This window comes from Dipodomys merriami, unplaced genomic scaffold (genome assembly GCF_024711535.1).
Source record: "Dipodomys merriami isolate MVZ:Mamm:240054 unplaced genomic scaffold, mDipMer1.0.p SCAF_1125, whole genome shotgun sequence".
Classification (NCBI taxonomy): domain Eukaryota; kingdom Metazoa; phylum Chordata; class Mammalia; order Rodentia; family Heteromyidae; genus Dipodomys; species Dipodomys merriami.
The window spans coordinates 14,953-87,041 of NW_027202411.1; the positions used below are offsets into that span (position 1 = coordinate 14,953).

The following is a 72,089-nucleotide window of genomic DNA, read 5'->3' on the forward strand; positions in this document are numbered from 1 at the left end:
TGATTTCATGCACTGAGAACACATTTCCTCTCTTCCCCCAATCCTGGGTTTAAATTCAGGACCAAGATTCTGTCCCCCCACCCCCACCCTCATAGCTAATGCTCTAGCATTTGAGCCACAAATCCAATTCTGGCTCTTTTTGTTTAATTGGAGATGAGTCTCATGGATTTTCCCGCCCAGACTGACTTCAAATCATAATCCTCACATCTCAGGCTCGGAATATATGTGTCAGCCATCAGTACCCAGCTTGAGAACTCACTTTTCCATTTTAATTCTCCTTTCCGAAACTTCATAGCCACAATCATGGGAGAAAAGATTCAGAGAGCTGCCACGCCTACTCCAGTGGAGTCTGCTTAGCATGGAAAACCAGCTTTCAGACCTGAGAATGGGGCTTCAGAGACCCATCTCTGCGTATTGGGACTTCACTGAAGTTGACCTCAGAGAATGGGGCTTTACAGTGACCTATCTCTGAGTATTGGGACTTCACCGAAGTCTACCTCAGAGAATAGGGCTTCAAAGAGGCCTACTCCTGGAAAAGCTGGCAAACCCATGGGAAAGATGTGTGTCTGCTTTTCTTTTCTTTTCTTCACTGTATAAGAGTGCCTATTAATCTTTTACTGTTCTGCTGCTCATTGTACTTACTCATGCTCAACGTTCCTTTATTCAAAGCTCTTTCTCAAGAGTGTTGAAGACTCCAACATCTGATGAGTGTCTTAAAAATATGACTAAGTCACCAGAGTTAAGTGCTACCCTGAAACCCCTCTTAAGGAGGCGAGTAGACAAGTCATAAGTAAATATAAAAGTATTGGGGGTTTCATGAAGTCACTTCAGCAGGAGGAATTGTCTGTAAGAGATTTACAAGAAGGTGTAGGCGCGGCTAGAATGGAAAGAATGTATGGCAATTGCTGAGATAACTACTTAGGAGAAAGAACTTCCTGTTACTCTCTTTCATTTACTAAGAGACTTGCTAGATCTAGGCCTCAGTAACCTCACTATTAAAGAAGGAACAGGAAAGATCTTATGGGACAATTAAGGCCTCTATAGAAATAAGGTAATGGTTAGATGGTGACAAACATCGAAACCCATTATATTTCTTAGAGATAAGCCAGAAACAAGTGTCTTTCAGGTGACCAGCTGGTGACCAACCAAGAATGAAGTCCTGCAGCAAAATTGTGTAACCTTTTGCCTTTTCAGGCGACCAGCTGGTGACCACCCAAAAATGAAACCCTGCAGCAAGATTGTGTAACCATTTGCCCTTTCTTAAGGAGACTTTTGCTATAAAAGTTTGTTATCCTCTGCATTAAATCACACTCAGCATCCACTCCTAATGTGTGTTTGTCTGTTTGCCATCTCCCCCCCCTATTCCAGGTTCCTCCCCTTGGTATCCTCCATCATCCCGACAGAGCCGGTCCGCGGCAGAGAGCCCCCAATTGAAGAACATTCTATAAAATGCCCTGTCCCATACTCCTAAAAAGGGAGAAATGCTATCTCTCTCCCTTTGATGAAATGATAGATGTTAGATTATTATATGATATAATAGTAGATATTATTATAATGCTCTCAATATCTACTCCCATCCCCATTGATACCAGGCTTGGTTGTAGAACTTACTTTGACAAATGACATGTGAGAAGTGATGGCATGTGTCTTTTCTGAGCTTTAGCCCTTTGGTTTTCACTCTTTCCATCCCCTGGGAACCTCCAGCAATCAGTCTGGATCCCAGAATGGACACCATGCTGAGTGGAAGTAGATCTGGAATAGGCTTTGTAGCATGAGAGAGAGTAATCAAAATTGTAAGGTATTGCATCCTTGGGTCTGGTTTCCCATATTAAAATTAAGCTCACATTGAGGTCCCAGCTCTAGGTAGTCTAGGTCACTTTCTCTCTATTCCCTCCCATTCTTCCTGAATATTTCCTTCTCATTTTTCCTGAATATTTCCTCTTTCTCCCAGGTGACACCAGTTCTTGAGTCTCCTTATCCTAGAAACTGGTTTTAGGTTTAAACATTGTGGCTTTCTGTTTTACATTTTCTCTTAAGTGTTTCTTCACTTTTGTCTTTCTGGAGTTTTCAGCCAAAAGGTCCCAAGTGTGATGGATCTTCAGATAAAAACCCTCTGCCAGGTCTGAGAAGGTGGCACAGTGTTAGAGTGCTTGCTTTGCATGCATGAGGCCCTAGGTTCGATTCCTCAGCCTCATATAAGCTGGAAGCGACACTGTAAAAGCTGGAAGTGACATTGTGGCTCAAGTGGGATAGTGCTAGCCTTGAGCTGAAGAGTTGAGGGGCAGTGCCCAGGCCCAGAGTTCAAACCCCAAAACCGACCAAAAAAAATTTTAAACGAAGTAAGCCAGGCCCAAAGAAGCATAGGTCCCATGGTTTCTCTTATTTTCAATAATTAGTACATGTCTGAGACAAGCAGAAACTGTCAGATAAGTTGATGTTAGGCGAAATGAACCCCAAGATAAGAACTCAATTTTTTTTCTTTCTTGTGATTGTTTCTGTCATATTTATAAGATGATTTCTTTGTTGCTTTGTATGTCCCTCCACCGCGGTATGCCCACTGTGTTCACTGCACTTGATGTTGGCATACTTTGTGCAGGAGAAGTGAAAAAAAACAAATTATTTAAATTGGGATACAGGTGGATCCATTGCAGCAATGAGATGTGCAAGACGTTATGTTGAAAAACGAACTTTACAACTTTGGCGGGATGGGGGTCTGAGGAGGGACCGCTGGGTGGGGGCGGGAAGTTGGGAAGGGATGGGAAGGGGAATCAAAGGAGGCTGCCACAATGCTTGATAAGATATGTACTCATTACCTTGCCCATATAATTGTAACCCCTCTGTATGGTATTTACACAATTTTAAAAAATAAATTCCTCTGCCACATCTGCCTTGCTTGCTTTCACTCCCCTCATGTTGGCATACTAGGAAGCAAGAATAACATGAAGCTCCAGAAACATTTCGGATTGAAAAAGAAACCGCTGCATGGGATGTGAGCGGTGTATTACAAGAGATTGGGGGCTGAACACAGGTAGGAGGGATCACAGCTTCAGCCTCAGCTGTGTTCTGAATCATTGCCCTGTTACCAGCTGTAACCCTTTGATCCAAAATCTATGTGGCGAATTCTGCAATTCTTACTGAATCATCCACACACACAGACTTAGTTAGGCATCCAGTATGACATAAAATATACATTTCTTAAATCAGAGAAATCTGTACCGGAGAAAATGTGCAGAAAGAACTTCATTTAATCAGGTTCACTTCATTTTTACATACTTATAATTTGACTGAGAGGACAATATCAAATTCTCTTAGCCTTCACAAAATCAAAATATCCAAGCAATACACCACTGTAATGAAAAAAATCTTTTTACTAAAGTGAGTATTTGGAATGGGAAAAATCAAATATTATAAAACTTAAAAATTGATCAAATACCAAAAGAAAAAGAAAGACATTGATCAATAATGAACTACCAATGTGTTTAGTAAATAAATGAAATGTTTGAGATTCTTATCCACATAGGAAATACATAGGAAAATAAAAAGGAAAGTCACTACGATCCCATCTTACACACCAGAATAGCTATCACCACGCAAATAAACAAACTCCTGGAGAGGTTGAAATATATCAGGAACTGTGATTGGTGGTGTGGCATTGTAAACTAGTGCAACCCATATGGAGATCCTGATGGAAGTTTACTTGATACAAAAAAGACACATATCTTGAAGACCATTATTGCAAATTGGATCCATACTGAAAGAATATAAATCAATATGAACAAACATGTTCATGGCAGCAATATTCATAGCAACCAAACTGTGTAATCAACCTGGATGTTCCATTAAGAGAGAATAAAGAAAATGCACCTTTCATAGCTATAAACATGTTTTGGTATATAAGAGAAGTGGATGTTTCTACTATATCATTGCTAAATATTTTTGGATAGATACCTAATCCTAATTTCACTGAGTTTTGTGGTATTGTGTTTTTTCTTTAATGAAGGACTTCCTTATGGATTTCAGAGCAGTTACAATAGGATGAAAATATCATATAAAATGTGCATATTAGATAAAAATTTAAATATGTCAATGAACACATACAGATCATCATATAGAGTTTATAATTTGAGGCAATTTTAAGAAGGCAACAGTAGGGGGAAAATACAATGTTAGAAGCTTAATAACAAATATACAGATATGGAAAAATACCAAAAAAGGTACAACTAATTAGTGCTAACAGTAACAAAACATTTTCATAAGTTTTAAAAATGAAACTATTAAAATAATACTTAATAACATCAAATAACTATGGCATGGAAGAAAATATAGCATAGACATATTTTCCCAAAAATTTGTTTTATTTTATAACAAATGGATTAAAACAAAATGTAATTACATGTCTGAAGATGACACACTTTCAAGTGTCATTGATTGAATCCAGCAAAGGAAAGTAACCGACAAGTATAGGGTAAGAACAACCTGGTTTATGGAAGAAGACACTGAGTAGAACTTTGTGAGGAAAGAATGTTCTTCTTTTTCCTCATTAAAATAGGACAGCTACCTTTTGAGAGAACACTTGTAATGTATTGAGAGCAGTGGAGTTACTAATTTAGGTAGCAATTTATTACTTTTATTACCTAATCTTGTGATGTGATTCCTAAATGATGTGTGATCCTAGATTTTCTGAGCCCTTTTTTCACCCAGAGTTTCTAATTCCTCCCCATGCCAATGATTCTGCTACTCTCATTTTTTCTTCATTGTCAACTCAACTCCTGTGGCCTTTAGTTGCATGAGAAAGAGCTGAAGAAATATGAGGATGGCCTGGTGTCTGAGGTAACATCCACTCCTGTTCGGAGGATCTGGGGAAGGATCACCATGTGGGCCTCATAATCAGATATTAATTGACTTCTTTGGAAATGGAGAAACTCACTCCCTCAGGCAGAATCTGTCATTCCTTGACTTTCTCTGAAGAGATTTGGTAATAGGGAAAAATTCAGAGAATGAGCTTTCTCACCACCCACCACAGCCTTTTCAAAATGAACAGGATCAAAATTAAAAGTGGCCTCAGTTCCCATAGGGCTAATCAAAAGCCAAGAGATCATACATTCCTCCTCACCAGGGACCGTCTGGTAGGAATAGAGTCTGGGCAAAGTCTAAGATGGAGATAAAAATGAGACTGGGCCTAAGGAGGACACAAAAGAATGACCCTCTCTTTGACTACAAGTGAGTTGTGTAGTGAGACATGACAACTTCCTTCATATATGAAAATTCACTAGGTGAGTTATCTCACTGTCACTTTGCAAGAGATCAGTTTCCCCAAAGGAGAAGTTGTTAAATGTTGTGACTGTCAAGTTGCTCTCTAGGCTGTTGTCTCTCCCACCCCTTCCTATGCCAGGAAATTGCTTCTTTTAGGCACTCAACTACTTGTCCTGACTCTTAGGCAGGAATACCGTAGGCTATTCTTTTGCCAACCTCTTTCATTTGAGGTAGAATAGGCCCAGGCACTGCTCATGCCAAGGGGTAAATTCAAGAAGGTGTGTATAAGCTCATATTTGTATTGAAAAATAATCATATTCAAAGAATTAAAGAAATTAATAATTGAGAGATTTAGGGTTTATAGCCAATAAATTTAAGTAATTATTACTAACAAATCTAGAATCATGGATTAGGAAGAGAACAGTGAAGTAGATTCAATATAATTTGCAAAAGATACACCATAGCCATAACAAGAGATGAGAGTGTGAAGGAACTATTGGCATAGGTCAATTTACTATCTTAGGAGTGACATTGGATAGGAGGCTTTTAGAATAATATCTAAAACTTGCTTGGCACTGGTGGCTCACACCTGTGATCCTAGCTACCCTGGAGGCTGAGATCTGAGTATTATGATTCAAAGCATGTCCAGACAGAAAAAGCCAGAAGTGGTACATGGCTCAAGTGGTAGAGCACTACCATTGAGCTCTGGGACACTACATAGGCCATGAGTTCAAGCTTCAGGATCAGAAATGCAACAACAACAAAACAATAATGATAAAAATAAATAAAAAAGGACTTAAAGATGTGTGATGGAATGAGGCTGATGTGTAACTTTTTATGGAACCTACAAGGAGACAAAATTTGGAGCAAAATGATATCTATTCATGACTAATCAAGGATGCAAAGCAAATGCCAAATTCCTCTTCTCAAAAACTTGCAAATGTCGGCCGGGTTGGTGGCTCAGTGGTAGGATGCTTGCCTGGCATGCATGAGACCTTGGGTTCTATTTCTCAGCACCACATAAGCTGAAAAAGCCAGAGGTGGAGCTATGGCTCAAGTGGTAGAACACTAACCTTGAGCTTAAGAGGTGAGGGACAGCGCCCAGGCCCAGAGTTCAGGCCCCATGAATGGCCATAAAAACAAAACAAAACAAAACAAAAAAACTAAACTAAACTTCCAAACATATCTTTTCTCATAATTGAGGAGAGGCTTCTTTTACAGGAATTCTTATCTAGCTCAAGGTGATCAGAACTTCAGTAGAATTTTCCTGTTGAGATGTAATGTGCCTAACTGTACTGAAGCTAATCATGGCTAGGAAAGTATGGACTGATACATTTGTTGTATTTTTCTTCATAAATATATAATATCCTCAGGTATTATATGAAACATATTTCATAATAAACAATATATTATACATTATATATAATATATTAAATATACTATAATATAACATATATATTAACAGACTTCCTAATTTTAGAGTTAGGAATAAGCAACATATTAAAAGACAAATGCTTGAATCTCTGAGTAATTTCTCTACCACAGGACAATTCCAAGTTTCATTCTTATTACCCAAAGAGCAACCTAGGGAAGCAATGCCCATGGAGGTGGTTCCCTGGATTTTGGAAACTGTTATTGCATATATATATATATATATATATATATATATATATATATATATATATATATGTGTGTGTGTGTGTGTGTGTGTATATGTATATGTATATATGAAATATTGTTTTATACTAGTGAATATATCTGAAACTATAATAACAGATAAATAAGTGAGCACCTATGTGCACACACACTCAATCACTTTCAAATATAGGAATTTCTTTTCTATGCTGCTATTCACCTACAGAGAGAGTACATGAGTTGCCATTGAATTGTCCTGGAAGTTCTTTATCTGGCTACTCTAGCTTCACATCCTTTGTTCTGTAAGTAGCCAGATGATATGTGTTCAACATACTTATTACAGGCTTAAGTATCCACCCTGACACACAGAGAAACTTGGATTTCAGAAATGCCACAAATAAGTGGGAGGTACACAGTACTTTTCAAAATTGAAAAGATTATATATTTATTAGAAAGCTCGTAAGAAAAAATATTCAATGTAGGATGAAACACTTCCGAAACTATAGTTTAAATTAAGTATAACCGGGTGGAGGTAGCTCATGCCTGTAACATTTGCTAATCTGGAGGCTGGAATATGAGGATCACAGTTCAAAGCCAGGTTGAGAAAAGTCCCCGCGGGACACTTATCACAAATTAATCATTGAAAACTAAAATTGATTCTGTGCCTCGAAGTTGTAGAGAGCTAACCTTGAGCAAAAGTCATCAGAAGCAGTGCCCAGGCTCTGAGTTCAAATTCTGTAATAGATAAGAAATAAAATAAAAAATAAATTACATATATTTTTTTTACCAACTCTGTAAAAGGAAAATAGGATATGATACATGGCAACATAAGACTTCAAGTTACAAAGTTCCAGGGCATTTCCTCACTATTGATAACTAGGAGTAATCCATATAAAAAAAAAAGATGAACGATTTATACCAAATTTCAAAATATGTTATACAAAGTAAATGCTATAAACATGCTTTCCGCAGTCTAGTAACATCATATTGTGTAAAGAATCTGATTAACTGATTCATGAAAACCAATACTATGCAGTTAAAAAATCCTATATCTCAGGTGTCAACTTAGCACAATACTTTGAAGCTATGATGTCTGTTTTGTATATTATCCACCCCTATCCATCCCACAATGGCAGAAAGCTCTTCCTGAGAAAGTCCAGAGACCTATCTACTGTGAGTGCCCAATGTAGACCTGTTCCCATTCTCTATTATTTGGGCATGTGATGGACTGAATATCTGATAACTTGGAAAAGGCACAATTTGGGACTGGCTTCCAGTAATGATATTTTAGTTCTCTGAAAAAAAGGAAATTGAAGACAGAGGGAAAATTTACCAGATCCCTGAAAGATTTCTATCATTGTGCTAAAACTGTACCCTCCTACTGACACTTGAACAAATGTCAGTAATTGTCACACCAACCACATGTCCAAAAAATAACTTTCCAAATATTGACCGGTTTTTACTTTGGTAAATCAAGACACAATATTGTGGCCGTGTTTTACTTAAACTATTAGCTATGTTTGGCCCAGGGATAATTGACCTTACAAATTTCTTAAATTTTAGGTCATCACATACTCACTTCGTAGCCCTTAAACATTAAAAATACCTATCCATATAAGTCTGCATTACATATTTATTACTGTTTTTCTTCATTTGTCATGTTTTACATATTTGGCTATCCCAGGGCTTAGTTCTGTAATGTTCATTCTCATGGTTGTTATCACTGAATACATGTAATTATTTCTGTTTTTTCTCTCCAACTCTGCTTTTTTCTTTAATTCAAGTCCTTAATAGCATCCTGTTTACTATTCTCTCCCCTTCTTTGTAGAAAGGTTCTCACTATGAAGGGTCAAGTGGTCTGGACATTTCAAGCCTTGTCTCAGTGACAGAAATGATGGGATTAGGGACATGTTCTCTCATGACTGGCTTTTAGGAAGCTCACAATAAAGCAATACCAATATACATAAATAAACTTTTGTGAATGATGTGTATTCACTTCCTCAACTGCCAAAATTAAATTCATATATCAAAACATCAAATTACTTACATTATAATATATGCGGTTCAACTGGCATCACTAACACCTCCATAAATCAAATGCAAACTAAAAGCTCTACTTCAAAAACCAACTTCAAAGGCAGTGTTGGAAATACAAGAAGATAAACAACAAATCTAAAGTAGTGAGATCTTTAACCCAGGCAATGAGCAATGATAGCTGAAATTTTAACCAGGCTTGAAAAGTTCGGTTGACCACTAACTATGTGATTAGCGTTGCAGAGTTGACCTTGGGATCAAGATTGGAGGTAAAATTCAAAGGCAGCTAAGGTTGCCGCAGTATTGTAGCTCGATACAGTGTGACCCTCCCTGATAATGGTAAAGCATAGAGTAGAAGCTAAGTCAGTAAAATGTATAGGAAGGATTCTCCACTGAGAATAATAGCAGGGGGGTGATCATCACTCTTGCTTTGAAAATGTTCAGCCCATCATTCTACTTTAAGCTCTAGCATAATTCTGATATAAAGACAATTATGACACAACAATGTGCCATTAGTGCTGAGCAGTGTGGGTGTATATTACGCTAACATATGTAAAATCCTTAGAGGTATGGAATGGCCTGACCCTCACACTTCGTTCTATGTTGTTGAGTTTCATGGAGAAATGTTCATAATTAGGGAATTCACACTCATCTAAATCTGATTCAGTCAACTGAGATAAGACATTAGGGTCATTACTCCAGTGACGTGGTTTTGTAACCTATGAAAAAATTAACATTATTTCACAATGTATATATTTTTCTGAAAATTTATGCAATATCAAGTACAAAATATACAAAAAGACAATTATCCATCTCTTTATATTATTAAAAATAAAGATACTTCTGAATTGTACTTTCTTGCTAGAAAATCACAGGATGACTGCTGATGTTTGCTATCTTTCGAGGTGCTCCTATACACTTCTGAATCTTGTTCAAGGAGGTGTTTTTCCATAGTTTGTTTTGAGGTGATCAGAATATCAATACTGTAACTAACAACAACCATGGAACAGCAAAGATGATGGGATACCTGGCCAAAAATCTGAGAAATCACAGGAAGTGATAGGAAAGAAGACACCAGAGGACCCACAGCCTCATTGCCAGCTTCTGGATCCCAAAATCCTGCTTAACATGCTTTATATTCAGTCTACTACAGGGGTGGGAGGTGGTCAGTGCGTACAGGTATGTCCACAAACTAAGGCATCAATCTAGCTTGTGGTTACAACTATTAACTTGAGGTATTGTTTGTATACATAATGATAAATCCCTTTTTGTTAGAGAGCCGAAGGGAGCAATAGTCATTACAACCATAGCACAGACATCCATCTTGTCTCCAAAGTCTTAATCTTTTAGTGTCCAACAGCTCTAACTTAAATACTCTTGAGGTAATAACTCATACCCTTGTCTTCCCTTGACTGTTTGACCTTCCCAGAGCACCGTTCTCAGCTTTTTGATTGCTGTTTGAGATGGCTTCCCAATCTATCCTTTCCAGGTCTAACAGTTTGACTGTAGATTCCATCACAAGTACTGTTACAGTCAATAGTCAGGAACCTGAAACATGAGAATTAGGAGTTGAAGAAAGCCTGGTCTAAACTGCAGAATCTTGTCTCCAAAGAAAAGAAATTCTATAAATATTAATCTACTATGAAACATACAATACATTAAATTTATATAATGGAACAAATAGATCATTGTTAATGGAAATAAAATTTTGGCAGAAGTTTTAAACACATACATATGTATATATATTTAAACTTGGAGAAATAAAATTTCAAGTGGTATTATATGCAAGTTTCAGTCTACCTGCCACCTACCTATTTACTGACATGCTTATTTCTGATTAGTCTTCACAAAACACTGTTTTCTTACATAAGTACCAAAAAAATTGCAAAACAAAAAGTACAAAAAGTGCAGTATCAAAATACAAGTGTAGTTTAATCCCTACCAAAATAATTTGGAGAAAACATGCATTAAGTTAATGGCATTGAGTATTTCTCAAGAAGGAGAGTCTAGAAGAATGTGTATATTTTGTAAATTGTGTGTGTGTTTGTGTGTGTGTGTGTGTGTGAATGTGTGTGAGTTTTCCATAAGTAAATAATAGAGTCAGAAGTAGACATATTATTCTTGCTTAGTCTTTTTGCTCAAAACTGACACTCTATTACTTGAGCCACATCTCCACTTCTGGATTTTTTTTTTTTTTTTTTTTTTTTGCCGGTTGTGGACCTGAACTCTGGGCCTAGGCGCTGTCCCTCAGCTCTTCAGCTCAAGGAGAGCACTCGACCGCTTGAGCCCACAACACCACTTCCGGCTTTTTCTGTTTATGTGGTGCTGAGGAATCGAACCCAGGGCCTCATGCTTGCAAGGCAAGCACTCTACCACTGAGCCACCTTCCCAGCCCTGGATTTTGGTTTCTTAATGGGAGAAATATCTCACAATTTTCTGCATGGGCTGTTTTAAACCAGGATCCTCAGTTTTTGACCTCTAAAGTAGCTAGGTTTTAAAACATGAGCCACTGGTGGACAGCACTATGATAACTTTTTGCATGTTTGAATACATTTTAAAGTAAGACATATATGTTACTTGTGAGAATGATGAAATAGTAATTAATGTTTAACAGAATTTAAAGCATACATAACTGAGAATGGCAAGTAGTTGAGAATTGTATGGAATAAATCAAAATTACCTCTGATAGTTTTCATCCGGTGCACATTAATGATTGCATTGTTGGACCCTAAGGCCATCAGATAGCTGAGCTCCAGCTGGCTGCTATGCTCATTAGGCCTGCTAGTGCTTTTCACAAAAATGTGATGTTGTTGGATGACAAGGTTCATTTTCAAGATCAGAACCTGAAATATTTCTAATGATCTAGAAGCGGCAACATACCAGGACAAGAAATGTGATTAACAGTGATTAACAGCAAAAACCATCCAATCCAAGGAAGACAGAATAACTTTCTATATCTGAAAAGAGTATCACAAAGAATCGTGGACTGAATATGATGGTCAATGTCTGTAATCTCTGAATTTGGGAGGCTGATTTAGGAGTAGGCTTGGGACCAGTCTAAATTTTAGGCCAACAGAAGGACACATAGTAAAATGCTATCTTAAAACAACAACAACAAAAGACTCAATGACTGGGAATGTAGTAGAGTGCTAGGGTAGCATGCATGAAGCACTTGATTTGATTCCTCAGTATGACATAAACAGAAAAACTGGAAGTGGTGTTGTGGGTCAATTGGTAATGTGCTAGCCTTGAGCAAAAAATGCTCAGAGAGAGTGCCTAGGCCCTGATTTCAAGCACCAGGGCTAATGAATTCTTTATACTCAATAGAAAATTGTGCTGTTGTACATTCATAATAAACTTTGTTAGGAAAAAGTAAAATAAATTAATGAAATATTATCTGGAATTGGACAGGACATAGTGAGATCCGAAAATGATTGCTGCCGATGGTTCCTTGATACAACTTATGTTACAGATACACTTGCCATATTGTGAATTTTTAAGAATACAATCGTGGGTTTTTTTCTTTTTCAAAATAATTGTACTGCCAGGTGCTAGTGGCTCACACCTGTAATCCTAGCTACTAAGGAGGCTGAGCTTGAAGGTCTCTTTTCAAAGCTAGCACTGGTGGGAAAGTCTGTGAGACCCTTATCTCCAACAAGGGTGAGAAAATGTGAACTGGCACTTTTGCAAGTCTTGAGCTGAAGAACTGAGGGACAATGCCCAGGCCTAGTGTTCAAGTCCCACAACCGACAAAAAAAATACTAGTAATAATAGTAATTATGTAATTACTATTAAGGTGTTATGTATAAGGGCTACCAATTCATAATTTTTTCCTTTGCTAAAATAAACACATATCCATATACATTACCAACAGTCAGGATTTGGCCATCTACTTTCCTGCTGATCTCTGGGTGTAGAGGCAATGTGTAATACAAAACAATACAAATCAGTTCTGACTATAAATAATTTTTCTCTACACATCTTAAAAATCAATGCTGACAACATGAAATAAAAAATCCCTAAGTTTAAAACATTCTTCTAAACAAGTTAGAGAAATCCTGGTAAGAATAATTTCAGAGAGCTTGAACTCAGGGCCTGGGGTCTGTCTCTGAGGTTTATTACTCAAGGCTAGTGCTACCACTTTGAGCCACAGTGCCGCTTCCAGTTTTCTTGTGGTTAATTGAACAGAAACGACTCACCAGCTTCCCTCTCCAAATTGGCTTTGAACTAGGATCTAGAGATCTCTGCCCTCTGTGTAGCTAGGAATATAGGCATGAGTTCCTGGCGCCTGGTTAGAATAATAGCTTACCTGAGACAGAGGCCAGTTAATATTAAATGTCAATCATGTTTAACTTTGTAAAATAAAGTTAACTGAAATGCCTTCCACTAGAAATAAGGAATCAAATGTATAGGTGGGTTACAAAGTTCTTACCAGAAGCTACATATTTTCCTTTTTTTTTCTTCCAAAATTGTGTGGTTTCCGAATCATACCTTATCTTTCCTTGCGATTTCTTTAGTTTATTTCATACATGCCCACAGCTTCTTCAACTATCATTTATTTATGTGAAGAGCTTTCAAATACCTATTTTCAGTACAAACTCCTTGTATGCATCTTTCATTCATATATTCAACTGTCATAAAAACTTGAGAAACAGTATTCATCTCTTTTCATTACTGGATATTATTAATGAGTAAGTAAAATTTAGGAAAATAAAGAATACCATCAATAAATATAACATGATTTTAATAGTACTGTTAAACATAAATATAACGTTGCTATTTTCTGAGCAATTTAATAAAAACCTCAAAGAAAGAAATAAACTTATTTGAGTGCAGATATTGTGGTTTAAACTCTGATATTGTGGTTAAACCTTACCTTCTCACTTAAGCTTTTTCCCTAACTGGTGGTGCTCTATACTTGAACCACAACTCCCTTCCAAATTTTTGTGGGGGATTATATACAGATAAGAAGCTTGTGGAATAAAAATCATTTATGTCCCTATCTTGGGGTTCATTTCACTTAACAGCATCTTATATGATTATATGGTACCCTGTATTAGTTACTTCAAGTAAGGAAAACCATGGGACCTATGGATATTTTGGCCTGGCTTATTTCACTTACTATATTTTTTTCACATCTTTCCAATTCCTAACAAATGGGATGATGTAATTCTTTCTGATGCAGGAATAGTATCATATATATATATATATATGTATATATATATATATATGTATACATACATATGTATGTATATACATACAGATATATACATACACATATATATGTGTACGTATATATGTATATGCATATATATACAAGAAAGTGTGGCACATATATATGTATATATACACACATAGGTATATATGTATATATTCCATACATATGTATATAAGTATATATCCATTCATCCACTGAGGTGCGTCTGAGTCCATTTGATATCTTAGCTATTGTAAATAATTCTGCAATATATATAGTTGTGCTGGTAGCTTAGTATGTTCTAATTTTTGATCATTTGGTAAATGCCCAAAAGTGAGATTGCTGGGTGAGCTCTAAGTGGAGTCTTGGAAAAAATTATATTAACTGAAATAAGTCAGACCCAAAAAATCATAGGTCCTATGGTTTCCCTTATTTGCAATAAGTAGTATATATCTGCGACAAGAATAAAAGTTCAAAAAGTATGTACATATGACCAGATAAGATATTCTTAAGCAAATTGAACTACAAGATAGGGATTTATAATATAACATCTGATTTTTTTGTTTCATTGTATGTTCCTCCACCATGGTATAACCCCTGTTTTCTCTGTATTCGGTGTCAGTGCCCTGTATCTTGTATACACAATTCTCTAGCTTTGGGAGGGGAAGGGAAAAAACAAATTGTTTAAATAGGGATACAGGCTGACCCATTGTAGCAATGAGATACACAATGCACTATGTTGAAAAAGGAACTTTGCAATTTAGGCAGGGAAGAGGGGAAGGTGGGAGTGGAGGAGTAATTGTGCAGGTGGGAAGGAAGGAAGGGTAGGGGAAAACAAAGGAGGAGGTAGCAAGGCTTAATAGAAAATTACTCATTACCTTGCTCATGTAACTATAACCCCTCTATATTTTGTTTTTAAATAAAAACCTCTTTGAAAAAAAGGTGTCATGTACACCTAGTATAGTTGCCTACATCTGTAAACCCAGCTGATCAGGAAGCAGAAATGAGGCCAGGCCAGAGAAAAAACTGCCAAGTCATCCATCTCAACAAATGAGCTGGCCATAGTGGTTCACATCTGCAATCCTAGCTAATTGTGTGGGAGACATAAGAAGCAATCTAAGATCATTCAGTCAATCTAAGATCAGACCCTGGCAAAAAGTTCAAAACTTCAAGTCAATAAAATGAACTAGAAGTATGCCAAAAGTAATTGAGCTGCTTGTTGCTATAAAAATAAAGTCCTATCTAGAAAGCAGAGAACATCTGAATAGAACCCTAGTAATACTCCTCTCTTCCACCAAAAAGCCTAAATAACTTTTTCTCATTTGAACATCTAATTTCAAGGCCACTGAAAGATTAGAGATGGTGATATTCTCTTTAAAATTATGTATTCAAAGGAGACAAAGTTATTTAGGCTTTGAAATAATTGACTAAGAATTAAAATGCATGTGATTTTTGTTAGCTCCATAATTCTCAAAAATATAAAATATATTCAAGTATTTAATATATACCCATATGTGTACAAATATCCATGTATGTATGTATATACATGTATGTGCATATATGTATATATACATACACGTGGTTCATCTCTTTTCTGTGTAGCAAATGGTACAAATGAAACTGTGCAATCACTACTCAAAGGCATGAATAAACAAAGAGAATGAGCATAGAACTCATATTTAGGAATCTATGGCTAGCGGATAGCACTGACAATCTTTTACATCAGTTTGCATGTGTCACTTACTGCAGTACAGGGACAGTATGACAACAATGGGATACCAGGCAGAAGAAAGGAGAAATGAAAGATACAAATAGTACAATACTCTTTCTGATGGGTAAGTAGGATTTCCTCTGTGTGTGTGTGTGTGTGTGTGTGTGTGTGTGTGTGTGTGTGTGTGTGTGTGTGTGTGTGTGTGTGTGTGTATTACATTTTCTTGAATCATTTCTCTCTTGAGGGGTATCTGGGCTGATTCAGTAAGCATGGTTGTGCTGAAATATTTACTATATCCTGGTTTGTAATCTTTCAAGTAAATGCCTAGGAGTAGAGTTGCTGGATCATATGTAAGTGGCTAGTCAAAACAGAGGTGAAGGGGGAAAAGGTACAAGAATGACCAGGAGAAAATGGGGGAAGTGCACAGAGTAATCGAGTAAATATCCTACAAAATTAAGAGTGAAGGAAGAGGTGCATAGAGGAAGGATGTGAATGTTGAAAGGGTTGGCATTGATCAACGTATATTGTACGCAGAAACTGCCTTGTTTAATAATACCTTTGCTACTTAAAATAATAATTAAAAAATCATGTCCCTAAAATATTATGCAATTAGAAGCCAACCATAAGAATCTGCTCAGATTACCTCTAGGGTCTATAAATCTGTTTTGGTTAGTATAATTTTTAGAACAACACTAATGATACATATCATCTAAAGAAAATTTAATGATTTCCAGCTATTTAAGATAATCATTTTTGGAGATATAGCTCAAGTGGCAACTTGTTACCTAGTGAGCAATGCTTTCAGATATTGAATTCAATGTTGATCTTGAACAAAAGTAAAAACAATTAATAAAAGTCAGGCACTTTCCATGGCACTTGTAGCTCATTAGTTTAATCCTACCTTTAATAATAAGGCAGAGATTTGGGAATCTCAGTTCAATGTCAGCTTGGATAGGAAAATCTGTGAGACTCTCATCTCCAATTCACTTCCAAAGAAAGATGGAAGTGGAATCATGGCTCAAGTGGTAGAATGCTAGCCTACAGCATAATGTTCAGGGATAGAACCCAAGCCTTGACTTCTAGCCTTAGAAAAGTGCATAAACATACACAAAGGAAGTAAGTCACTCAAGTTCTCAACCTTCCATTTCCATAATCCTAACTCTAATCCTGGTCAGAACCCCGAGAGTAACCTTGATGATAATAGTAACCCAATCCTAAAATTAATGGAAAATATATCCTAAGAGATATTCATGGTCTTTGAAATGCTTTATTTGCACTTTGCACCAAATCCTACAGATTCCCTAAACTGGACTCTGAAATCGTTCCCTATTATGAATATTAACCTCAAATCTTCAACTCATGAAAACTATCATAGTTTCCACTGATCTTAACTTTTACTGAACTCCTATATCTCTAAAAAGAAGTTGCAGGTTTACTTAAATGATACTCTACTTCCTAACCCTAACTATATATCTAAACCTTACTAGAAACCTAACTCTAAATTTAACCCTATTGAACCCTGAACAGGAAAATTAGGAAAACTCTGTAGTTTTTGTTAAATTTCACACTTATTTTACTTGAAAATGTTAGCAGAAAACTGTTTTACCTTAAAGCTTACCCTTCCCTAACCCTAAGTCTAACCTGAACTAGAACAGTAACCCTAACCATAGTACTAATAGCCTTTGGATTCTAAAAGCCATACAAATACATTAGATTTATTCATCCTAACTTTGATTCAACTAATCTCTCTAAAAATAGTTTGTAGTTTTACTCATTATCTTGCGATTTTTGTAACCCTAACCTTAACTGGAATATTGAGGCTAACCCTCACACTAACCATATCCTAATCTTAATATAATTAGCAGGTTCATATTTCACATTCATCCTAATTCTAACATGACTTGTTATTCAAAGATAGTTTCAGTTTTACACTAAATTTATCATTGCCCTAATGCTAACACTAACCACAGCTGCAACTGAAACCTAACTTTCACCCTAATGATAGTCCAATTCTAATGTTTAAGAAAAATAGTTTAGTTTTAATCAGTTTGCACCCTGGAAATGAGTTTCAGATTGCCTTGATTCCCACAAATTTTCTGACTCTTCCTCTGAAGTTATCTTGTTCCCTAACATGAACCATTATAAAATAACTTGCCCTCAAATTCTATTATCAGGAAAAATACTGTAGTATCCATTGATCCTACATTTTCCTGAACCCCTGTAGCCTAAAACATTTTCGGATTTACTTACCATCTAGTCCATTACTTAACGCTCTTAACCTAAACTGGATGGAAATGTCTCATTTATTCATTAAAAAATGATCACTAAGAAATAAATATAATGAAAATACTTTAGTTTCATCTCAGTCTACTTAAAATAGATTGGTTGCTATTATCATCAAGGTTACTACAGTCTCAATTTGGTACCAAAATATTTGTGTTCAGGAATATCACTCATTTTTAGAAAATGACTATTCAAACAAAGCTTATATTATATTTGAAATTTAAAAAATGAAAAGGATACCCAGATTAATGACCTTACTGAGACATTCAGAGATTAGAAAAATGTAGAAATATCCTCATTTATGTTGGTCAAACATGGAAGAGAGGATAGGGCAAGCCCAAAGCCACATACCAATGGCAGAGATACTTAACAAAGTCCCATGAAGTTGAAATCAGTCTTAAAAGGGAGATTTTGGCATAAAGGAAGTAGGGCATAAGAATGGAGATAGAAATGGTGGACTAATACAGTCATATAACTCAATATAAATAAGTGAGAATATAAGTAGGAGACTGGAAGGGATATGTGGGGTTCGGGTAAAGGAAGAAAGAAAAATGGAAAGGTTGACAATTATCCAGATGCATTGTACATTGAAATGCACATATTCTCTATTCAACACTGACATGATGAAGCAAAACCCCTTTGGACAATTATCTAAAAATTAATTTTTTTTTGAAATTTTAATGTTAATGGACCAGATGCATAAAACTTTAGAGATAAATAAGAGGATAGCATTCACATATTGTTGAGGCTTGTGCTCCTTTCAATATACAAAAATTAGTGTGACAAGTCTACTCCGAATGTAAATTGTGTTTTGCCAATTCTTCTTGCCAGTTGCTTAAAATATAGAGAACCAATTTCCAATATCCCTACACTTCCAATAAAAAAAATCTTATAGACCTTTGGGTTTTTCACTTGTTTCTAAATATCTTAATGTAATGTATTGGAACTAATTTCATTCCACATTTAAATTTAACTTTTAGATCACTAAATTCTTTTAAAATCATTTCACTCCATCACAGGTATGGACAGATAACTGATGTGGGCAGAATTAGAACTATTCAGAAGGTTGTAAATAGATGCTTACCTAGTTTTCTCCCTTCTGGAGCATAGAATATAGATTGTCTTAATTGGAAAAAGTTTGCCTTCCCAGGTTTTCTGCATATGAACATTACATCAACATTTGGTTATTAGAGGATTATTCAAGATTAGCTAAATGTTGATTGATAATGACTGAGCTTGACAGAAAGGTGAGAGAAAACAATCTACACTTCAATGAGGTTCTGACTTGTGTTTCACAAAGGGTTATGAAAGCTCTCCATTAGAAATCTAGCAGCTGTGCTTCTAAAAAGTCCTTGCGTGGTTAGACTTTCTGATGTCTCAATTCAAGTACTTCTCCTTGGAGTTCCATACTATTCAAGATGCTGTATTAGATCCTTTGAGCAGACAGCCCTTGGTGATGAAATTTGAGCTTTTCAAAATTGCTCTCCCAATTCCATCCACAAAATGCAGACAAAAAGACAAAAAAAATTGAAAAAAATTGTATCTGTTGATAGTGCATATACTTTTATTTTCCATTACAAACATAAAATGTAGTAAAATGTTTCATAGCAATTACTCTGGACTAGGTTATGGACACATTCTAATGTCAATAATATACTGTGTTCAAGTAAAAAGTTTGAGGATCCAACATTTTAATATGCCTGTGGTCCTAAAACCAATACCTTACTGATATTGACTGATAAATACAACTTCCCATAAGTACAGAAGTTTTCCTTGTATCTTTTTAATATATATTATTATTGTAAAGACACTGTACACAGGGGTTACAGTTACATAAGGAAGGAAGTGAGTACATTTCTTATTGAGCATTATTACCCAATCCTTTGTTTTTCCCCTACCATACCTTCCCTTCACATCACCCAAATCCTCCCTCCAACCCCCCTCTGACAGTATATACTCTGATAGGATATTCTCCTGCTCGTTTGGTTGTTGAGAGTCTACAAGAGCAAGCATTCCATGGGGAGCAGGGTGACACCATACGGCCTTTACTTACTGAGATTTCCAAATGACTTCCTATCACTATTACTGCATTTTGCAAGTAGAATCTCATGTCTTAAAACGTACCAGTTTTAAGAGATAAGAGGAGTGGTAAAAGAACTCTGAGAGACAAATACATCTTCAACATATTTGGTTCCAAGAATTCCGTCTAAGGCATATTCAACAACTAATGAAACTTATGTTGACTGTAACTATGTGTCTTTCTCCATGTGTGCATGTATACATGGGTATATGTATGTGTGTATTTGTGAGCATAGTAACATACATGTGTACACATATAAGGGCACATACATATATGCATATATAAACAAATGTAAATATATAAATATATTTGCATATATATATCAAGCGTTCAGTGATTTAATGTATAGTTCCTAACACATTGTCATTCTCACAAAGTGTACATGATAAACTGCTCTGAGGATCTGTGCTCTATGACGGGTATCCTTTGTACTCACTTCCCCACTATCATGTTTTTCAGTCTACTTTCCATAGAATAGTTTTGTTTTCATTACATGTAGTTACTCACTGATACTCAAAGGAAAAGGTTGTTTGTAAAAGGAAACGTACTTTTAGATCACAGGTTGAAAGTATCTTATCTATCCCAATTATTCCTATGACATAAAATTTATAATAGTAATAAAATTGAAAAGGAATTCCTAGATCTGTTGTTTTACCATTTAGAATGGCAAATAATAATATCACATCACAGTTGTAACTCTTCAATAAGGCAAAGTAACTGATTGTCCATATCATGTTCCCACAAACCAGTGGATCCTGAAGGATAATAGTAGACCACCAGAAATTCTAAGCAGCAGACATGAAGCATGAAAGAGAAAGTGAGGAAATGATAAAGAGTATAAGAGAGAGAAAAATATCATAATAGTGAAAGTGCATAACAGATAAATAAGAGCTGTATGAGAATATTCATATGCCTATCTTTTGACACTACATGTACAATTGAAGGTATTTGTTGCATAATAACCAATCAACATAAAATATAAAGCGTTTCATGGAGGTCGGAGGAAGATGGTAGAGGAGAACCTGGAGGCTAAACAAGCTCTCACATACAAAGCAGTTTTAGTGTTCCAGTGAACAGTACTAGCCTAGACAATCACACCAAGTGTGCCAACACTGTACACAGAGTTTGACTAGAGAGGGAAGATCCAGGCAAGAAGAAAGATCTGAGCACTTGCCAGTAGCCACGGTTGTGGCAGCATCTGTGGCACCCATAGCCACCATATCTACAACAGAGTGTCCAGGACAAAGGCGCCATATGCAGTGGGTGAGCGGATTCTACTCAACACCAACAAGAACTGAAAAGGAGCAGATAAATTCATCCTGCAGATCACAGACCAGAGATAACCAGGAACAAAGACTCCTGCCTGAGTAGAATCCTGACATTCTCACTCCTCATGGAGCAGAGGAGGGAAGGCTGCCCCTCCCCCTCCCACCAGACATCATCTTTGATACTGAGAAAGGCCAGGCTGAGCAACTAGCTCCAAGTCAGGCCTTGGAAGAAAACAAAAGAGTCATTTAGCAGGTCACAGGTATCTGACCTGACCTTCCAGGCTCAGATCCACCCAGGAGAAAGTCACCTAGCCCAAGCAGAGAAAGTTCTGCCCCCCAGAGGAGTGACTATCTTCACTGGGTTAACAGAACCAGAGGCTGCCCCTACCTACAGCAGCCTAGACAATCAATTGAAATTCAATAAACATAAACCTTGAGAATGGCTGCAGGCTGGGGTCTGGGAGTGTCTCAGGAGCTAGCCCCTCAGGGAAAAGCTACTGTTTGCTGAAACACCTCAACCCTACCCCGAACATAGCCTCATCACAGCATCTCCAAACTAGAGGAAACAGCCATCTTTCTCTTTCGTGATACTCAAAGCAGATCTCCCTCCCACTGAACCAGACTGAAGGAGGATCACAAAATCCTGGATAAAGCAGAGCATTTTATTGACTGCTCAAACAAACTGATGTAAGAAATCAATCAGGCCACAAGAAAACCAAACACCATAAGCAGACCAGAGACTCCACGAAGAGACTGGTTACAGACACAGGGGAGATACAGGATCTTCCCATTCCTCACACACCCCCGAAAATTAAACAACTCTTTTTGGTACCATTTTTTTAAATTTTAAATTGTTTTCTATTAATCGTTTTTTTCTTCTTCTCCTAATTTTTATTTTAGGTGTGTGTGTGTGTGTGTGTGTGTGTGTGTGTGTGTGTGTGTGTGCGCGCGTGTGTGTGTGTGTGTGTGTGTGTGCTTTTTAAAAAAAATTGCTATTGACATTTTGGTCCTTTTTAAATTGTTTTAACTTTTTTTGATTCTTTTCATTTTTTTGTCTTTCTTTTTTTTGAGTGACTTAATTGCTGTTTTGCCTCATCCCCAGATAAATACCCTTTATCGTTTATTAGAACTTATCCCCCATTGTGTACATAATTAATCCAGAAATGTATTACTTAATTCACAAACTTTTAGGCTTAACTGTTTAATAGCAGTATTATATCTTTATACCATATAATTTTCAAGTAAATATTTTAAGAATTTTTATTTTTTAGTTTTTCATGTCTCCTTTCTATCATCCCCTCCTGTCATCCTATCCTTTTCTTCTCTCAATATCACTTCTTTAAAGTTACATAATTTTTAAATGTTTCACTTTTTAAATTTAAATTTTTGTTTTTCGATTTTTGATTATCTTCTTTTTAATTTCTCTCCAATCATTCTGTCCAATCCCTTTCCCTTTCTGAGATTAGGACTTGGTTAAATTTACTTTAACTTCTCCACATTTTTCTAATCCTATTTTTCCACACATTTCTCCCTGAACATAATAATTTCTGATTTGAAAAATTCATCTTTGCTCTTCTTAGCCCATTAATGCATAGTTTTTTTGATGTTGAATAGATTGTATCTGTTACACTAGGTTCTATCTGCAGCCATTTTGACTTTGCAACTACAGGACTTTGGTTGATGCTTGCCTTAAAATAGTGTTTTAGCAAAAAAATTGGTGTCACTTTCATATCAAGTGTGCAGAACAAGCCGGAAAACACGAGAAAAATGGCAAGTCTGGGTATCTCAACTCCCATTCATGATAATCCAGTGACAGAACAGTTAATGAATAATCCGGAGGAGAGTTCCTGCAAAGCACTACAAACACTACTGGTAAACGTGGTGAATGAAAAGAATGAAAGCTTTCAAAGGACTCAGTTTGAACGTGATAGGGAGAGACAGAGGAGGCAAACCAAACATTAGTACAGGAATTTCGTGACTGTGAGGAAACTATTCAAAGACTGATACAGTAATTGTGTGAACAGGTTGAGAACTGTCAAAGAGAAATAAAGGAATTGCGTGAGCAGGCTGAGAACAGTCAAAGAGAAAGAAAGGAATTGTGTGAGCAGGCAGAGAACAGATGAAGAGAGACACAGGAATTGCGTGAGCAGACTGAGAACAGTCAAAGTGAATTACAGGAATTGCATGAACGTGAGGAAGATAATCAAAGCATAACACAGGAATTGTGACATCGGGATGAGAATAGACAAAGATCAATAGAGGCATTCATGGAATCCATAAACAGACAGCTGAAAGAATTCAGGGCGACCACACAGGGAATGCTGAATGGAGCCCCGACAGCATGAATGGGAGTCCAAGTAATCCATAACCAATCAACTAAGTGATTTGAGAACACCAAATTAAGGAAGTAAAGAAGTTCATAGAAGATCTAAAACAAGGCTACACAAAGAATTTGAAGCCATCAAGGCCGACCAATTAGAAGGAAAATAAATAAACCAAGTAAAAAGACAACAGTAGGTTAGAGCATGCAGAAGATCGAATCTTGGAGATTGAAGACAGCCTAGGTATTATAAAGAAAGAACATACAACTATCCAAGACAAATCCAAGAAATATGATAGATCTATTCAACATTTGGAATACACAATGAGAAGGCCTACTCTGAGGACAAATGGTGTAGAGGAGCCCGTAGAGACAGAAGTTAATTGTCGAGTAAATTTTTTTAACAGGATCCTAGCAGAGAACTTCCCAAACACACAAAAAGATAGGCCTATTCAGATACAAGATGCTTGTAGAACCCCAAATAGACCAGACCAGAACAGCACTTCACATTGTCACATTATAATCCACACAGGACCAATTTAGATCAAGAATAAGTTCTTAAAAATGTCAAGGAGAAAAGATCAATCATCTATAAAGGAAAACCAATTAGAATCACCTCATATTTTTCAGCATAGATAAGTAAAGCAAGAAGAGCCTGGTAGGCTGTATGCCATGCCCTGAAGACAAACAATTTTCAACCAAGAATAATGTACCCAACTAAACTCTCCTTCATAACTGAAGGTAAAATAAAAACCTTCCATAGCAAAGAAAAACTGAAAAATATAGCTCCACCAAACCAGCCCTATAAAAAATACTTAAAGATGACCTACACACAGAAAACCAACAACACCACAATAATGGCTAAGAAACCACACCCAAAATGAGAATCCAAGAACCATACGAAAAACCAAGTTTCCACAGCCCCCAAGGAGGTGGATAGCATGGCAGGAGCTACCAAACACCTCTCAGTCCTACCTCTCAACATTAACAGACTTAAAGCTCCAATTTAGAGAAATAGACTGTCTAGTTGGATTAAAAAGCAAGATAATTCTATCTCCTGCTTTCAGGAGGCACACTTTACCTATAAAAGCAAACACATTTTGTTAATGAAAGGATGGAATAAAATCTACGAAGCAAACGGCTGCCATAAACAGGAAGGAGTTGCAATAATAATATCAGATAAAATATGCCTCGAATTAAAATTAAAGAGATAAAGAAGGTCGCTACATATGACTTATGGGTTCTCTACTTCAGGAGGATATTACAATTCTAAATATGGAATTGCCAAACAATAGAGCACCAAAATTTATCCAAGAGACACTATTTTCCCTTAGATCTCACATAGATCCAACAACATTAATTGTTGAGGATCTTAACACACCACTATCCCCACTATATAGATCAAATCAGCAAAAAAAATCAACAGGGCAACCACAGATTTAAACAACTGCATAGAGCAAAGAGATTTAACAGATATCTACTGAATATTTCACCCAGTAGCAACCGAAAACTCGTTTTACTCTGCAGTTCATGGATCATTTTCCAAAAGAGATCACATTTTAGGTCACAAAACAAACATGTCCAAATTCAGAAACATTGAAGTTACACCTTGCATCCTCTCAGAACACAAGGGAATAAAATTAGAACTCAACACCAAAAAAGTCTTCTAACACATGGAGGCTGGACGACACACTGTTTAATAACCAGGGGGTCATAGAAGAGATTAGAAAAGAAATTCAAATGTCCATGATATTCCACAAAAATGAACACACAAATTACCAGCTCCTTGGGGACACTGCAAAGGCAGGACTCAGTGGCAAGTTTATAGCTCTGAGTTCCTACACCAAGAAATTAGAGAGATCTGAAACCAACCACTTAATGAGACATCTGAACCACCTTGACAAAGAGCACCAAGATAAACCCCAATTCAATAGATGGAAAGAAATAATTAACATTAAATCCGAGTTAAACGAATAAGAAATAAAAAAAAAAAACAGAATGAATCAACAAAAAAAGAGTTGGTTCTTCGAAAAAATTAAAAAAATTGACAAACCCTTAGCAAATCTTATCATAAAAAGAAGGAACACACCCAAATAAATAAACTCAGATGTGAGAATGGAAACATCACCACAGAAACAACCAAGATTCTGAACATTATAAGGGAATATTTTCAAATCTTTATGCTAATAAGTTTGAAAACTTGGCAGAAATGGACCTTTTGCTAGCAATTATCAACATGAAAATACTAAACCAAGATGAGTTAAAGCATATTAAGGGGCCCACATCAAGCATTGAAATAGACACAGCAAAAAGAGACCTCCCATGTAAGAAAATCCCAGAATCTGATGGATTTACAGTGGAATTGTACAAGAGCTTCAAAATAGAGCTCACACCAATACTACTCCAACTCTTCAATGAAATTGAAAGAGAAAGTTCACTACCGAACACATTCTATGAAGCCATCATAACCATCATCCCGAAACCAGGCACGGACTCATCAAAGAAAGAGAAGTATAGACCCATTTCTTTGATGAACATTGATGCAAAACTTCTCAACAAAATTTTGGCCAATCGACTTCAACAATTCACCCAAAAAATCATACACCAATATACAGGATTTATTTCAGGGATGCAAACCTGTTTCAATATACACAAATCAATTAATATAATTTATCACATCAACAAGAGCAAGGATTAAAACCACATGGTTATCTCAACAGATGCAGAAAAAGCATTGGACCAGATCCAACACCCCTTTATGATGAAGGTTCTGGAAAAATTAGGAATCCATGGAACTTTCCTCAATACAATAAAAACTGTATATGGAAAACCTACAACCAGCATTATAATTAATGGTGTAAAACTAAAGCCATTTCCTCTTAACTCGGGAATGAGACAAGGATGTCCACTCTCTCAACTTCTCTTCAATATAGTATTAGAATGCCTAGCTACAGAAATAAGACAATATGCCAACATAAAAGGGATCCAAATAGAGAAAGAAGAAGTAAAATTCTCTCTCTTTGCAGATGACATGATCTTGTACTTAAAGAATCCCACGGACACTACTCCCAAATTACTCAAGCTGATTCAAACCTGGAAAAATAGCAGGGTATAAAATTAACCCTGAAAAATTAATGTCTTTTCTGTACGCCAACAATGAGAAAAGTGTGGCTCAAATCAGGAAAGCTTTTCCATTTGTAATAGCCCCACAAAAAATAAAATTCCTAAGATTTAACTTAACCAAAGAAGTGAAGGACTTATATGATGAAAACTTTAAAAATCTGATAAAGGAAATCAAAACAGAACTTAGAAAGTGGCAAAAACCTCCCATGTTCCTCGATAGGAAGGATGAACCTTGTGAAAATGGCAATATTTTCCAAGGCTATCTACAAGTTCAATGTCATACCTATCAATATTCCAACCGCATTCTTCAAGGAAATAGAAGAGGCAATCCAAAAATTCATATGGGACAACAAAAGACCCCCAATTGAAAAAAGCGATCCTTAACAGAAAGAACAGTGTTGGAGCAATATCAATAGCAAATTTCAAACTCTACTACAAAGCCATAGTAATTAAAACAGTTTTGTACTGGCACAAGAAAAGATCTCAGGAACAATGGAATAGAATTGAAAACCCAGAAATGAACCATAATCATCTAATATTCGATAAAGCATCTAAAAAGATAAAATCAAAGAAAGGCTGTTCAGTAAATGGTACTGGCAAAATTGGTTAATCACTTGTAGAAAATTAAGGCCAGATCCTTATATATCACCCTGTACCAGAATCAAGTCCAAATGGATCAAAGACCTCGGGGTCAAAGCAGATATTTTGAAAACATTACAGGATGGAATAGGAGAAACCCTAGGTCTCCTTGACAAAGGCTGAAATTTTCTGAAAAGAAATGCAAAAGCACAACAATTGAAAGAAAGGTTGGACGAATGGGATTGTATGTAATTGCAGAGCTTCTGCATGGCAAAGGACATAGCTAGCAGGATCAATAGAAAGCCCACGGAATCGGAGAGGATCTTCACTAGCCATACAACTGACAAGGGTTTCATATCTAAAACAGACCTGGAAATCAAAAAATTAAATCCCCCAACAACAAATACTCAAAGAAAATACTGCCCAATAAATAAGTGGGCTAAAGCCATAAATAGAAACTTCTCTGAAGAGGAAAGGAGGGTGACCAATAAAGATATGCAGAAATGCTCAACCTCCCTAGCCATAAAAGAAATGCAAATCAATCAACACTGAGATATCACCTCACCCAAGTTACAATGGCTATAATCAAGAACTCTAATAACAACAGATGCTGGAGGGAATGTGGACAGAAGGGAACCTTACTTCATTGTTAGTGAGAGTGTAATCTTTTTCAACCACTTTGGAAAATAGTATATGTTCCTCCAAAGACTCCACATAGGGCTCCCCTATGACCCACCAATCCCACTTTTGGGCATTTACCCAAATGAACATAAACAAGACCATACTAAAGCTACCACACAGATATATTTATTGCAGCATTACCATAGCTAAGATATGGAACCAACGCAGATGTCCCTCAGTAGATGAATGGATCAAGAAAATGTTGTATATATACAAAATGGAATTCTATGTCTCTATCTGAAAGAATGATATTGCCCCATTTGTTAGGAAATGGAAAACTTGGAAAAAATTATATTAAGTGAAGTAAGCCAGGCCCAAAGAAACATAGGTCCCATGGTTTCCCTTATTAGCAATTACTAGTGTATGTCTGAGACATGCAGAAATTGTTAGATAAGTTGATGTTAGGTGAAGTGAACCCCAAGATAAGAATTCAAATTTTTTTCTTTGCTGTAATTATTTCTAACATATTTATAAGATGACTTCTTTGTTACTTTTTATGTCCCTCCCACATGGTATAACCCCTGTTTTCACTGTATTTGATGTTGGTATAATTTATGGAGGGAAAGGGGAAATTTTTTTTAAATAGGGATACAGGTGGACCCATTGCAACAATGAGATATACAAGATATTATGTCGAAAAACAAATTTTACAACTTTGGTTGGGGGAAAGGGGAGGGGGAAATGGGTGAGATGGGAAGGGATAGTTAGTAGAAACAAAGGAGTATGCAACAATGCTTGATAAGAAATGTACTCATTACCTTGCCCATTTAATTGTAACCCCTCTGTCTGGTATTTTCACACTTAAAAAAACACAAAAAAACATAAAATATAAAGTGATTTTTATAAAAAATAAAAATGACTCAGAATAAATTATCAATGCAAAAACAATCTTTACAGAAGCAAACTCTCAGAGATATTACATGACTTTGAAAAGTATAAAGTGGCTGAATTTAATATAAATTTAGAAGTATGACCATTCAAAAATATAAAAAGATATTCTTTATTTCATTATATAACACAAAACAGAAAGTAAATGTTGTCTCTCAGGTGCTGGGAAGGTGGTTCAGTGTACAGTGCTTGCCTTGCATGCATGAGGTCCTGGGTTTGATTCCTCAGCACCACATAAGCAGAAAAAGATGGAAGAGGTTCTGTGACTCGAGTAGTACCACTAGCCTTGAGCTGAAGAGCTGAGAGACAGCACCCAGGACCCAGAGTTCAAGCCCCAAAACCAACAAAAACAAAATAAAAACAAAACAAAACACAGTCTCTCACTTTTGTGTGCTTAACATTGTAACACTAGTGCTTCAGTCTAGGGCTAAGATTTTAGGTGTGGACATTTATCAACACTCCTGATTCAGATTCTAATTGATAAAATTTGTTCTTATTAATTTTGCTCTTTGTAAATTCACATATACCTATAAAAAGTGTGGCCATCCCAATAACATTCTCAAAGTACTTCCTAATGATGACTTACAAAAAGTTGTTTTATATTACAACAAGGAAAACAATGCTACAAATAAGGAAAACCAATACATAAATATTAATGATTAATAAAATAAAAAAAACAATTACCACTGTTTCCAGTATTTGTAATGTACTACATATTTGATTTATTATTTTCTCATAATTCTGTACATTTAAAACTGCCTAAGTCTATGATGTTCAACAAGAATTTTGTAGGCTATGAGTAGCCTTTAAATATTATTATTATTATTATTATTATTAAGATTATTATTTATGGTTCATCTCATCATTTGTATATGGTTTATACCATCATTTGTTCCTCACTAACATATAAAGTAAAGAAGCCTTTAAATTTTAACAGAAACTGTGCAGTTAATGTCTTAAATCTGCTTCTTTACACAAACACTTTGCAACTTCTCATTAGTAAAGCTTCTATAAACTCTGAAATGTACATATTTAGTAGTATGTACCATGAATATTAAATGCTTTATGAAAAAGTTTTACAACCTGCTAAATAGTCTTAATTTTTGTATATATGAGCAAATTCCCAAAATTAAACATATTTAAAACATTAAAACTTTTAACAAACCTTAACACTTTCTATAGTGTTCATTATGGCAGGTTCCTTGTACAGAATAATTGAATTCCTCCTCCTACACATCTGTTGAACAACAAATATTTGGTATTATTTTGTTTTTGACATGTCAAACTTGACTTTATTCTTAAATGTGTTCTTATGTAAGAAATACATGGTTCTAAAATTTCACAACAATTCTTTTGAATTTAATTTTTGTGGAATTGTCTAGGTTAAGAAAATCAATTACACTTTATGTATAAAAAATGTTCTGTGCTCAATTCAGTAGCACATACACTAACATTGGAGCAATAAAGAGAAGAATAGCCCCTGACTGAGGATGACACTCAATTTCGTGAAGCATTCTAGATTTTTAAAAGAACAGATGCTGGAGGGGATGTGGACACAAGGGAACCTTAATGCATTGTTATTGGGAGTTTAAACTTGTTCGAAGACTTTGGAAAGTAGTATGGCGGTTCCTCAAAAGACTACAATAGAGCGCCCCTAAGTCCCAGCAATCCCATTTTGGGCATTCACCCAAATGATCACAAACAAGACCATACTAAAACTACCAGCAAAACTATGTTCATTGCAGCATTATTTACCAAAGCTAAGATACAGAACCAAACCCAAGGCCCCACAGTAAACGAATGGATCAAGAAAATGTGTGTGTGTGTGTGTGTGTGTGTGTGTGTGTGTGTGTGTGTGTGTGTGTGTGTGTATGTGTGTACTGGAATTCTATGCCTCCATCAGAAAAAATGACATCACCCAGTTTGTTAGGAAATGGAAAGACATGGAAAAAATTTTATTAAGTGAATTAAGCCAGGCCCAAAGAAGTGAAGTAAGCCAGACCCAAACAAAGATAGGTCCCATGGTTGCCTTAATTGCAATAACTAGTATGTGTCTGCTACAAGCTGAAAACATCATATAAATTGATGTTAGGCAAAATGAACCCCAAGATAAGGATACAAATGGTTTTCATTTCTTGCAATTGTTTCTAAGATATTTATAAGATGAATTCTTTGTTGCTTTGTATGTTCCTCCTGCAAGCTAAAGCCCCTGTTTTCACTGTATTTGATGTTGGTATACTTTGTGCAGTGGAAGGGAAACACAAGTCGTTTAAAAAGGGATGCAGGTGGACCCATTGCAACAATGAGATGAACAAGTCGTTATTTCAAAAAATGATTTTGGCCGGGTGCTGAGGGATGTGGACAGTGGGGGGGGGTTGGGATGGGGGAGGGGTTGCTGGGTGTGGGGGGTGGGAGATGGGCAGGGATGGGAAGAGGAAACAAAGGAGGAGCAAGTGGACCCATTGCAACAATGAGATGTACAAGTTATTATGTCAAAAAATGAACTTTACAACTTTGGGGGGAGGAGGACAGGGTGGGGAAAGTGGGGGAGTGTGGGAAGGGATGGGAAGGGGAAACAAAGGGGAGGCAACAATGCTTGATAAGACATGTACTCGTTATCTTGCCCATGTAATTGTAACTCCTCTGTCAGTATTCTCACAATAAAAAAAGTGTACTCAATAACTCACGCATGTAATTGTAACCCCTCTGTATGGCATTTTCACAATAAAAAAAAAGAAACATAGGTCCTGTGGTATCCCTTATTTGCAATAACTAATGCATATCTGGGATAAGCAAAGAAGGTATGGTAAGGTGAAAAAAAGGAGTAGGCAACAATGCTTGATAAGAAATGTACTCATTACATTTTCCATGTAATTGTAACTCCTCTGTATGGTATTTTTACAATTAAAAAAAAGGAAAAAGCATGTGCATATGACTAGATAAGATGATGTTAAGGTAAATGAACCCCATGATAAGGACACTAGTGGTTTTTTAATTCTTCCTGTGGTTTCTAATATATTTATAATGTACGATGTGATTTTTATATGTGCATCCCCCACAGTTAAACCCCTGTTTTCACTGTATCTGATGTTGGTGCACCTCCATCTTGTATATACACTTCTCTAATTTGGGGATGGAAAGGGAAAAAACAAAATGGTTAAATAAGGATACAGTATGACCCATTGCAATAATGTGACGCACAAGATAGTATGTTGAAAAACGAACTTTACAATTTAGGAGGGTGGGGGACGGGACTGTACTTGTGGAGGTGGGTGGGAAGGGATGGCGGGGGAAAACAAAGGAGGAGGTAACAATGCTTGATAGGAAATGAACTATTACTTTTTCATGTAACTGTAACCACTCTGTACAGTACTTTTACAATAAAAATATAAAAATGTTATGGGATGGAAGAGAATATTTCTCCTATTTTACCCATATAATATCGTTAACAAAGAAATTAATGAAAAGCACTGATATGCAGATATTTTGAATAAATGTGTTTGTGTATGTGTGTGTGCGTGCCTGCTCATTTTCGTTCTCAGAGTTCGAATTCAGTGCATCAAGGTCCCGCTAGGCCATTCCTCTCTAGATGGATGAGCTACTATATAAGCTACATCTCCATTCTTGGCTCTTTGCTAGTTCATTAATTTTTTTAATATTTTTATTATTTTTTTTATTGTGAACATACTGTACAGAGGGGTTACAATTACATGGGCAAGATAATGAGTACATTTCTTATCAAGCATTGTAGCCTCCTCCTTTGTTTACCCTTCACATTCCTTCCCAGGCTCCCCCCACACCCCCTACCCCAGCCTCCCCCCCACACCAAAGTTGTAAAGTTCGTTTTCGACATGACAACTTGTACTTCTCATTGTTGCAACGTGTCCACCTGTATCCTTAAACGACTTGTTGTTCCCCTTCTCCTCCACAAATTATACCGACATCAAATATAGTGAAAGCAGGGGTTATACTGTGGGGGAGGGATATACAAAGCAACAAAGAAATAATTTTATAAATGCGTTAGAAAAAATTTCATGAAAGAAAAAAACATTTAAATACATATGTAAGGGTTCATTTTCCTAACATCACATTATCTGACCTTTTCTGCTTGACTCATACATATACTAGATATTGCAAATAAGGGAAACCATGGGACCTATGTTTCTTTGGGCTTGGCTTACTTCACTTAATATAATTTTTTCCAAGCCTTTCCATTTCCTAACAAATGGGGCAATGTCATTCTTTCTGATGGAGGCATAGAATCCCATTGTAATTTTTTTTAAATAATCTCACGAATATTTTTTTGTCCTGATTGGCTTCCAACGGTTATCCACAGATCTCAGGTTCCTGAGCAGATACCCGAGTAGACAGGATTACAGGTGTGACCAACCAGCACAAGGTTTTCAGAATAATTTAAAAAGTAGACGAAAATTTACTTCATGGAGGCTTGTTTATCATCTCCCGCTTTTAAAGCATTTTGGAGTGATTATATGTGAATTTATTTCATTTTTGGATTCTTAAAAGACAGTAAGTGATGGTATTTAAACGTTTTAATCTTTTTTTTTAATTGGTCATTCGGCATGAACTCTGGGCTTGGGCGCTCTCCCTGCATCTTTCAGCTGAAGGTGAGTGCTCTACCCCTTGAGCAACAGTGCCACTTCTGTTTTCCTAGTAGTTTATTGGAGATAAGAGTCTCACAGTCTTTCCAGCCTGGGCTTGCTTTGAAGCGCATTCCTCAGATCTCAGCTTCCTCTGTAGCCAGGATTATAGGTGGGAGCCACCAGCTACCGGCTAGTTTTAGTACCTTTTTTTTTTTTATTTTTTTGGGGGGTCCAGTCGTGGGGCCTGAACTCTGGGCCTGGGCACTGTCCCTTAGCTCTTCAGCTCAACGCTAGTGCTCTGCCACGTGAGTCACAGTGCCACTTCCGCCTTTTTATCTTTCTTGCTTATGTGGTGCTGAGGAATCGAACCCAGGGCCTCATACATGCAAGGCAAGCGCTCTACCACTGAGCCACCTTCCCAGCCCTTTAGTACTTTTTTAAAATATATACTGGAACTGTGGAACAGAAGAAATTTGTCTCTCTTTAGACCTCAATTTATGAGCTCAGCTCTGAGCATGAAATCCCAATATCACCAACACTGTGTTGAAGACAAAATGTGACAGAAAACAATTACCGTGGGCAATAATTGCTATGCTATTATTTCTTGGACAGCATGAATATTGAGTTGAGAGAGTAAGGGAATGTAGAGGATTTTATCTACTTTTTTATAGCTTACTTTTTGAAATTTTGAATCATTTCCTTCCCCACTGTGTGTCTTTGGGGCATGCATTTAGTGTCTTTAATTACAATATTTTCTAACACTAAAATGGTACTAATATTAGAATTATAGCAAATGCTTTCTTAAGAATTAAGAGAAAAAAACTTGTGAAATACTTAACATAAACTTCTAGGAATAACAATTACAACTACAGGGGCAAGATAATGAGTATATTTCTTATCAATCATTGTTGCCTCCTTCTTTGCTTCTTGTTCCCATCGCTTCCCATCTCCCCCCACACTCCCCATCCCACAATCTCTCCCCCCCACCAAAGATGTAAAGTTCATTTTTCGACGTAAGGACTTGTACATCTCATTATTACAATGAGTCCACCTGCATCCCTATTTAAATGATTTGTTTTTTCCCTTCCCCTCCACAAGTTATACCAACAACAAATACAGTGAAAGCATGGGTTATACCATGGGGGATGGACATACAAATCAACAAAGAAATCATCTTATAAATATTTGAAACAATTGCAATAAAGAAAAAAAAACAATTGAATCCTTATCTTGGGGTTCATTTCAGCTAACATCAACTTATCTGACATTTTCTGCTTGTCTCAGACATATACTAGTTTTTGCAAATAAGAGAACCATGGGACCTATTACCTATGTTTTTTTGGGCCTGACTTAATTCACTTATTATAATTTTTTCTAGGTCTTTCCATTTCCTAACAAATGGGGCAATGTCATTCTTTCTGATGGAGGCATAGAATTCCATTGTGTATATATATATATATATATATATATATATATATATATATATCATATATATCATACATATATATCATATATATATCATACATATATATCATATATATATCATACATATATATCATATATATCATATATATCATACATATATATCATATATATATCATACATATATATCATATATATATCATACATATATATCATATATATCATATATATATCACATATATATATCATATATATCATATATATGTATATATATACATCACATTTTCTTAATCCTTTCATCTAGTGAGGGACATCTGGGTTTGTTTCATATTTTAGCCATGATAAATAATGCTTCAATAAACATAGTTGTCCAGGTAATGGACAAGGGTCTCATATCTAAAATATACCTGGAACCCAGAAAAATTAAATTCCCCAATGACAAATCCTCAAAGAAACAATGCCCAATAAATAAGTGAGCTAAAGACTTAAAGAGAAAATTTTCTGAAGAGGATAAAAGTATGGCCAATAGACACATGAAGAAATGCTCAACCTCTCTAGCCATAAAAGAAATGCAAATCAAAACAACATTGAGATACCATATCACCCAAGTTAGAATGGCTATAATCATGAACTCTAAAAACAACAGATGTTGGTGGGGATTTGGACAGAATGGAACCTTAATGCATTATTGTTGGGAGTGTAAACTTGTTCAACAGCTTTGGAAAGTAGTATGGAGTTTCCTCCAAAGACTCCACGTAGAGCTCCTCTATGATCCAACAATACCACTTTGGGGTATTTAAACAAATGGTCACAAACTAGCCAGCCGTTTTTTTTTAAATACTAAATAGTATGCAATCAGTATTACAAAAGCCATTACATGTAATGAGAAACCAGAAGGCATGTTCTCTATTGACCATGCTCTGCTTCAAAGTCAGCCAGGTGGATAACTTCTCATGCTGTAAATCAAACTGGTTTTATTATGTCTTGACAGTATAAAAACATCAGGGACAGAATAATGACGGAATGTTGTAGACTGAGGTGAAGTCCATATGAAAATGTGCAAAACTGATGAAAACGTAAAAGTCTCTGAGTAGTATATTGTGTTTTACATCATTTAAGTTAAATTGCAAAAATAGGGAAGACCGAGAGGAATGAATTCTCTATTTGATAGCCAATCAAAGGTCCTTAGAAGATTGAACTCTTTCCTCATTCTTGTAGAGGCATCATCAGATGAGAGGAACTCTATTGTTTTTGTGCTTCTTTCCATTTATACTTCAGTTTGAAATCTGAACTACATGAGACTGAAAGAAACCTAGAAAAATTAGACACGCAGGCATGGAAAGAGCCAGGAACGAAAAATAAATAAAATACATATAGCCTTGTAAAAGGTCTAACTAAATTTATTTATATAGTCTTAAGTGTAAACAAAAAATGATTTAAACAATATAATATTATTGAAAATTAAAAAATGTTAGGAGTTGCTTAATTTTTTTCTTTCTACTATATTGAATTAAGTATTGATTTTGTATAGAGAGATTAAAGATGAGATTAACAAGAAATGATTAAAAATGGACAAAAGTTCATAATAGACACATTTTCCAAAAAGTCCTGAAAAGCACCAGTTTGTTTACAAAGTTGTGTTTAATACCACTTCTATGCTAGGTTAATGCTTTGTGAACAGAAGTCATTATAGAAATGCAATTGAAAATTACTAGGATACTACTTCATAACTATAATAACTCTTATCAAAAAAATCAAAGGAACCAGGTATAGTGAAAAGGCTTGCAATTCCAAGCATTTAGCAGTTTGGAGTAAGAGGATTTGGGTCTAAGGCCAGTCTGGGGTTCTGCACATTGTAAAAACCTGCCCTTAAAAAACTCAAAATGTAATAATGTTGGTGAGAGTGTGAGAAAAGGAAATTTTCTACACTCTTGGTCAAAATACAGGTTAGTATTCTCATTTTAGAAAGTAATTTGCAGTTTTCTAAAGAAATGCAAAGTTGAAATACCATCTGACACAACAATCATTTGATTATTTCTCTCTGGGTAACTCGAAAATATATCTGTAGTTATTTGTTATTCACATTGTTCACAACAGCCACCCAGATATAAATAGAAGTTAAGTGTTCAACAACAGACTAATAAGGCAACTGTGGTGCATGCACAAATATATTTTTCTGTTTCATCTTTAAAATAGCAAGAGATTTCTCCAATTAGGCATAACTTACAATGACCTGAAAGATGTATTCTAAATGAAGAAAAATGTTGTCTTCTGATATTTATAAAACTACACACACACACACACACACACACCAACCTCAATAATTATGAGAGAAATTTTTATTTAAAGTAAAGCAAACTGGAATTGCTGGGGCATTTAGGTCACAATGTAGAAGATAGTAAATATACAGGATGACCAAGTATACAATTTTAATGTACAACATGAGGATACAGAGGACAACACTGGCCTAAGATAGGAATGAAGCTAAATGAGTAGTTGTTCTTCCTAGTAGGGGCTGCTCTTTTAGATGTTCTTCCTTCAGTAATGGATGACATGAACGTAATTCTTTAAATATACCTGCCTGTTTGCAGAAATAACAAACAAGGTAGCAATAATGTTGTATGCTCAACATAGAACAAAATGTCAAATTTAAATACATGAGATTATCCTAGATGTAAACTATTAATTCCAAATAAGGGAAACCATAGGACCTAGGTTTCTTTAAGTCTGGCTTACAGAACTTAATATGATTTTTTCCCAAGATCTTCCATATCACTACAAATGAGGTGGTATCATTCTTTCTGATGGAAGCATAGTATTCCGTGTGTGTGTGTGTGTGTGTGTGTGTGTGTGTGTGTGTGTGTGTGTGTGTGTGTGTGTGTGTGACATTCTCTTGATCCATTGATCTACTGAGGAGCATCTGGGTTGATTCCTTATCCTAGCTATGATAAATAATACTGTGATAAACATAATTGTTCTGGTAGCTTTAGTGTGATCTGGTTTGTGATCACTTGGGTAAATGCCAAGAAGCGGAATTACTGTGTAATAGGGGAGCATTATTGTGTACATCAAGGATAATCGTAGTAGATGAGAAGAATAGCTCAATAGCTATGTACATATGAGGGTGTATTGTGATTCCAAGGGAAATGATCTCCAAGATATTTTATTTCTTGTTGTTCTAAATGTAATATGTGATTTCTTTTTATCCTTTTGTGTTTTCCACACCTATCGTTTATCATCTGGAGTAACTGTATTTGATTTTGATACCCTGGATATTGTAACTATGTTGATCCGAACTAGTTAAGGGAAAGGGAAAAAGCAAAATGGTGAGACAAATGACAAAAGGGGGAACTTATGCAACAGTGATACTCACAAGACAATACGGTGGAAATAATCTTGGGGGGGGCATTGGGATGGAAGAGGGAGAAAAATGGGGGAACGGATAACAAGTTATAAAAGAAATGAATTCATTAACTTACTTATGTAACTATAACCCCTCTGTACATTAACTTGACAATAAAATTTAAATATAAAACATAAAATACATGATAGCAAGCAGCAATACAGGAGATGTGAGTGGGGAAATACTGTACTATACAAAGAAGAGTAAAACAGCTATGGACAGCAGTAATTTGACTTTAACTTAGGAAGTAATAAACTAGCATGCAGATTTTCAGCCTCATGTCAGTTACTAAAAAGGGAAAACAAAATGTACAATCAGTAAACCAATAGAGATAAAATAGAAAACTAAACAATTAAGGTGAAGAAATGACTTGGACCAAGAATAAAAAATGACACAATTAGTAAACAAATAACAAGCTGGTAAGTTATAAAATATTACTAATAATTCTAGTAATGTTTTCTTAACCTCATAACTTGTTGGAACTATACTTCAAATCACAGTTTAATAGTATATCATTTTAAAATTAGGTTACTTCTAATTGATTTCTTAATATTGAATGTTTAATATATAATTTTAATTTCAGTAGCTATAGAAAAGAAAGTGAAACTATGTTTAATAATATATAGCATGAATTGTAAAATTGAGAAGCATTAGAATTTAAACGAATAACATCATTATTGTTTCATTAAAAAATGTAATAATTCAAAGTGTTTTCTACACTTCGCTCTCATCTTAACATGAAATAATAAATTATTGCACATGACATCGTATTAGGTGGAAGGGTTCAGCACTGTGTTAATATTCACACCACACAGTACATCAGAGTTTGGCTCCTCTCATCTAGCTTAAATTGTGGAAATTTGATTTCTACATGCATGTTAAATTCTTGCCAAGGTGACATCTATAAAATTATAAACAATTATGTATATGAGGAGTGTTTCTGATGATAGTTAAAAGTCACATTCATTAATTAAATTTTATTGTTTTCTACCAAATAAATATTTATAGAGAGACTGAATTTCTGAGTTGAGGATTATTTTATATCCCTGCCATTGTTTCTATAGTTGGATTTAATTTTCCATAAAGGGTTAAGTGTATTATATTGGATATATGAAGGTAAACTGAATGTTTATTCTATCAATATTTTGCCACTTGTTTAATCCCAAGTTTAAATTATCCATATGTTTGAAGTAATGAAAATAACAACAGATATAAAAAAGATAAATCAGTGTGTAGTAGATAAGTATTTTCACCTTTATTTTGATAGTTGGTCCTCTTTTACCCTACAGAATATTATAAGGAAAATGTGCTCAAGGCTGACCACAACTGTAGAATATTATGGTTTGGTCTATCATAAGAGAAGGAAGGATGGGGTACCTTCCTTCCAAAAGTCTGCTCCAAGGAATGTGATCTGTTTTATGTTGGTGACTTGAAAATGAACATTTTTCACAGTCAACCTTGAAAAGCCATCTTGATAGACCATTTTTTAAGTGGTTACATTGGATTATCCATGGCTTTGCAAGGATGCCGGATTGCCTCATTTTGAGACAATTAAAATAGGAATTTATTCAGCTATTCTTTGTATCTTTAGGAAAAAATCCCATTGACTCTAGGTCTGGGGATCAAAGGGGTCCAGAGAAGCTACTACCATGAATAGTAATCCTAGGCCTCTAAAAACAAAACAAAACAAAACTCCAGTAGGAACAGCAACTCAGGGCAACTATCACAGCCTACATGAAGTCAGACAAAATACGGAAGCTGAGAGTCATTTATCTGATAACTAATATATTTTAATGAGGCAGACTGAAATAAGACTTCAGAGAGAGGGTCAAAAGACTGATCAGAGAGACTAATATTGGTCACATGAAGATTGGAAAATACAATTCCTTGTACAGTAAATAAATCTTAGAAAGCCTGTGCATATAAGAACAAGACAGCAGACCAAATTCCAGATATGTGCATTCTCTTAGAGGTCAGCTTAATGAATTATCAATGGAAATCTTTGTATTCTTAAACATTTGACCACATGTAGGAGAAGGCCAATTGCTGAAGAGAAAGAAAACATCATCACTCAATTACGAGGTCCAATATCACATTAGGAAGGAATCAAGCACAGATTTGTAATAAAAAGAGAAAAAATATTCCAAATGAGGGTTTCATTTGTTTTGATGTAACAGTTTCTGATTTATGTGCTAGCAAATACCATACAATTGATCCATTCCCACAGCTGAGTTGATATTTACTGCAGTATTCCCACATGAAGGAAAAGAGAAAATTTAAAAATGTCTGATGAAATGAGTTGAGGGTGAAGTGTTCTAATAGTGATATCTGAGCTTTAGACATAGATGAAGAGGGGGATTTTCTTTTTTAAAAATCCCCCATTTTTAGCCTGGTGCCAGAGGCTCACAGCTGTAATCCTAGCTACTTAGGAAGCTGAGAACTGAGGACTGCTTTTCAAAGCCAGCCTGGCAGGAAAATCCCTGAGACTCTTATGTCCAATTGAGTTGAAGAGCTCAGAGACAGTACACAAGCCCAGACTTAAAGCCCCTCGACCAAGACCAAAAAAAAATCTCCCTTTTGTTGGACTGCCTACATCTTTTCCTAACATTCAACAAAGAAGCCATTTTATCACCCACAACATTTAAATCCTGTCCTAGCTACTGCAAATAGAATGGTTTGTTATCTTATGTCAAAAAGTTCATATTTTCGGGATCAAATACCAGCAATGGTAACATTTTTTCCAGTCCTTGAACTCTGGGCCCGGGCCCTGAACATGGTTATGCTTGTAGCGTTAATGTGAGCTTGTTTATTTATTGGATTACTGCCCATGAGGGGAATTACGGAGTCATAAGAGAGAACTATGTTTAGTCTTTTGAGGAAACTCCATACTGTATTCCAGAGGAGTGGAAGAAGTTTAACTTCCCACCAACAGTGTAATAGAATTCCCAATTGGAGACGGGTGCTGGTGGCTCACGCTTGTAATCCTTACTACTCAGGAGGTTGAGATCTGAGGATCATGGTTCAAAGCCAGCCCAGGGAGGTTCCCAATTGGTTACACCCACGACAGCATTTGCTATTATTAGTTTTCTTGATAATGGCCATTCTAACTGGGAAGGGGTAGAATCTGTCTTGTTTACTTGTAGATTTGTAGGCACCTTCTAGCTACTATAAATGAATGAATCAATGAAACCTCTATTTTTCTGCATCTGCATTCCTTTCTCTTACCATAATTTTCCCAAGCCTTTCATTTTCCTTAAAACTGGTGAAAAGTCATCCTTTCTAATGGGTGAATAGAATTCCATTGTGTGTGTGTGTGTGTGTGTGTGTGTGTGTGTGTGTGTGTGTGTGTGTGTGTGTGTGTGTGTAAGATGACTGTAGGCCCATGAGTTCATTTTTAAGCCTAATTTTTCATCTGTAATTCTCTAATTTCATATTAAATTTGGATTGCTTTCTCTACTGCATTGAAGAATATTGTTGGGATTTTGATGGGTAGTGCATTGTCAATTGTTTGGGGGCAGTAGTGCAGTTTTCACAATGTTATTTGTGAAAGCATTGAAAGATTTTTCATTTCCTTGAATGTCCTTCAATTTCCCTTTTTAAGTTTTTAAATTTTCACAGTAGAGGTCCTTCACATTTTTGGTTAAATTAATTCCTAGTTTTGTTGTTGTTGTTGTTTTGTTTTGTTTAGATTTGAGTTGAATTTGAGGCTAATACATATGAGATTGTTTTTTGGATTTCAACCTGGATGTTCCCATTGTTGGTAACAAAGAAAGACTACTGATTCTTGTGGGTTTTATACCCTTGCTACATTGCTAAAGGTTAGCAACACCTTTACTAACTTGAGGAAGGTAGGTATATGGTCTCTAAATACAGGATCATTTCATCTGTACAAAGGGATCATTTTACTTCTTCCTTATTTGGATCCCCGTTATGTTTTTCTCTTGCCTATAGCTCTTGCTAGAATGTCCACTACTATATGGAAGAGTAGTAGAGAGAGTGGACATCCTTGTTTCATTCCAGATTTTATTTTATTATTTTTTGAGTTTGCAAAATCTGGTTTAAATCAAACTGAGGAGCACATTGTGAAAATACATATACATAAAAATCTAATAAATGATAGATAAACAACATATTACTTTACAATAGAATAACCACAAATTTGAAGGCTCAAATTGAGTCTGTCAGTTGTAAATACAATTTTATATTTGGCTCAAATGGCTACTGAATTTCAAATGGTGCCAAGTCCTTCCAAAGCACTTCTTGACCCCCTCAGCCTTGGGCGGAGTTTCACCACAGTCTCAGTCGAAATCCCAGTCATCCCTTCAACTCTTGGGGCCAATGGAATCATTGGTATCCAAACACAACTGGAGGCCAGGGATTTCCAGTGGCCAAAAGTTATTGCACAGAGAACTCCATTGTAAGCCAGACTCATGGCTAAGAAGGTGTGAGATTAGCCCTTTAAACAGTGGTGTAGCATTAACCTGGTCTATGTTAAGAAATAGCTCCTTAGTGAGAATGTACTAATTACTAGTTGTCACACCAACAGAAAAAGGCAACATGGGAGCTTCACATTTCACATGAAAGATGAGCATTAACTGGGTCTGGCTTCACTCACATAGAGTGATTCTTTTATTTTAGACCTAAGAGAAATTGAGTTCATAGCAGTCATTTCTTCACATAAGATTTGTGTAGCATTAAAATTGTTTAACGCTAATGATGAGGCCATGCAGGTAAAAAAATGTGTGATTCTCCACTGCCAAAACAGAAACACCCCATTTCGACTCCTGTCCAGTTTCCAAATTATATATATATATATATATATATATATATATATATATATATATATATATATATATATATATATATACATACATACACCTTTGTTATTGCACATCTTTCACACAAATCTGTGCATGTATTTTATATAATATATATTTAAATACACTACACATAAAAAGACTATGGCACTTTACAGAATACATGTTTAACAAAGATCATTCATTACACCACAAATGTTTGAAATGATACAAAACCCTTAAATTATTTAATGTAACATTGTGAATTAAAACACAGGTTTAAAGCATCCACAGACTCCAAGACAAACATTTCTGCTTTAGAATTTATTGAGAAGCCCAGCTTATCACAAATCTTCAAGAAACAGATGCTAGAAAAATTAATAAGACTTTTCTGGTATTAGCAATTGTGTTATTAGAAAAATAGTTGTGGGTCAAGTGGTTTTTAAAGAGCTGTGTAGAAGAGTTTTAGTCTAGAATTCATTCCAGATTTTAATGTCTTCATGTGTCCACTGTTAGGTACATTCTTTGTCATATGCATAATCTGTATAATATTGAGGAAAGTTGCATGCATTCCTAGCTTCTCAGACCTTTTAATCATAAAGGAGTATTGGAGCTTATTAAAAGATTTCAAAATCCATATAAAGATCATGTGGTTCTTGTCCCTGCTTCTGCTGATGTTGTGTGTTACATTTATTGACAAGTATGTTGAATCCAATTGTACCCTAGGATGAATCCTGTTCATTATACCTCAAGCAGCACCATTGGTTGTTACTGGAAGTAACGGTTACTGGATGTGGAAACTGATCCCAGGAGAGGAATGGAACATACAGGAATGACAAAGTTCAAGTTAATATGTGCTTTCCTTTTTACTGTACAAGAAAACTATCCCAAGGCTTGAAGGAAACTCTGTCCCTGACTTTTTCGAGTGTGTTATTTACTCATATTAAACTTTTCTGTAAACTTTTAGTTGAATATTACAAAAAGAAATAATGTGTTATTTGAAGGCCAGCATAGAACAAAAAGAAATAACATTGTTTTAAAAGTGTTCTCCTGCAAAGAAACAAAGACATGAAAATTTTAAAATGCCTTATGCGTGGATATTTCGTTCCTGTGATGATCCTTTTGTTGCAGGAGTCAGTTATCAATTACTTAGTATGGTCCTGAGTTCTCCTTAGCAATAAGGATTCCAAAACGCAGAATCCAGTGAGAATGATCAACAAAAGGAGCCCCTTCTCTTAAAAGAGTATTCTTTTAAGGAGGGTCCCAAAGAAATATCTCTGTTGCTATTGTTTGCTTGTTTGTTTAGTTTGTGCTGGTTGTGGGGCTTGAACCCAGAGGCTGGACCCTGTTCTTGAACAGTTGCCTTTCCTGCCCACCTGCCCCCAAAGCCAATACTCTACTGTTGAGCCAAAACTCCACTTCTGGATTTCGGGTGTTTAATTAGAGATAAGAGTTTGACAGACTCTCCTGCCTGGGTTGACTTTAAACTAAGCTAGTAAGAAAGCTATGTGATATCAACTGTATAGACTTCTCTTTTGAAATAAGAAATATTAGATGAAGTTTATTGTAAAGCTAATATTTGACAATTTTTAAAAGAAGAGATTATGTCCAGCAAAAAAGCCATAACTTAAATAATTCAGCAAAAATAGGTACACTGAATCATTTTGGAATTATTTTTTCTGCTTGGAAAGATTATTGAACTTGTCGTTCCTTTTGTGGAAACTTAAAGTCACATTTCACTTTTTTTGTTGGTCGTGGGGATTGAACTCTGATCCTGGGCATTATTCCTCAGCTCTTCAACTCAAGTTGAGCACTCTACCACTTTAGCTCCAGCACCACTTCTGGGATTCTGGTGGTTAATTGAAGAAAAAGGTCTCATTGACTTTCCTGACCAGGCTGGTTTTCAACCACAATCCTCTAGTCTCAATCTCCTGAGTAGCTAGCATTACAGGCGTGAACCATCAGCACCTGGCTCATATTTGCATTTATGTGCACTTAATGACACTATGTAGACAAAGTATGGAAATTTGAACCAAATGATGACATTGCAGCTTTTCAGAAAAATTGAGATAGCAATAAATATGTCCTCCTTTTCCATGTTGTTACATTAATGACTCATGAGACCCTTACATTAACATCCTCTGCCATCTGTATAGGTGTATTTAGTATCAGGAAATGTTCATAGAGAAAAATAGAAAGACTGAGATTTTTAGAAAGCAAAGGAGATTGAGTAGGAAAGGACAGCACAGAAGGAGATACATTTATCACACAGATATTAAGAACTAGCCTAAGTCATTTAGACTGCTAAATGCAATGAGGAATAAGCTTAGTTGATAACTAGTTCTTCAATAACCAAAAATGGTTCTCAAGAACAGTTTCTGGTACACCTTAATTACTATCATTTATTCCTTCCATCGAGTTATTCCTTCTATTCTGTCACAACTGTTAATTAGCCTCTGCGTTTTTGGTACCATGATTGACCAAAAAGATTTCCAAATGTCACTTAGACTACCCTTCTCTCTGTGATTAGCAGTGACCACACAAAATCCTGGCATCAGTTGCTTTGACCTAATGATCAAAACTTTTTTATCAACAGAGTATGCTATTATAAGTAAAGTACATGAATAAGGGACTATTGTCAGGTGTCAGTATGGAAGGAGCAATTATATGTTCAAAGTATGGTTTCTTTATTTTGCATTTGCTAACTAAATGGTTTTTTTTAATTGTGAAAATACTGTACAGAGGAGTTACAATTACATGTGTGCAAGATAATGAGTACATTTCTTATCAAGTATTGTTGGCTCCTCCTTTGTTTCCCCTTCCTATCCCTTACCATCCCTCCCATCTCTACTGCACCCCCCTCCAAAATTGTAAAGTTCGTTTTTCCACATAACGACTTGTACTTCTCATTATTACAATGGGTCCACCTGTATCCCTATTTAAACGATTTGTGTTTTTTTTTCATTCCCCTCCACAAATTATACCAACATTAAATACAGTGAAAGCAGGGGTTATAACGTGTGTGTGGGGGACATACAAAGCAACAAAGAAATCATCTTATAAATATATTAGAAACAGTCACATGAATGAAAAAATATTTGAATACTTTTTTTTATTGCCAGTCCAGGGGCTTAAACTCAGGGCTAGGGAATTATTGCTGAGCTTGTTTTTTTTTCTCAAGGCTAGCACTCTACCACTTCAGGCACAGCACCAATTCCAGTGTTTTTCTGTTTATGTGGTACTAGGGAATTGAACCCAGGGTTTCATGCATGCTAGGCAATCACCGTACCATGAAACCACATTCCCAGAATCTTAAATGAATTTCTTAAGAAAGCATGACATTTTGATTCTGTAACTATGTATCATAATTTTGGCCAGGTGCTAGAAAATGATGTAGAAAACAATTCAATATGAGAAGTCCAGTAAAGCTGGATGGAAATGAATAACCGTCATGGTCTAGCCAGGGTACAGAGGAGCTTATTTCATGGAGCTGTTTCAACAGGCTGAGTGAGACAGCTCCTGACCCACAGCCCATCTCCAGAATGAGAGGGCCACCATGGGGTCTAGCCACATGGAGACAATGGGCCACCTCCTCCAGCATACATTCAACCAGTTCATGTGAGAGAGAGGGAGAAAGAAAGTGAGAAGTACACTTAAGCCCTGTGCCGGTGGCTCAGAACTCTAATCCCAACTACACAGGAGTCTGAGAAATGAGGATCATGGTTCATAGACAGCCAAGGAAGGAAAGTCTGTGAGACTCTAATCTCCAAAGATCCACCAGAAATCTGAAAGTGGTGCTGTGGGCTTAAGTGGTAGAGTGATAGTCTTGAGCTGAGGAGCTCCTGAACAGCACCCAGACCTAGAGTTCAAGCCCCATGACTGGCAAGAAGTGGACTTCCCACTACAAAAAGTGGACTGAACAGCACCCATTTAACTAGGGAGCGTGGTAGAGAAGTCAGGCCTAGCTTCCTGTGAACTTGAGGTCATAAGTAGGTCACCCAGCTTCTCCATGCTTTGTTTTCCCCAGTTGCAAAACTCAACACAGTGAAGGATACCCTTCCTCATGGGGATAGGGTAATGATGAAAGAGAGCCATGTTTTGTTTCATAATCCCACACCGGTTGCCCCATTCATAACAGGGGCCACCTGAACCCTTTCCAGGTATCTTCCTGTCATATGCTCACAGAATTGGCGAGAACATTACCTGAAGGCCACTCCCTCTGTGCCTAGCCATGTTTCAGAGATCTCTATATATAAATCCCTTGTTTCCTCACAACTGTCCTGTGAAGAGACTGAGTTCCAATGGTTGTGGCCTACCCAGAGCTTTATCTGTGGTCAAGAATCGGCTGCCATGGCCTAAGATTTTGTGATATCCATCCAAACTGATGACTAAGCATGGCTCTACATGTCTACCATCCCAACTACAGAGGACCAGGACTGGTGGAGCATACATGTCACAGATAGGAGGACCGCCTGAGCTCAGCCCAGCCTAAGTATATATTGTTTGTTTCTCAGAAATGCACAAGACAGAAAGGTGGCTCCTCAGAGCCAGGGAGAGGAAACAAGCAGGGGGTCATTGTGCTCTCAGAGGGGTTTCTGACCCGAGTTGGGAATGGTGTTGGGGCGGCCACTCACCTGTGCTGCTGGGAGACGCTTTTGGCAGCTGATCCAGGTAGAGCAAGCAGGGATGGCTGTGGCATGGCAGACACATGGACCCAGAGCAGAGGACCAGGGGCAGGGACCAGGTCAGGGCCTTAGGCCCGCTGAGATTTGAAATCCAGTACCACAGGAAGTGGGGGAGGAGGGTGGGACATGTCAATTTCCTACTATTCTCTAAAGTTACCTTGAGTATCTTGCTCACCACTCAGCCACCTCTACCTTCCTTAACTGCTGGTAGTGGTGTACTAAAAGAGGGAATCTAGGTGCTACCAGGCATCATGGAATGTGGGCGTTGACACCATTCTTGTATCCCATTGGTCACAAAGAAACATGAAATAATGGGGGTGTGGCTAGAATCCTGTGATGCAATCAGCATGGGCAGAGTCAAGTTGACAGGGGCTCTCCCAGCCCTTTTCCCAGGGAACTCTGTCCCATTCAGTTGGGGACAAGAGGGAGACCACTTTAGCTGGATGGCTACACAGATTGTTATTTATGTCTGTTTGTTGCCAGTCCCGAACCTTGAACTCAGGATCTGGGCACAGTCTCTGAGCTGCTTTTGCTCAAGGCTGGCCCTCTACCACTGGAGGTACAGGGCTTCTGGCTTTGTTGGCACTGAAATTGGACAGGGTCTCAAGGACTTTCCTCCTCAGGGTGATCTTGACCATGATCCTCCCATCACAGCCTTGTAAACGTCAAGGAGGAATGTTGATAGCCACTGGTGCCTGCCTAATCATTGGTCTTGCTGATGTTCTTGGACAGAACAGTGAGTTCCCTGTTCTCGGGTTTAAGCGGGGGGAGCTAGAACCCAAAGTTCGAATCCTGGGGCTGCCACCTCCAAATGGCAGGAGATCCTAAGACACTCATTCATATCCATATGAATACAAATGGGATGGGATGTATGTCATGATTGAATGGGCAGTTCTTGAATGATTCTAGGATAAAATTATACATAATTATAGGACACTAATCGATTTTATTTAATACTTTATTAAGCATTTAAACAATCACATTCATAAAATGGAGGAATAATGAAATACCTAAGAATTGGGCCTCACATACTATAAAGGTGCCATTTTTCTGCCAGGACTGGGATTTGAATTCATGGTCTGGTTAACACTGTTGTACTGTGTAGGAAGGGGAATCTGGCCTCCTTGAAGTCAAGAAATTCAAGTCTGTTCCTTAGGCCTGAAATCGATCCCCACTATTCATGTACAATTTAAATATTTGATTTATATTTATATACATACGTTGACTCCATATTGCATTCAGTGTAGTTATTGTATTTTTTTGTTTTATTTATGTATTGACCATTTATTTTACTGATTATTATGACACATAGAACATTGGTTACACATTGGGCCTCACATACTATAAAGGTGCCATTTTTCTGCCAGGACTGGGATTTGAACTCGTGGTCTGGGTAACACTGTTGTACTGTGTAGGAAGGGGAATCTGGCCTCCTTGAAGTCAAGAAATTCAAGTCTGTTCCTTAGGCCTGAAATCGATTCCCACCTATTCATGTACAATTTAAATATATGACTTATATTTATATTTATATACATATGTTGACTCCATATTGCATTCAGTGTAGTTATTGTATTTTTTTGTTTTATTTATGTATTGACCATTTATTTTACTGATTATTATGACACATAGAACATTGGTTACATTGATTACATAGGATATAGGCCTGCATATGTATTCCACTTCATATCTGACACCAGGACATTCACAGAAAAGGAAAACGTGTCAGCATCAGCTTCTTACTCAACGATTCATTGGGAGTGCTGGTATCTGAACTCATGGCCTACAGGGCCAAATTCATGAATGGTTGAGTGTGAACATGCCTTCCTGGGGCAAACTGAGCTGACAGGCTGTTCCCAGGACCTGAGATCGAGCCCAGGAGTTAACAAAATATGAACAGATTGAGATGCAGATGACAGTATACTAATAAATATATATCTTTATAGAGTGCCAGAGATGTCTATATGTTATTGTTATAAGACTACATTCCTACCAATTCTTGGGTATGTATTATGTGTCCATGTAATTAATGTTATTGTTTTCATCGTTACACTATTAATTAAATCAATCAGTGTCCTGAAATTATTGTGTTCCTGTAAATAATAACATTCTTTTAATGCTTCATAAATATTAAATAAAATCAATCAGACTCCTGAAAACACTCTTTAATTTTATAGGAGCATCATGATTAACTCTTTCAACTGTGAAATTGACAAAATTCCATTGTTATTCCTATGGATGGGAACCAGTTTCTGCCATTGGTTGGTCAGGTCCTATGTTGCCACGTGGGCCTATGGCTTCCCTAATAGTCCGCCAACCTTCAGCAATGCAAGGTGAAGTACCCTTTGCAACAGTGTCATTCAGACCTAGGAGGGTTACCGTGCAAAGGAAGAAAACGTAAAAAGGCCACATTTTTTCTGTGCATTGTTTTCCCTGAAAGGCCTGATCCCATTAGCAGCTGTGGGTCCAGTGGCTACATCCCAGCCTAGAGTGATCAAAGCTGAGGTAGAATTGCCACTACCTGAGTTCAAGCCCTGTGCTTGACAAAATAAATAAAACCATACAAACATGCATACATGCATACATATATACATACATACTTACATACATACATACATACATACATTAAAAATATTTAAAATATTATGAGGATCCGTGGCTTGTAATTCTTGCCATTTTTTTCTGCCAGGCCTGGGATTGGAACTCAGGGTCGAGGGAAATCTGGAGCACACTGGGGGATGGGAAGATCACCATCCTGGAAGACAATAAAGGCCTGTTCCTAGGGCCTGAATTCAAAAATAATATTTGTATACATTTTAAAAACATGATTTATATTTACATGCAAATGTTTACTGTATGTTGTGATTAGTGTATGCTTTATGTTTTATTTATTTCTTATGCATTTGAGTAAGTATGATTACACATATAACATTTTTTGCATCCTATTACATAAGACATAGATTTGCTTATGTATTCTACATCATTCCTGAGGCCTAGGATTTTCATCGATAAGGAAAACAGTGGGACAATTGGGTTTTCCCACAAGATTAAGTTTTTGCCAGTTCTGTGCCTTGAACTCAGGGTCTGACAGGCCCACTTCATGAAAGGGTAAATGTTAGCACACCAGTCTGATGCAAGTGAAGTTGGTGGGCCCATTTGAGGACCTGAGATCAAGACAAGGAATGGCCAATATATAAACAGATAGATGTTTAGATTGCAGTGTGTGTGTGTGTGTGTGTGTGTGTGTGTGTGTGTGTGTGTGTGTGTGTGTTTGTGTGTGTGTGAGTGTGCATGTGTGTGTGTGTACTAACATATGTATATGCATCTACAAAGGTATACAGAGAGAGACAGACATTTATGTAGATTCTACTGTATAACCCTATATAAAGAGTGATGTCTATATCTTATTTTCACATATTCTATTACTACCAATTATTTGGTCTAAAATTATGCCTCCATTAATTAATCATGGTAGGATACTTAATAAAGAATTAATTAATGATCTATATTTATTGCATACAATCTTATACTGGAATGACTATCTAATTATTAATTCAGTTAGCACATTTCAAACATTTTATTAGTGTTCCTATAGATAGGAACAAGTTTCCTAAGATCTTCAGCCATGTGTAGGTGGCAGGCCGAGGATTGATCTCAGGGCCTAGGTATCTGGGTTGGACTGATGCTTCACTGACAGCCCCCCAGCCTTCATCCATGCAAGGTCACATACAATTTTCAAGCCAAGTCATTGAGCCCCAGGAGTGTCACAGTGCTAAGTAAACAAAAGCAAACCTGTTGTGTAAAATTACCTGGTTTTTCATCATCAATTTTCGTTGGTTTGCTGTATTTTTGCCAGTGCTGGGAATTGAACTCGGGTCCTAGTATCCCTGGGTGGGTGTAAAAGCTGCATCCCAACCTAGGGTAATCATGGTTTAAGACACAATAAAATGCTTCCTTGAGCAAAAGGAGATCAGGGAAAATGTCTAGACTCACAGTTCCAGCCTCAGGTCCTGCCACAAAAAAGAGCCAGTAACTCCATGTGTCTGTGTATATATGCATGTATTTGAATTGGTGAAGATCCAGAGTTGCTATGAAGAATGGCACCTAGCTAGGAAATTTGCTTTGAATAGAATGATTACTTAGCACAGAGTGTGCATTCAAGACAGTGCATGTTCTGGGGCTCCCCACACTGTTCCCAGTTAACCTGAGGGGGTCTCCATACCCCAGGCTGCTGGAGGAAATCTGCCTCATTGTTGGAACAGGCAGACAATAAGCCTCACTCCTGTGCATCTGGGTAACAAACAATTCATCCAAGCCAATTAGTGAGGATGTGTGTGCCCATGCTGTTAAGGTTAGGAGAAAAAGGCCTCTTTGAACCCCAAGCAATCTCTCTCCCCTGTGCTCTGTTTTGACTGGAAGCTTTCATTTGTGCCACCTGCCATGGCAGACCAAGTTCCCTACACTCATCCTGTCTTTGTTAGACTATGTTTCAGTGTTGAAACAAACTGCTACCATTAATTCAGCAGTCCTTCTCATAGACAATTAGGGAGCTGAACAGAATGAAATGATTCATTATTGGCAACGGTGCCTCCGTTTGTGTGTGTGTGTGTGTGTGTGTGTGTGTGTGCGCGCGCGCGCATACACCATCCTGGTGATTGAACTATGGACCTAACCACTGTACCTGAGTTTCTCCTGTATAAGGACAGTACTCTTACCACACAGCCACTTCAGGATTTTTTTGTAGGGATGTGGTACTGAGGATTCAAACCCAGGGTTTCACACACACAAAGCAGTCTACCCCTAAGAAACATTCCCAGTACTCCAATTCAGGTTTCTTTCTTTCTTTTCCTGTAAGTTGGAGGAGTTGAAGTATGGGCCTGGATGCTGTCTCTGAGCTCTTCATCTCAGTCTAGCACACTACCACTTGAGCTACAATGACCCTTCAGGCTTTCTGGTGGTTTATTGTATATAACCATCTCAAGGAATTTCCTGCCAAGGCTGACTTTGCACCGTGATCTTGGATAGTTTTGAAATGAGATCCTCAGCTTCCTGAGCAGGCAGAATGATGACCTCAGCTAAAGACATCTAAGCCATGACACTTTGCTGCAAGTGGGTCCTTAACTCAGCATGGTAGAACATTAGCCATGAGCCCAAGAAGAATGTCAGCATCTATGCTCTGAGTTCAAGGTTCATGATGGAGTAACCTAAATCAAAACAATTGTCTGCAGGAGACAAATCACTAGAGTTTAGTACATATGTAAATTTGGCCCTGCCTTGCGGACATATCTGAGACTCAACTTTCTCATCTGCACATTCATCTTACTTTTGTAGCTCTTATAAGGACCAGATGAAAGAATACAACTCGTGAAGGACTTAGCACATAGCACCCTGTGAAGGACTCAGCACTCAGTACCCCATGGACAACCCAGAAATACTCAACACCCAGCACCCCAGGAAGGACTCATCACATAGCTATATCCCACAAACTGTCATTAGAATCGCTATCACCATTCTTTCAGATACACATCACAAACGGCACTAGTTCACATCTAATGGTTTAGAGGGATGTTTTGTGGGGGAGAGTCATCAGCCTCAGGGATTTCACTCATAGGTTAGAGGTACTGTCCTAAGATCTTTTCCTCAAGGCTAGATCTCTACCACTTTCAGGCACAGCTCAGAGTCTATGAGACTTCCTGCCAGGGCTGAGTTTTCAACCTCCAGTGTCTGATCTCACCCCCTGAGCAGCTAGGGGTGAGCCAGCCGTGTCTGGTTCCATGATGCTGTGCTGCAACTATTGACCTCTGGCTAAGTCAGGTTACATGACAGCCGTCAGTTTCAGACTCCCAGCTTGCTCTGTGATGAGGTATTTGAAATCCTGGCTTTCTATAATTGCAGGCAGAACATTCTACATTCTACCTTGTTTTTGGTTCCAGTATTGGGGCTTGAGTAAGGGCCTAGACACAGTCCCTAAGCTTTCATGCTCAAAGCCAGTGCTCAACTGCTTGACAGCACTACTTCCGGGTTTTCTGTGTCTGTAATAATGTGGAATTGAACACAGGTCTTCATACATCGAGGCGAGCATTCTACCACTGAGCTCCAGGAATGACAAGTGTAGAAATAGATATGTAGATTGTAACATATATACATATATATGTATGTATATATATATGTATGTATATATGTATATATATATGTATGAAACAAGACTAAGAAGTGTGTATATTATTTAATTATATATATTATATTACTAACAATTATCAATAAATTATTCCTTCCTGTATTGAAGTATTATGGTTGAATACATAAGAAAGTATCAATTGAAAATTATTCAATATAGTATAATTACTGTGTATAATTTTATAATATAATCATACACTAAAGTAATTGTTACTTTACAACATTCCATTCATAAGGATGTATATCAGAATGCATTTCTTAGGATATACTACCATTCATAGGTGGGAGTCCTGGGATTCACACCCCAGGCCTAGGTTTCTGCTTTGGGCTATGGCTTCCCAGATAGCCCACCAAAATTCAGCAGTGCAAGGTCATGTACACTTTCCGAGCCCTGCTTGTCATGCAAAGGAAAAAAAATGTAAAACCGCCTCTGATACTTCCGAGTTTTAACCTTCTCCTTTTTTTCCCCCTCTCTTTTCTTCTTTTTTTTTTCTTGGTTTTGGGGTCAGAACTCTGAGTCTCGGTGCTGTCCCTCAACTCTTCAGTTCAAGGCTATCACTCTACCACTTGAGCCATAGCACTACTTCTGGCTTGTTTCTGCTTATGTGATACTGAGGAATTGAATCCATGGCCTTATGCATGCAAGGCAAGGACTCTATTACTGAGCTACCTTCCCAGCACTTCTTTTTTTTTTTTTTAACAGTCCCAAGATTTGAATTTGGATCCTAGGATCTCAGGATAGACTGTGGGTCCAGAGGCTGCAACCCAGCCTAAGATTATTGAAGGTGAGGAAGAGTTACCACGAGCTGAGTTCAAGCCCCAGGCCTGGCCAAAAAAAATAAGGCCCTGGCTTGGAATTTGCACCATTTTTCTGGTCGGCCTGGGATTTGAACTCAGGGTCTGGGTAACTGTGGCACTGTGTGGGAGAGGAAGCTCACCGTCATTGAAGACAAGAATTTCAGCCCAGTTTCCAGGGCCTGAATTCAAGCCCCAGCACTGAAAAAAATAATATTCATATATGAGATCTATTTACATACATGGGTTTACTCCATATGACATTTATGATCCATATTTTTTATTTTATTCAGTATTATCACATATATAACATTTATTTCATCTTATAACATTGATTTATTTGAATATGGTTTATACATCATACTGAGACCCAGGACTTTCATAGAGAAGGAAAAAATGTGTAAAAATTGACTTCTGACTCCACATACAAAATTTTGGCCATGCTGGGATTTGAATTCACAGCCCACAATGTCCAATTCATGAAAGGATCAGTTGTAGTACAAAAGCCTTTGTCAAACTGAGCTGCCAACCAGTTCTTAGGACCTGGGAACAAGCCATAGTAGTGGCTGATAGATAAAGATATAGGTGTAGATATAGATATGGATATAGATATAGATAGATAAATAAATATTTATTAAAGCATTAATGTAAAAGTAGTCAATATTCTTTACTTGGGAGAATTATACAAAATAGATAAAATGGAAGACATAATCCAATACTTTTTGTGTGGCCTTCTATAAAACAATCATGAACTAACTGCAAATTCAATTGTTACTTTTATAACATTCCATTAAACATTCACATGAATAGGAAAGACTTTCTCAGGATCTCCCTCCATTTGTAGGTGGCAGTCCTGGCATTGGAACCCCAGGCCTGGGCAGTTTACTTCAAAATGCAAACCATTGGAATGACACTGTGAAGATATCAGTTTCTCACAATGGAAAAAAGAACAAGAAGAAAAGAAAGCCAGGTGTCATTTGTTCCTGCCTGTATTCTTAGCTCATCAGGAGTCTGGGAGGTAGAGAATGCCAGTTTGAATTCAGCCAGGACAGGAAAGTCCACAGCTCTCTTATTTCTGAGAGACCAAAGGAATAAAAACTCATCATGAGTGGGGCTGTGGCTCAAGGAAAGAGCACTACCCTTGAGCAAAAAGAGCTCAGGGACAGTGCCTAGGCTCATAATACAACCTCTGCACCTGCCAAAAAATAAGTAAAATAAAAAACAAGTAACTCCATGTTTCCCCATGTATGTATGCATGTATTTCTATCGGTAAAGGGCCAGAGTCCCTATGATGAAAGGCACCCAGCTAGAATATTTGCTTTGAATAGAATGATTTCATAGCACAGACCGTGCTTTCAAGACAGTGCATGTTCTGGGGCTCCCTTAACTGTTCCCAGTGTAGCCTGAGGTTTTCTGCACACCCCAGGGTGCTAGAGGAAGTCTGCCTCATTGTTGGAACAAGCAGACAAAAGGCCTCACTCCAGTACAGCTGTGTAAAAAACAACTCCATCCAGGCCAATTATTGAGGAGGAGTGTGGGCAGGCTATAAAGGCCAGGAGAAAAAGGCCTCTTTATACCCCAAGCTATCTCCCCAGTGCTGTTTTGACAGGAAGCCTTCATTTGTGCCACCTCCCTTGTCAGGCCAAGTTCCCTGCATTTATCGTGTCTTTGTTATACTATGTTCCAGCGTTGAAATAACCTGCTACAATTATTTCAAGGTTCTTTTTGGCAGGAAACAAGGGAGCTGAACTTAATGAAGTGATTCATTATTGGCAACGGTGGCTTCCTTGGTTGCTGGAAGCTTGCTAAATCTAAGCACATGTGTAATATCACAATGCTCCCTGACATTTAGGGCTGGTAATGTTCATCAAGTTTTGAAACCTTTGACCTCTCCTAGTTTGGCCCCGGAAGACTAGGTTTTGGGGTTGAACACAGGACCTGGGTGCTGACCATGAGCTAAGAATAGAAGCTCAGTGTTTTACCATTTGGTGTCATACCTTCACTTCTGGTATCTGTGTTTGTGTATGTGTATGTGTGTGTGTATCTGTGTGTGTTTGTGTGTGTGTGTATGTCTGTGTGCACATGTATGTGTGTGCACACACTTGTCCTGTAGCTTGAACTCAGGACCTGAACACTGGACCTGAGTTTCTCCGGTACAAGGATAGCATTCTATCTCTTAAGCCACACAGTCATTTCAGGCTTTTTCTAGTATGTGGTACTAAGGAATGAAACCCAGGAATTCATACAGGCAAACCCAGGGATTCATACAGCACTCTACACCTAAGACACATTCCCAGCCCTCCACTTCAGGTTTCTTTCTTTCTTTTTTTTGGAAGTTGGAGGAATTTATGTCTAGGTCTGAGTCCTGTCCTTGAGTTCTTCAGCTAAAGCCAATCGCCCTACCACTTGAGCTACAGCACCCCTGGAGGTTTTTGGTAGTTCACTGGAGAAAGGCCTCTCAAGCAATTTCCTGCCCAGCCTGGCTTTGGACAGTGATCCTCAACTCTCAGGCCCCTGAGTAGCTAGGATGACAGGTGCAAGTCAACAGCACCCAGCTTCCAGTTCAAGTTTCTAAGTGCTGAAAAGGAGATTATAGTCTCATGGGATCTTTTGTGTCTGGGATAGTTTGAAACCGAAATCATCATATCTCAGCTTCCTGGGTAGGCAGGATGACAGACCTCAGCTACAGATACCTAGACTGTAGCACTCTATTGCAAGGGAATCCTTGGCTCCACGTGGTATAGAGCTAGCTATGAGCCCAACATGGAAGGGTCAGGGGCTAGGCCCTGAGTTCAAGATTCATGACCCAGAAAAATAAACCCAAACAATTGTCTGCAGGAGACAAACATAATTTTGGCCCGGACGTGGGGACATATCTGAGCCTCAAGTTTTTCTATAGCACAATTATCTGACTTGTGGAGCTCTTACAAGGACCAGATGAAAGTAGGACTCAGCACACGAAACCTCATGAAGGACTCATCACATAGCTGTATCCCACACAATGTCATTAGAATTAGGGTGCTTTCATCAATATCACCATTCTTTCAGAAACACGTTACAAACCACACAAAGCTCACATCTAATGATTTAGAGGGGTTTTTTGGGGGGAGGTGGAGTCAGCCACGGGGATTGCATTGAAAGCCTGGTTACAGTCCTAAGATCTTTTGCTCAAGGCTAGAGCTCTACCACTTTGAGCCACAGCTCAGAGTTTCGCAGACTTCCTGCCAGGTCTGGGTTTTAAACTCACCAGTGTCAAATCTCAGCCCCTAAGAATCTTGGATGACAGGGGTGAGTGAGCCAGCAGCATCTGCTTCTGTGCAGCTGGGTTGCAACGGTTACCTCTGGCTAATTCAGGTGAGACAGCACCTGTCTGCACCAGACTGCAGACTTGCTCTGTGATGAGGTATTTGCAGTGATATCCTTATATAGTTCCAGTCAGAACATTCTATTTTTTTGGTGCCATTTCTGGGTCTTGAGTTAGAGTTTTGACACACAGACTCTAAGCTTTCATGCTCAGTTAGTGCTTGAGCAAGAGCACGACTTCTAGATTTATCTATGCAAACAGTAGTGAGGAATTGACCCTAGGACTTTGCATGAACTAGGCGAGCACTCTACCACTGAGCCCCAGTAGTGACAAGTGTATAAACAGATAAATGTGTAGATTGGTAGATAGATAGATAGATAGATAGATAGATAGATAGATAGATAGATAGATAGATAGATAGATAGATAGATAGATAGATAATGGATGGATGGATAGATAGATGTAGATGCATAAAACAAGAGACATGTCTGTATACTATGAAATTGCATATACAATATTACTACCGATTATTGGCAATTAAATTATTTCTTGCTTTTTTAGCTATCATGGTTGAATACATAATAAAGGATTAATTGAAAATTAGTCAATGTAGTATAATTGTTGTGTATAATTTTATAATCATACACTAACTACCAACTTAATTGTTACTTTTATTTATTTATTTATTTTGGTCGATTGTGGGGCTTGAACTCTGGGCCTGGGCGGGCGCTGTCCCTCAGCTCTTCAGCTCAAGGTGAGGGCTCTACCACTTGAGCTACGGCTCCACTTCCAGTTTTCTGGTGGTTTATTGGAGATAGGAGTCTCACGGTCTCTCCTGCCCGGGCTGGCTTTGAACCGCGATCCTCAGATCTCAGCCTCCTGAGTAGCTAGGATTACAGGCGTGAGCCACCAGCGCCCGGAAATTGTTACTTTTATAACATTCCATTTGTATGGATGTATATGGGAATGGGTTTCTTAGAATCTCCACCATTCATTAGTGGCAATCCCGGCATTCGACCTCCAGAACTAAGTTGCCAGTTTCGGTATGGCTTCCTTAATAGCCTGCCAAACATCAACAATGCAAGGTCATGTACACTTTCTGGGACTTGTCATTTAGACCCAGGATGGTCACAATACAAAGGGAAAAAAAAGTAAAACCACCTTCTTGAACTTCTCAGTTTTATGCTTCTCCTTTTATTTTTATTTTTTTTGCCAGCCCCAAGATTTGAACTCGGGTCCTCGGATACAAGGTTCTGCTGTTGCAGAAATGCCAAGACCTGAGTGCAATCCCTGTGCTCGGCTAATAATAATAATAATGATAATAATAATAATAACAACAATAAAGCCCTGGTTTGGAATTTGCACCATTTTCATGGCAGGCCTTGTATTTAAACTCAGGGTATGGATAACTTTGTGGCACTGTAGGTGATGGGCAAAGGCTCACCGTGCTTGAAGACAAGAAATTCAGAGCAGTTCTCAGGGCCTGAATAGAAGCCCCAGCACTGGAAAAATGAATATTAATATATGAGATCTATTTACATACATGGGTTTACTGTATATGATGCTTATTACCCTTATTTATTTAGTATTATGATACATATAACATTTTCAATTACATCATATCTCATAGGATATATCCGCATATGGATTATGCATCATACTGAGACCCAGGACTTTCTCAGAGAAGGAAAAAATATGTCAAAATTGGCTTCTTAATCCACGAATAAATTTTTGGCCATGCTGGGATTTCAAACCAAGGCCTTCAATGGCCAATCCATAAACGGGGTCACAGTCTTAGCACACCAGCCTCCGGCAAACTGAGCTTCCAGGAGTTCTGACAGGAGTTCTGAGGACCTGTGATCAAGCCATAGGAGTGCCTTATAGATTGATAGAGAGATATGTATATATATATATATATATATATATATATATATATATATATATATATATATATATACATATATACATACATACAGAGAGACTTATCGGTGCTGGGGTGGAACCTGAGCTGAAATTGTTGTATTCAATGACAGTGAGCTTCCTCTGCACCACAGTGACACAGAATTGCCCAGGCCCTGAGTTCAAATTCCAGGCCTTCCAGAAAAATGGTGTTAATTCCAAGCCTGCTTCTTAATTTTTTTTTGTCCAGGCCTGCGGATTGAGCTCAGCTCATGGCAACTCTGCCTCAGTTTCTATCATCCTAGGCTGGGGTGCAGCCTCTGGACCCATAGCCGATCTTGAGATCCTAGGACCCGAGTTCAAATCTTGGGACTCGCAAAAAAAAAAAGGAGAAGTGGTGAGAAGGTGGCTCAGTATTAGAGTGCTTGCCTTGCATGCTGAAGGCACTGGGTTTGATTCTTTAGCACCACATAAACAGAAAAAAGCTGGAAGTAGTGCTATGCCTCAAGTGGTAGAGCAATAGTCTTGAGCTGAAGAGTTGATGGACAACACCCAGATTCAGAGTTCTGGCCTCAGTGTGGTCTTGTTTGTAAACATTTGGGTAAATGCCCAAAAGTGGGATTGCTGGATCATAGGGGAGATCTATGTGAAGTCTTTTGAGGAACCTCCATACTGCTTTCCAAAGTGGTTGAACAAGTTTACATTCCCACCAACAATGAAGTAAGGTTCCTTTCTGTCCACATCCCCTCCAGCATCTGTTGTTGTTAGAGTTCTTGATTTTTGCTGTTCTAACTGGAGTGAGGTGATATCTCAATGTTGTTTTGATTTGCATTTCTTTTATGGCTATGGATTTTGAACATTTCTTCATGTGTCTATTGGCCATCCTTCTTTCTTCTTCAGAGAAGCTTCTCTTTAAGTCTTTCGCCCACTTATTTATTGGGCAGTTGTTTCTTTGAGGATTTGTTGTTGGGTGATTTAATTTTTTGAGTTCCAAGTATATTTTAGATATGAGACCCTTGTCCGTTGTATGGCTAGTAAAGATCTTCTCCCAATCGGTGGGCTTTCTATTGATCTTGTTAGCTATGTCATTTGCCCTGCAGAAGCTCTGCAACCTTATGCAATCCCATTTGTCCAACCTTTCTTAGATTTGTTGTGCTTCCGGGTCTCTATTCAGAAAATTTCGGCCTGAGCCAAGGAGACCTAGGGTTTCTCCTATTCCATCCTGTAATGTTTTCAGAGTGTCTGCGTATAGTTCAAGGTCTTTGATCCATTTGGAGTTGATTCTGGTGCAGGGTGATATATAAGGATCTAGCTTTAGTTTTCTACATGTAGTTAGGACTTGGGAAAATCTTACTAAGTAAAATAAACAAGCAATAAAGAAACAGATTTCATGGTTTTCCTCCTTTTTAATAAGTAGGAAATGTCTAGGATAGTCCTAGCAGATGAACAGAATTTCTCAACAGCTATGTATATATGACCATATAAGATGATGCTGAGCAAAATGAACTCCTGGATATTGAAATAGAGGTTTTTCTTTGTGGTTGTTGTTTTTAATGTACTATGTGATTTCTTTTTTCTTTTGTGTTTTCCCCTATGGTTTATCCCCTGCTGTATTTGATTTCAGTATCCTGTGCATTGTATATACATTTATTTTTTTTCTTTTTTTGGGTCCGTTCGTGGGGCCTGAACTCTCGGCCTGGGCGCTGACCCTCAGCTCTTCAGCTCAAGGCTAGCACTCTACCACTTGAGCCACAGCTCCATTTCCGGCTTTCTTCTTTTTGCTTATATGGTGCTGAGGAATCAAACTCAGGCCCTCAGGCATGCAAGGCAAGCGCTCTACCACTGAGCCATCTTCCCAGCCCTATACATTTATCTTAATTTGGCAAGGGAAAAGGCATAACAAAATGGTGAAACAAAGGACAAAGGGCAAACCAATGCAATAGCAATACTCACAAGACAACATGTTGCAAATTTACATTACAACTTGTCAGGAGTATTGGGGTGAAGGAAAAGTCTGAGAAAAATGAGGGAGGGTATAAAAAGTTCTACATGTTACGTATTCACTATTTTACAATTACTACGACCCCTTCTATATATGACCTTGACAATAAAATTAAATTTAAAAATGAGCTGCATAAAATATAATTTCACTGTGTTGGTATAGTAAATATTATTCTATGTGTATTACCTTTTTTAAAAAATGAACATTTTGGCTGCTAATTTGAATTAATTACCCCTTTCTTTATCAGAGGGACATCAACTGGAATGTTATCAAACTATACAATGTTTTCAGAATATGCTTGCCTTTATTTTGAAAAAAAAACATTTTTTAATCTTTTCTCATACTAACTTAGAAAACAGTTCAATTCTAACTTTCAAAACTTACTAATTGTTAAGAGGACAGAATATGTATGGTCTTCAACATGCCTATGACTACTATCTACTCATTTTCAAATTCTGAACATGCCATACCAGAGACATTCAAAAGAGTACCTGTTTGCCTTTTATTTAAATCTGCAATAGATGCAGTTTCCTATGAGGCGTTACATATTTAAAAGTCAACAGAAAAACTCGACACATTCTGGTAGAAGATAAAACTATGAAGTATCTATAATATTTAATTACTCAAAAGCAAACATTTGTTAATCAGAGTAAGCTATTATTTCTATGGCAATCAATCCCAATTTTTATTCCATAAAGTCATCCTAGACCAACAGTTTCCAATTTGTAAGGTGCATCTTAAAATTTCCTAAATTCACATCATGACTGGCTTATCACTATTGTGAAAAAATACTACACTTCTGCTAATATAATGCCCTTCGTCTTGAAGAAAGAACACTATACTAAACTTTGCTGCATCATTTTCCCCCAGTGGTATTCTTGAGATCAGAACACTTGCAAATATTATTTTTATTTTATATTTATTTTATTATATATTATCCATCATAGATATTCAGGAGATCTGAATATCTGAATATTAAGATCTGAAGATTATGGTTTAAAGCCCACCCAAGAAAGAAAGCTCCTTAAATTCTTATCTCCAATTAAACTGCTCATGAAAATCTAGACAGACGTGGCACTTAGGTTCAAATGTTAGAGCAGTAGTCTTGAACAAAACAGGCTCAGGTACAGTGCCCAGACCCAGAGGTCAAGCCCTAGGACAAAACAAACAAACAAAAAAAAAAAAAACAAAATAAATTCAAACGCCAAACCTTGCATTTTCTCATTTTATACAGAGGTAAATATTTAAGGAAATTTCTTCCTGTGTTTTGTATAGGTAGAAGAAAAAAGATGTCACACAATTACTCTCTTCATACTATGTTACACCAAAATCTCAAAAGATTGCTCGATTTCTAAATTTATAAATTAATATCAACTTGTTGGCAACTTTGTCTAGATTATTCACAGTATCATGTTACACATGAACTGTTGGAATTGTCAATTAACTAAGTTCTAACTATATCTCGTTTGAAAGAATATTCTAGGCAAATAGAATGCCAGAATCATTTGTGAATTTCTAAATTAAATCTTCTACTTGAAAAGAATTTTGTAGTATCCTATCGAATAGTAAATTACAAACAAAAATATTTATTTTAAATCTAAATTCTAATTTAGCCAGGTATACAAAGTCCTACATTAAATGAACTTTCCTATTTCTCCAGGCTTAAACTTTTGTAATCCTTCATCATTTCTTTGGAATCTAACAGAATGATGCTTACTTTTTCAAATTTTTGGTTGGGAATCATGAGTTCTTTAGCATCTAGGAATGTTCTGTAATGAAGACAACATTTAAAACACAACTGAAGATTATATATTAGTTACATTTCAATAGGAAACTTGACTTCTTAAAACATAATGACAAAATTAGCCCAAACTTCCAACTGTGTTTGCCTTCCTTGTTTATTTTTTATTCCATCCTTGGTTTGTTTTATTGAGACAAAATTATACTACCTAGTCCAGGGAATGTATTACTATGTAATTCCACTTTCTAATCTCCTGTCTTATTCTGAGTGCTAGAATTCCTGGCTTGTATCACATTGTCCTACCATTTTTTGTTGGTTTATTTAGATACAGACTCCAATAACATTTCCACTAGACTGATGGCTCAAACTGTTCATGTACTATGTTCAAAGCTATTCTAATATTTGACACAGGTTATGAACATTTTCAGATGCACCTGAAGGGATCTCTGATTCCTTCCTCCATGGATATGATCCCTTTATTAATGATGACTTGATTTTGTATCTCTGACCCCTACCTATATAATATTCTCAAGCTTTTTGGGGGAATGTTCCCTTAAGGACTTTCTAATATTAAAAATTATCACTTGATTCTAGTCTTACTCAGGAAATATTTTCTATTATTTTCTAACTTTTTTACACATTCTGAGAGTTGTTTCTTATGTGTGTTTGAACATATATGTGCCTTTATATGTGCATATTTGTACCTATGTATGCAAAAACCTCAAGCTGTTATTCAGCAATCTTGCTGAATTCCATCACTTGAGCCATTCTTCCAATGTAGCTTTTGACTAGTTAATTATAGATAGTGTCTCAAAGACTGTTATGCCCAGGCTGGATGAAAACTGAACTTACCGGTCTCCTTTACATTATTAGGTTTTATTTCTCCAGGAGTATCAACTCTTAAACTACAAACATTTCTGTGAGTGTAAAATCTAAGCTGTAGCCCAGATTTTTAACTCGAGTTCATATAAAGATAGATGGACATACACATTACATTTGCTGAGTGTACACTGTTAGAAATATGATCCTAAGCAAGGTTCCAGTGGCTCATGCTTATAGTCCTAGCTACCCAGGAGGCTGAGACTGAGGATTGCAGTTTAAATCCAGCATGGATAGGAAAGTTTCTGAGGCACTTATCTCCAATGAAGCACCAGAAATTTGGAAGTGGTGCTGTGGCTCAAGAGGTAGAGCACAAGCTTTGAGCTGAAGAGAAGAGGGACAGTGCCCAGGCCCAGAGTTCAGGCCCCACAACCGGACCCAAAAAAAAAAAAAAAGAAAAAAGAAAAACAAAGAAAAAGAGAAAAAGAAATGTGATATTAGCCACCAGTTCATTGCTAGTATAATTCCTGCTCTCTCAACATGGCCATTTTTCCAGTTAAGTCCATGCTCTTATATCTAACTTGCTTGGAACTAGAATTATTCTTCCAATCTACTTTTTTTTTTTTTTTTTTTTTACAAATTTACATGATTAGCTAGCATATTTAGAGCTAGTAGAAGAAAGAGAGGGGCCTTATCCTTCATGTTCCACTTAGGAATAATGCTTTCTCTACATCATTCCCATAGATCTAAATACTGGCCTTGGCTTTATTGTTTCAAAGTTGTCTTATTTGCAGAGTCTTCTATGGTGCATTGAACCATTATACATGAACATAGAACTTCTCTTTCTTCTATTCCTATTGTTTCTCCTTCTATTAACTTATGTAAACTTGGGAAATAATGCACAACACACACACTCACAAAAAATGTTTCTGAGAACCTTTTTCCCACTTAAAATTGGTCTTAATTTACAGAGCACTTAGGAAATTTGAAGTTAATGTACTCCAGGATAACTTTTTTTTTCGTTTTTTATTGTGAAAATGATGTACAGAGAGGTTAGAGTTACATAAGTAAGTTAATGAGTACATTATCTAACAAGCATTGTTACCTCCTCATTTGCTTTTCCCTTGCCATCCCTTTTCACCCAACTGTCCCAAATCTCCCCTCCCATCCTCAAATTGTAAAGTTCGTTTTCAACATAGAGTCTTGATCGTCTCATTGTTACAATGGGTCATACTGTGTCTTTGTTTCAGAATTTTATTTCCTTTCCACTCCAACAGTAGAAAAACGTATATGCAAGATGCAAGTCACCAACATCAAATACAGTGAAAACAGGTTATACCATGGAGGAAGAAAATAGAAGATAGATAAAAAAAAAATCACAGCATGGTAATAAAAGAGTTCCTGCTTGACTTTACTCCCTGCTGCCTCTGACTGTCTCCAGGGCTAGAGGAAGCTGGGGAATGGGCAAGTGGCACACTTACTTACCTTTCCTTGGACCCAGTCCGTCTTCCAAGGGATGGACCAAGACCCAACATCTGGCACCCAACATGGGGCACGAAAGGAAAATATTCTAGCCGAGGTTAAGAGGTCTCTAAGGGTAAGTGAAATCGTTAATATGGGTAATGCTATCTCAGAGAAGGATAAGGAGGGGACAACATTAGGCCTAGTGGAAGTAAAAGAAGACTTGGGTGCCCCTGACAGTCCTAGGCCCTCACCCTATTCCCACAATTGGGGGGAGGTACAGTGCCCTATGCAGCCTTACAGAGGGACCTGGGAGATTTGGACCCCTACAGACCTTCCACGGAGAAGCCGAGGGCTAGGGAAATAACCTATGCTGAGTCTTAACCTGTTAAGGAAAGGCCACCAGGGAACCTGGACCCTGGGCCAAAGGATTCACTTCCCCAAGCATATTCAGTCAATCTGGCACCAGGAGCTAACAGAACCTTGGAATGTTATCCATGGGAAGCCCAGGATATTAAACAGCTCTGCAAGCCAGTGGTAAAGGATGGTCCGAACTCTCCTTGGGCCCAGACCCTATTACAGGACATTGCTTATTTTCAGTGTGTCCCTAAAGACTGGCTAGATGTGGCCAAAGCTGTCCTCACTGGTTCTCAGTTTATTACATCGTGTGCCTTCTTTAAGGAGAAATGCAGAGGGCAGGAGGAGAATACCTGGGAGGCTCAACCCACAATACCGATTACTTATGCCATGTTAACCAGGACAGGGGAAGGGTACTCCACCAGCATCCAGCAGGCCACAATACCAGGCCCATACCATGACCAGGTGAGGTAGGCAGGACTTGCCTAGTGGTACTAATTGGATGAAGGGCTCACTGAGTTCCCCATAGCAGGAGTGAGACAAAAATTGGGTGAGCCTCTACCTGATTTTATAGACCGAGTCCAACGAGTGTTCACCACAAGTCGCCTGCAAGGGACATCCAAGATCAGTTTGTAAAGCTACTGGTTTGGGAAGGGATGAATTCAGACCACACAGCCTGTGTGGGATTGATAGAGTGTTCCCTGAGCCCATGGGTGGTGGCCTCGCAGGATGTGGAATGCAACAGCCCCAGTCCCAATCACTATCTTTACCTTTACAGGCTCAGACATCTGCAATGTCTGAGCCTATTACCCAGGCTGTGGCAGCCCAGGGCCAAGGAACCACAAGGCCATCAGGGAGAGGGACATGTTTTAAATGCAGACAGGAGGGCCCTTTTAAGCGGGACTGTTCACACCAATCCACCCTGCCCCTCAACCAACTGGCCCGGGGGGGGGGGCAAACCACCCCCTACACCCTGCCCCAGGTGCAGGAAGAGGTACCATTGGAAAAAGGATTGTCAATCCAAATTTGATTTAGATGGGAAGCCTTTAAACTAGGGGAGGGGCATCCTCCAGCACGAGTAGCTCAAGGTGGAACCCCCTCTGCTGTAAGGTCCAGGCAGCCTCATGTCAGGATGACACAGGCCCATTGGACCATCCCCCGGGGAACGACTCCGCCCTAAAATGAGTATTTTCCTAGGTGTAAAGCAGTTTTACTGCCTAATTGACTTGAGGACAGATTGAACAAAGAGTCAATTGCCCTTATGAAATGGACTAGCCTAGATGGAAAGCAGGGAAAGATATGCGCTTTAGTGGCACAAAACCTCATCGCCAATTTACTAGGGCAAGACACATGGATGCTGTGGTCACTACAGACCATCGAGCATCCTATGATGATATCCTGGATGGCGAAGAAGCACAATGGCTTAAACATGATCTAGAGGTAGTTAAGAAAAAGGATTTTTTAACTTTCATAAGTACAGAGAAGAACATAAGGGACCCACTTGGGTGCACCCCCAATCCTAAAGGCAATTGTCCCACAAATATCTCCCATTAGGTGGAAACCGAGAAGCCCTATTTGGGTGGAGCAGTGGCCATTGACCAAACCTAAACTTGTAGCACTCCACCTTTTGGTGGAGGAACAGATAAAACTTGGGCACATACTCCCTTCTGTGAGTCCTTGTATTTGTTATCCAAAAGGCATCTGGGGCTTGGTTCATGCTCCAAGATCTATGTAAGGTAACTGAAAGGATGGACCTTGTAGGAATGCCCTAAGAGGTATGCCCTGGACTCCTGCTTCAGAATATACCTTGGTTGTAATTGATATTAAAGATAGTTTTTTTTGATACCCTTGCATCTGGATTACTGCAAGAAATTTGCCTTCTCCATCCCTTCTCTTAATATTTTCCCATCCTGATCGGTAGTTTGAATAGAGGGTGCTGCCACAGGGAATGGCCAACAGCATGGCCTTTTGCTAACAATACTTGGCCACACTTTTAGGGCCTGTGCTGTGTTCAGACACCTCTCTTGCCTATGCCTACATGAATGACATAATTCTGAGGCACCAAACCTGGGCCGCCTGGAGGGCCTTCTAGCCCATGTTCTCACCATATTAAAAAAGGAGGGTTTTCCAATAACCCTAAAAAAATTTCAAAAAGTATCTCCTGTTAAGGAGCTCAGATCCCAACTTACTTGACTCAGGCCAGCCCCCTTAAGCCTTGGCTGGATATTCCAGATCTCTGCCCCTAACCCAACTTCAAAGCCTTTTAGGAGAAATCAATTGGCTGTTGCCATGGGTTCTCATCCCTAAAGATAGTCTTGTGCCTTTATTCAACCGACTAAAAGACAGGACACCCCAAGAAGTTATTACAATTACAAACAACCATCGAGCAATATTTTTACAGTTCTAAAGAGCCTTGGATGAACTTTCCCTGAAGAGGTATTCTATTCTTAAGCCCATTTCACTCTCGTTGTTTGCAGGTGTTACATTGATTTCTGCAGTTTTAAGTCAAAGGGGGGGGGAGAGCCATTAGAGTGGTTTCACACTCCCCTGGGGGGAACACCTCGGTATACTCTAAGGCAGAACAACTTGACGATGCTATTGTCAAGGGAAAGACCCAAGCCCAAAGGCATTATGGCCTTGATCCTCACTCCATTGTTTTTTCTTTTCGGATGGCAGACGTTGAGTACTCACTTGAGCCAATGCTCAACCTGCTCTCTCCCTGGAAGGATTTCTAGGTCAAATTGACTGCCATTATGTGTCATCTAAATGGACAGTCATGTTATGGCGACTTCCCCTCATAATGCCTTCTCTATTTTCTCTACACCTATTCCTGGCGCCCTACATGATTTTACTGATGGAGGTAAAACAGGCTCTGCATATGCAGCCTTTGAGGAGCAACAAAAGATCCTAAGCCAACAAAGATTTCAACCTTGTCAAGGGTCAGCAGAATAAAAAGAAATGTTTGCAGTAATTATGGCCCTTCAAGACATTCAAAAACCCTTTAATTTGTATTCTGATAGTTTATATATGATTAACTTGCTCCCTCATATTCCCCAGGCACATATTAAACTGGATGGAAACCCTATTTTTCCCCTTATGGACACCCGTAACGGCCTATTAGATGTATGGAGAGCCCCTATTCATATTCAACATTTGAGAGGGCATTCAAAACTTCCTGGGTTTTTATCCATGGGCAATGATTGGGCTGACCAGTTAGCTACTGGCCCACAAGTTTAATGTTACAAGAGGCCACCCGTTTACATGATTTAACCCACAATAATTGGAGAGGTTTTCAACATAGATTTCCTCAGATTCCTGTAAAGGACTTCAAAAGGATAGACATACCTGTAAAACATGCCAGCCCTTCTTTTTTTAATTTTTTTTAATTTTTTTAATTTTTATTTTTTGTGAACACACTGTACAGAGGGGTTACAATTACATGGGCAGGATAATGCGTACATTTCTTATCAAGCATTGCAGCCTCCTCCTTTGTTTACCCTTCACATCCCTTCCCAGCCTCCACCCCACCCTCCCCCCACCAAATCCTCCCTGCTTTCCCCACTTCCACCAACTTTGTAAAGCTCATTTTCGAATGACAACTTGTAATTCTCATTTTTGAAACAGGTCCACCTGTATCCTTAAACGAATTGTTTATCCCCATCTTCTCTACAAGTTATACTGACATAAAATATAGTGAAAGCAGGGGTTATACTGTGGGGGAGGGACATACAAAGCTACAAAGCGATAATCTTATAAATGCGTTAGAAACACATGCATGAAAGAAAAAAAACATTAAAATACATATCTAAGGATTCATTTTCCTAACATCACATTATCTGACCTTTTCCACTTGACACATACATATACTAGATATTGCAAATAAGGGAAACCTTGGGACCTATGTTTCTTTGGGCTTGGCTTACTTCACTTAATATAATTTTTTCCAAGTTTTTCCATTTCCTAACAAATGGGGCAATGTCATTCTTTCTGATGGAGGCATAGAATTGCATTGTGTATATATACCATATTTTCTTGATTCCTTCATCTACTGAGGGGCATCTGATCTGGTTCCATATCTTAGCTATGGTAAATAATGCTCATGCCAGCCCTTCTTAAAAGTACCCCTGCTACAACCAGAGGCCTCAAACCCAATGTCCTTTGGCAAACTGATGTGACTCATTTCCCAGACTTTGGTAAGCTTCAATATATTTTTGTTTCTATAGATACCTATTCAGGAGCATGTTGGGCCACAGCACATACAGGAGAAAGAACTAAACATTCAGAAGCACATTTTCTTCAATGTGTTGGCACCTTGGGTCTACTAACACAAGTTAAAACCGATAATGGACCTTGTTTTGTTAATAAAGCAATGTCAGAGTTCTTTGACAGATGGCATATTACTCATACTACAGGAAATCCCTATAATCCCCAAGGCCAAGCAATCATAGAAAGAAATCAACAATGTCTTAATGAGCAATTAGTAAAACAAAAAGGTGGAGATAACCCCCATATATAGTTACAGATAGCTTTGTTTACCATTAACATTTTAAATTTTTCAAAGGGACAATTGAATCCAGATTTCAGAAGCACTGGGGACAACTAAATCCTAAGCCCCAAGTGAAAGTCAGGTGGAAGGACCCCCTGACACAACAATGGAGCGGACCTGACCCCCTAGTTATCATGGGCAGGGGATTCAGATACGTTTTTCCCATAGGGGAGACAGCCCTCATTTGGATCCTGGCCAGGAACTTTAAGTTTTTACCCATTTCCTCTATAGAGGAAGAAGCCCAAGGATCAACTAACCAACAAGGAAAGTAAAACAGCTATGCTGGTCCATGCTTGTGTTTAAAAGAGGGATAGCTGAAAGGATAATTACTAACCATCCCCAAGGGCAATCAGCCCTTGAGAAGCTCTTGCATTCTCTAACAATTGCATATGGTGATATTCCAGCTGTTAGCTGTCCTGACCCTCCCAGTCCTGGCAATGGCCCTACGGAATCCACATCAACCTCAATGCGTGACCTGGGCAGTGATCAGCACTGGCAATGGAGAAATCATCAACAGCACCAAAAGAGAAGCTGTCCCTTCCACCTGGTGTCCCTTTGACCTGGCTAGAGGATCCTGGGATGTTGGAGATTGAGACCTCCTTTACCAAGGACAGCCTGAGTGTGAGGGCCCACGAGGATGCACTGTGCCTCATGTATGGTACCCCCAATAGCCAGGCTGCTCCCATGCTTTAAAGTGGTCAACCTTATAAGATACTGACTATTATATATGTCCCAGTAGTAATCGAACTGCTTCGGACATTTCTAACTGTGGTGAGACTAACGTTTATTAACTTTACTGAGGAGGGAAAAAGGATAATTAACTGGGAGATGGGCAGGATGTGGGGGTTGCGGTTATATCGAAAAGGATAGAGCCCAAGAGATCCAATGCATGGCTCTCCGTGTCTATTATGATAAGCTCAGTGCTGAAGATTACTCCATACTTAAGGTGAACCACGGAAAGAGGAGGTGCCAATTGGGCGAACCTCATAAGAGGTGCCCTGACCTGAACCTCAGCAAAGAGGTGGGTCTGCC

At 37.7% G+C, this 72,089-nt stretch overlaps 1 long non-coding RNA gene and 1 other non-coding gene across 3 annotated transcripts; one reads left to right on the plus strand and one right to left on the minus strand.

Annotated features, from left to right (window-relative positions):
- Positions 1-7,350: 7,350 nt before the first annotated feature.
- Positions 7,351-48,190, minus strand: LOC138822594 (uncharacterized). 2 transcript variants are annotated; one of them, XR_011370557.1, is made up of 3 exons: positions 47,909-48,190; positions 10,319-10,470; positions 7,351-7,623 (listed from the first exon to the last, which is right to left on the minus strand). It is a non-coding gene; the product is annotated as an uncharacterized lncRNA (long non-coding RNA). The 2 variants fall into 2 exon arrangements; XR_011370558.1 differs by having other exon boundaries at positions 48,117-48,161.
- On the plus strand, positions 30,476-30,577 carry LOC138822595 (U6 spliceosomal RNA). Its single transcript, XR_011370559.1, has one exon. It is a non-coding gene; the product is annotated as a U6 spliceosomal RNA (small nuclear RNA).
- Positions 48,191-72,089: the final 23,899 nt, after the last annotated feature.